The sequence below is a fragment of the Mytilus galloprovincialis genome, chromosome 5 (genome assembly GCF_965363235.1).
Source record: "Mytilus galloprovincialis chromosome 5, xbMytGall1.hap1.1, whole genome shotgun sequence".
In the NCBI taxonomy this organism is placed as follows: domain Eukaryota; kingdom Metazoa; phylum Mollusca; class Bivalvia; order Mytilida; family Mytilidae; genus Mytilus; species Mytilus galloprovincialis.
Window position 1 is genome coordinate 65,404,652 of NC_134842.1, and position 72,089 is coordinate 65,476,740.

General features: G+C 31.6%; 1 protein-coding gene and 1 long non-coding RNA gene across 2 annotated transcripts in view; one reads left to right on the forward strand and one right to left on the reverse strand.

The window, feature by feature from the left end:
* LOC143076261 (uncharacterized) overlaps positions 1-2,577 on the forward strand; it is a 3,147-nt gene extending 570 nt beyond the window's left edge. The window contains exon 2 of the long non-coding RNA XR_012978584.1: positions 789-2,577. This is a non-coding gene — a long non-coding RNA (uncharacterized LOC143076261). The remainder of the gene's footprint in view (positions 1-788) is intronic.
* Positions 2,578-33,437: 30,860 nt separating this feature from the next.
* On the reverse strand, positions 33,438-48,683 carry LOC143074112 (protein turtle homolog B-like). Its single transcript, XM_076249660.1, has 9 exons — positions 48,677-48,683; positions 46,807-47,088; positions 43,760-44,038; positions 42,724-43,038; positions 40,217-40,495; positions 36,992-37,285; positions 35,153-35,296; positions 34,581-34,605; positions 33,438-33,525 (listed from the first exon to the last, which is right to left on the reverse strand). Exons 1-9 carry the CDS (start codon positions 48,681-48,683, stop codon positions 33,438-33,440), a joined length of 1,713 nt encoding a protein of 570 aa, XP_076105775.1.
* Positions 48,684-72,089: the final 23,406 nt, after the last annotated feature.

A 72,089-nucleotide genomic window follows, 5' to 3' on the forward strand; every position in this document is an offset into this window, starting at 1 on the left:
AAAGCTTGTAATTTCTGAAGTAGAAAACCTTGATGTTTCATACCTTGTTTGCAATTACCTTATGTGACGAAGTTTCCATCTGTCCATTGTCCTCATTTTTCTTGTTGAGGATAAAATTAAATTGCAAATAAATAACTCGCTTTACTTTCTACGTAGTTATTCAAAAAAAAAAAAAAAAACTAAAATTCAAAAACAAATAATACGAACATCTTTAAAGTACAATCTGATTGAAAAAAAATATCATGTGCCATGTGTCAATGCTTTGCTTACAAGGAGCTGTCAACGTTCCACATTCTATTTTAATAGTAATTACATCAATCAATGGTATTTTTGAACGATGTGTATCATTACGCCAAACTAGACGATCTCAAACGATCATTCAACTGATGGTGAAATTCGGCTTTATCATAACCTTGTAAGCGAAACGTTGACACAGGATCTGCAGAATAATCATATTACTTGTAGTATTGCAGGGATTGATGTATCCTTTTTATGAGTTTACTAGATGGTCCATGTTGAATGTGCAATAACAAATTATATTTACAGATTTTGAATTCGATATAAAAATATAATTGCTAAGTACGAATAAAGTTTAATATTTTGTAATGATTTTTTTTTAACATGTTTCACATATTTCTGAAATGTAACACAATCTCTATATCATGGATTGTATGAGGAGTGGTATAAATTGTAAAAATGTAAGTCTGAATTTTGATACGCGAAACGAATTTTGCCTTTTTTTCAACCGTATGGGGGTTTCTAAAACCTTAATTTTCATTTTATTTCAGCATGGCGACAGGTGGAAGGTTGTGTGATATTTGTCAAATAAGGGACGTAACCGTATTTGCCACTGACTGGTGTCCTGAATGTGAGCAAAGTTTTTGTGAGCCATGCAAATTATATTACTCGGCTTCAAAACTGAGTAAGACACACGAAACAATTCCTTTCGAATGTTTTGATAAATTACCTCCAGTTGTAAAAGAAATAAAGAATGACTGTCCTGATCATGACGCAAGATTTGAATATTATTGTAGTCAGCATGAGTTACCCTGCTGTGTTGAATGCATGAAGACAACTCATTCAGAATGCCGTAATTTAACTCCAATGCATAAAGTCGTTGAACATTTCAAAACCTCAAATGCTCTTTCGGACTTTGAACAAACATTATCAGATTTGCTCAACAACTTAAATTCTTTAATGAAAGGCCGATTTGATAATATATCGTTACTATCCCACGAGAAAGAAAAATGTTTGAAAGAAATTGCAGATACCAAACGGAACGTCATTGCTCATCTTGATCAACTTGAAACAAAACTTAAAACCGAAATAGAAGAGTTGCACCAAGAACGTTTCCAGGCCATTGAACAAACGATTAAAGAGTTCAAAGTATTAAAAACAAATGTTGCAAAAATGCAGGAAGAAGCTGGTGTTATTAAAGAATATGCGTCAGATTTCCAATTGTTTATAGCATTTAGAGAATTTGAGAGCACAGTGAACAGTTTAGAGACAGATGTACAATCTTTGATTAAAAGAGATTCAGCAAGGCAAATTTCCATATCGTTTTCTCCGAATGTCGAGCTCGCAATCGAAACATTGTTGCCATCCCTGGGTAATGTGAATGTGATCACCAAAGAATCGGACATTAAACTGGTCAACCACAGGGGGAAACAGGCACAACTTCTGACAATTGAAACGCCTTGTATTGACAAAATACCCTGTATAGACAAAATACAACTTACAGCTGTGTTTGAAAGTGTACAGTTACAAAGTGGAAAGGATAAAAAGTTTATTATTTGTGATAGTTGCTTTCTGGAAAACGGGAGACTTGTTTTTTCAGATAAATGGAACAAACGTTTAATTGTTTTTAAGGACAATGGTCTTTATGAAAAGGGCATATCATTACCATTTATGCCAAATGCTGTTGCTAATATTAAAGATAACAGAATTGCGGTAAGCGATTGCAACTGTAACAAGATCAGTATGATAAGCATCGAGAGATCTTTAGTTGATAATTCCTTTGAAGTGGATGGGATCATATCTTCTTTGTCATTTACGAAAGGACGTTTCCTTATTCTGGTTAATGGTAAGGGATGTTATATTACCGATATTGATGGAAACATACTTAATAAGATACCTTATAGTGTAAGAGATTTAATATATGCAGTGCTACTTAACGAAAACATTTATTATTCACAATGGAAAGAAGATAGAGTTGTTTGTTATGATTTGAATGGCATTTACATTCATGAATATAAGGACATAAATCTAAAAGCACCATTGGGAGTTGCATGCAGTGATAAAAACGTTTTGTTTATAACCGGATTTAAATCAAACAACATATATGCACTAGCGAGTAACGGTAACGAATTAAAAGAATTGTACTGTAACAGCAATCTATCACGTCCTAGGGCAATAAGCTATAATGATAGCAAGCAGCAATTGTTGGTATCGACTGAAGATGGCAAGGTTTTCTTATTTGACGTCATTTATTAGACAATTGTAGCAAATTAATGTACACCGTAACGTTCCTTCTTATTTTCATTTTATTTCTCTAAAAAGATCTTTTTTTAAACAATGTATTCTGAAATGTTCTCTGTGATTTCATCATCAGAAATTTTAAGGGTCGATTTTTTAAAAGAAACTTTAAATAGTATATCCACACAGATGACATTGTTAGCGCTTACCATGCATGCTTCAAATGATTAAAAGAACAGAATGTTTACAAAATATACACAAACTATCATCGAACAAAAATAAGAAATACATCACCCTCAGAAACAGTAAACTTAAGACATTTTTGCAGATTGTGTAGCCATTTTGCCTCGCCTGCTATGAATGACAAGTAATTCGTGACACAGAAGTAGTACTAGTCTGGCGGTGCCGAAAACTGTTTGTATAAAATTTTTAATATATAAATGTAAAAGACCTAGATACTTCATATTTGTATACTGATGCTTTATGATCTTCGATTTTCGTCTAGAATATGTTTGTTGTCCTTGACCTCATTTGTATGGTTCAAACACTTCTTAAAAACTGTTTAATGTTTGTATTTAATATAGGATAACTGTATTTGGTATATATAATCAGAGCAAGGTCTTACTATGTGTCCATCTGGCAGTGTTAATTTTTGCGAGGTTCGTCAGTCTTAATGGTAAATTCCCTTTCTCAGATATTGTTATCCAGAATGTGACCTATAATTTGTTATGGAAGGATTATAAAGAGGTTGATTGGAAGTTTGATGTCCAGAAACATGTTCAACCACGTCACATTCTGTTTGTTCCAAGTCAGTACCCAGTAATTCGGTGGTTGTCGTTTGGTACTGTTTTTTATGATTGTTTTTTTTTTTTAATGTTTTGTACTTAAAGCAGGTCGTCAGTGTTTAAGTTCGAATTGTTATACATTAGTGATATCAGGGCCATCAATGTCTTGCATATTAAAGGGAGGCACATGTACAAACTAGGGTAAAACCAGGTCCACATGGAGTTACACTTAAGTAAACCATTTTAAAACAGTTTTAAACATTTAGATGGATATGATATATTATGATTTTGAATTGATGTGTTGCCACTTTCATGCGACCTTACCACAACTGGCTTTCTGATATTGAAGAAACAGGAAAGAATATAGTACACAATTGACCAAAACTAACAATGTGTATCTTTAGAGTACGTAATGAAATAGAGAAATGGCTCTTAAGTCATTCATATATTATGAAAAATGAATTGTATGTAAACAATCGTCCGGTCCTTGAAGCTGAAGACATTTCATTAATTTTATATTTATAGATATCCGATATAAAATATAAAAACCTTATTTCGAAATGAAAATTAATTGAGTTGCGTTTATCCTCGAGCTTAATGTACAAAGTCATTATTCTTAATAATCATATGTACCTTATACCTTGTTGAGAAAAGGCAATATATTCCGTTTTACTGTTTCCTCTGTGATAAAAGTCGCGGAAAGCGAGACATAAGTGTTGCCTTACTGGCCATGTTGGCGGTGCTGGCAAGGTTGGGTCAATCATTGTTAAGATTTCTGCTTATGTAAGTAGTACATATCAGGTTGACTACTTTCTTAAGGCCAAGGTCCCTGGGTCGTGGTCCAGCGACTTTCACTTAGTTAATAAGAAATCTTCAAAGTTTTCTATCTGGTTATATATAAAAAAAAGAAGATGTGGTATGATTGCCAATGAGACAACTCTCCACAAGAGACCAAATGACACAGACATTTTTTCTAAACTTTTCTGCCGGCAGGCGAGACATATCTCCATGTTCATTTCTTACTATATCAATATAAATATATATAAGTCCTAGTTTAAATTGTTGCTGTCCATTCCTTTGATGTGTTTGAGCTTATCATGTTACCATTTGATAAGGGACTTTCCGTTTTGAATTTTCCTCAGGAGTTCAGTATTTTTGTGAGTTTACCTTTTAATGAGAGAGACTATTAAAAGATTAAAATATATATATATATATATATATTAGCAAGATCTACACATAAGCGAAAATTACCAAAATCGTTTAGGGTCTCCCTATTGAACGTATTGCCCTTTGATAACTATTTCGCTCAATATTTGCATTTTCCTATTAGCCCGAAATCTGTAGCTATATAGAAGTAGATAGAAACTTTAAAAACCAAAAATGGTCAGTAAGACAAGATATAAATATAAGCTGTCAGGGCTGAAATCTTTAGTTGGTTTATAAAAGTTTTTATCGTTTGTCCTTAACATTTCTTGACCATTATGTTATAAACGATTATTGATGATTTAAAACTTTAAAATAAAGGAAAACTGATCAGCAGGATATGATCTACAAATGAAAGTGAAATTAAAGTTAACTCTTAATTAAGTTGGTCCCCTTTACTAATGAGTTATAATAAAACGTTGTCATTGTTGAAGATGCAGGTGGGCTACAGAGCTACAAAGGCTATGTGGAAAAAATGTGGCTATGTGGGGAAAAAAAGTGTTACTGAAGGTAAAACAAGTAATGACAGTTGTATACATGGATGGATTCTGCATTTAATTTCAATGCATTCCACATTTGTATTCCATTTTAGATTATGTTCACATACATTAAATCCTCCGGACAAGGCAATTTTCTATTCGAGGACTTAATAAAGTTGGCCTAATCGTCAAGACCTCGGAGATGAGAATAATGTAATGATATCATATTTATAGATGTAATTTCACTTTGATATGCTATTTGTTTTCAATTTACATATTCTATCTAGTTACGTTCATCATTGAGTTACGTTGTACGTTGTTATTCTTTTTTGTAGTCATATGTATCTTATACATTTTTTTAGAGAAGAAAAATATTCAGTGTATAACCCATTTCAGATTTTCTGACTTTGATTGTTTTACTATTTAAATAAATCATGTTTTTTTAAATGTTAAGCACATCAGAATACTATTTTGTATTGCCACTGTCCCAAATCAAAAACTGGTCAGAGGTTGTTTTGTATATTATCCTTATGCTTTGTGTACAAAGAAGCACTTGGTGTTGATGACAGATCTTCCGTTTCATTTATTCATTATTAAGACTATCATAATTGGTTCCCTATTTAATTAACTTTATCTATATGATTTCCTGTAAATATTTCCGGTATTTTGTTGTGGTCATTAGCTTAGTTTATAGTTTAAAAGACTGGTGGTCATCTTTTCAGAACAATATTTTTTACGAGAAATATTGCTTAAATATTGTTTTAATTTTGTAAGAATTCGGCCAATATACCGGGCACATTATCCTGTTACAGACAATCAAACAGTTACCCTGAAAAATCGAATCACTCGATGGATGTTATCATTGGAGCGGGAACTGTTTACCCCTCCGGAGTTTACCCCTTGTCTGTTTAGTAGGAGTTTGTGTTTTCCGTTGCCTTAATATTCAGTTTCGTGTTTTGTGTGTTTTGTACTTTTAAATCACTGTCTGTGTTGTCTCTTCCAGTAAAATACTTGCTTATCCTTAGTCATTAACAATGTTGTTTTCGCTTTTAACTTCACATATAGTCAAGTCTAAGGGATACAGTAATGAACCGTTGTTTTTGCGCGTAGCAATGGCTGCCAGAGCAACATGCCTAATTATTGGATGTGGCTCAATAATACATTTAAAAAGAGTAATACGACGGGTGACAATATTGGCGCAGTAACTGTGGACCCTTCTAGAACACCGAAGATAATGCTCGGATTTTTGTTGGTGTTCGTACTAATTCAAAATGTCACGATTAGGAAAAGGACACAATCAATAAAATTTATGACTAGGCGACTATTTGAAAGGATCTTCGAACACAAAAAAACATGTCGGCAATGAGATGTGGTGTTGCTCAATTGTTTATTCAATGCGCTACATGTTTATGGGTTGCTTTTGTCTGCTTTTGTTCGTCATTTTGTTAGTGTTATTTTGATAAATGGTTTGTAACACAATCTCTGACACATAAAAAAAGAGTGGTTGATGGTGTTGAATAAAATGCAACACGTTGAATATATGTATTATCTATTTGTCAAGTTTTCGAACAAATGTGACTACGTACTCGGGACCATTTTGCCAAAGATGATTTTTCAAATTTATAGCATTTGATATAGGGCTTCAATACGGATAAACTATGTCATTTGTTTATTTTTCTTCTGTATCATATTCTGACATCGTACTCGACCTTCTTTTACACTGAGTTTTACTGTGTGTACTGTGTGTATTGTTGTGTGTTTGTTTTTCTACATTAGCTAGAGGTATATAGGGAGGGTTCAGATATATATATAAAAAAAAGTTTAACCCCGCCGCAATTTACGTCTGTCCTCTGGCCTTTGCTAGTCAGGTATAATTTTAATTTTAGTTTCTTGTGTATAATTCGGAGTTTTGTATGACGTCAATTTTTACTGAACTAGTATGCATATTTGTTTAGGGGCCAGCTGATGGACGCTACATTGAAGAACCGTCGGTGGCCTTCGGCGGTTGCCTCCTCTATGGTCGGGTTGTTGTCGGTTTGACACATTCCCCATTTCCATTCTCAATTTTATTCAAACTTCTTAGTTCATTTTTGTAGAAATAGTCACTTAAAAGTTTAATTGTGTACGCACAATCAAAGACATCTATAAAATGACAAAGAATATCAGTTGGTTTGGATAGTCACTGAATTGAAAATTCAAGAAGGTGTCGCGTTTTTATTGCAACTCCATATACATATACCACGAAAACATTCAAACCATTGAATGATAAAACATTCTGATATGAGAAATTACAGTGTATCCACTTTGATAAGATACATTAATTTCTATATATAGTCGTGATTTTATAATTAGTTGTTCAAGTACCAAACAGGTAGGTTAATTAAGATACATGTCCCAATTAACAAGCTACTATTTTAGATACAAAACAGGAACTGAGGAATCTCATAGAATCTTTTCACTTTCTCAACTTACTTTTAAGACAAAGGAAATAACACGATAAAAGAAATGTTTTTATCCCTTAAATTTCAATTTTAATTTCAATTATTTATAGCCTTCCAAATTATTGCGACGCTATCAATTTGTCAACTGATCGATTTAATCTTCGCTGTAGACATGTGACTTTTAGAGTCCCGTGATTATGATATCATAATAATATCAAAATTTACAAATTTCACCTGATGTGGCCATTATATCACACTCGTATATTTATTTTTACACACAATAATTGTATGTGACTAATAGGAACGTTCTGAGGATTTAGAAAAGGTATATATGCTACTGTTAAATATGACATCAGATACCTCTTAACGCTTCTAATATATTTGACAAAACTCCTATCTGAGAAGAATTTAAAAGACAAGTGTGCAATTTTAAATTCTTTTTTTTTTTTTTATTGTATCCTCTTACATTACATTACCACTTTAAATCTTATACTCTCAAATCCTGTCGTTGACTTCCATGTTTTGTTAGAAATAGAATAGAATAGCACTCAATAATTGTGTCACATTCACAAATTAAAGGATACTTAAAAAAAAGAGTAGGACATGAAACTTTATTTGTATTGTCAAATTGACGATAAGAGGAAAGGTAAAATCAAACCTTTATAAATAGTGAGTATATGTGTACAGTTAAAAAAATACAAATATTAAGATTAGAGTGAACAAAAACACAAAAATCAAAATAATACGGTTACATTTCAACTATTTAAATGGTAAATCATACGTTTTAAAAAGACAAATAACTGTAAACGAATGTTGATAAAATACATATACTTTTTATATAGTAGTTGCTTTAATTTCGTTACATAAAATGATTGAAATAAGGATCTGTTATATTTGCAATAAAGTTATTTAGGAACCTCGAAAACCTTTTTTTAACTTATTTAATCAGACAAATGAAAAAATACAATAAGAGTTGGTTGAGCTCCTTTAAATGCGATATTAGTAAATTGTGTGTCATTATAACGAAACTATATACACAATTGTAATACATGTGAAAGGTTAAGGTAGATATAAAACCTGTCTGGAAAATCTGCTTACTCTACTGAACACCTGAGATTACCCCCGCTTTATGGTTTCTGTTGCTCATAATTCAGTTGTCCTTGTTGTATTTGATGTACTGTTCATTATCTAATTCTCTTTTCTCATTTTTTTTGCCATGGCTGGGTCAGGTCGTTTTCTATGAATGTTCATTTGGTATCTTTTGCCTCTCTTTTAAAACATCATTTTCTTCTGATCACGCCTGTAACAAGTCAAGAACATGACAGAGTTGTTTTCCTTTTGTTTCGTTGATTGCTACGGTTTTGTCTCTTTATATTGAGTTCCTCTTTTTCAATTTACCTTTGAGTTTGGTGTTTTTCAAAATGATGTCGATATAATATTTGTTTTAAAGTACATGAATGAGTCACTATGCTATCTTTATCATATTGAATTTGACAAGATTAACCTAATGTGACCTTTTCCGTTCAGTTTTATGGACAAAATAGGTTAATTCAGGCCTTGATTTAAAGTTCTTCTAAATTATTCGCATTAATTGCTACTACACATACATTATCAGTCCGGCATTCAAATAAAAATTTAAGAAATCATCAATCAAAAATCCAAATATTTTAAGCTAAATAAAATAGTAATTTTGCAGACCGATGCCAGTACAAACGGCCTTCATTTCTCTTATCTCATAACGGACGATTGGTTGTGCGGCAGAATGAATACAAAAGTGGGTAGGTTTGGATGTAAGATAAACATAACACTGAGGCATTGACTCCTGGCCACATTTAAACTTGATAACAGACATGAAAAGACAGTTTTAAAAGAGAGGCAAAAGATACCAGAGGGAAATTCAAACTCATAGATCGAACAGCGCCATGGTTAGAAAAGAAAAGACAAACAGACAAATAATAGTATACAAGACACAATATAGAAAACTAAAGATTTATCAAAATGTAACCCGGCAAATCTGGGGTGGTCTTATATGCTTCGGAACGGTACGCAGGTCCTGCTCAAGATGTTAAAGAAACCGTAAACAATCTAATTTGGCAGGCCAATTTCATCAAAAGGAAACGGGATAAAAAATAAAACGTCATGTTTCGCGCGCTGCATATTGAGCCCCAGTCCCACTTGACCACGATAGCACTACGCTCACCGTGATTAAAAAAAATCAGATCGTGGTGGGTTCGCGGTAAGAGCGGCATGAACATGTGCATTTTCGTTGCTTTCACGATGCTACTACGTCCTCATTACGCTTCTACAACGACCCCGCTACGATTATACCACGTTCTCAACGCACTTAATCTGCGACCTCACTACACTTATCAAGATCGTTCTACGCTCATCGAGTTCTTACCACGACTATACCACGAGTTTTCCGATTGCAACACGATCTTACCACGCTTTTACTGCGATTATAGTACGTTCTTAACACGATTATACTACGTTCATACCGCGATCTTACTACGCAATCAGTAATAACGTCAAAATCGTGTTCAATATCAATACAATTCCAATCCTTATATTTCTGATTACTACATAGATTTCTCGGAAACAATACAGTCGTGCCACTAAAATCTTCTAGAACACGTCGGCGTGGTGTTAGGGATTGATTTAGAGGCAGAGGGAGCTCTGATAGTAACGAATCCTGATCGAGCAGAGATTTCGGACCGACCAATTCAACCTAAATTACAACCTTTTGTTGGTCCATAAAGCTCAAATGACGATATTTGGTGTTCAATGGACAAAGCAAAACTTACAGAATACTTTAGTAAATGTATGAGAGCTGTCAAAAAAAATAACTGTCAAACATTTTTGATTATTTTTTGTTTATTTTTAAAAGGAAAGAACATTAATCTGCATTATCATAAATCAAGATCGTTGAAAGTCTAAAATATTCCACCACATTTTTTCATCACATCGTATCTGAAATCAGCAAAATAATCCCAACCCTAACACACATGTTGTTCATCCTAAACCAGTTATCTAGGAGTTTCAACTGCCAGTGATAAAAATATCAAGATGAATATACGAAAATGTGCAAAATGTATTGTGTGAGAAATTGCAAAATTCAATATATGTGTTTTAGGACAATCAAACAAACTTGTTCATTTGTTGTTTTTTAACTTACTTGTCTTATTAATCAAATCCTTGATTAAATGTCATAAAATATAATAATAACGAAAAAGAAAAGTTAAAGCTTAAGTCGTAGATACGTGTTTTAATTCTTTTTTATCAGTTAACGTATTGGGATTTAACTAGCTTTTCAGTTACTACAAGTACTCTCAGATCTGTACTTAGTATATTTTTATGGTTAGGAATACGACATGGATAAAAACCCTGCAAAATCCGTGTTCTTCATAGACAAGAATACAAAATGTCCTTATTTTTATAATAAAATAGCATATAGGAAGATGTGGTATGATGTTGTATGAGTGCCAATGAGACAACTCACCATCCAAGTAACACTTTATAAAACACAATGTAAAAGTAAACCATTATCGGCCAAGGTACGGCCTTCACCACGGAGCCTAGGCTGACACCGAACAGCAATATATAAAGGGCCCCAAAAATTACTAGTGTAAAACTATTCAAACGGGAAAAGCAACGATCTAATCTATATAAACGAGAAGCATGATTGAGCAGTTAGAGAAAATGGACAAGAACTACATACAGACAAACAAAACCCGGAGATATATGATATATTTTATTTGAAAATGACAATGAGAATAATGGTCGTAGTATGAACATAGTGAGGTCGTAAGAAGAGCGTGATGAGGAAGGCAAGGGCCTGCTAGAACCGTACTATGGTCTTGAACAGCATGGTGTAAATGTGGTATAGTCGTAGTGGAAGCGTAGTTGGGTCGCGGTGAGAACATGATGGTCGTAGTGAGGTTGTAATAACGTCGCTGTGAGATCGTAGCGCAGTCTCTCATCACGATCTCGAAGACCTCATCACGACCGTGATACACTCTTACTTCGATCTACACGATCGTACTACGATCATCAAAATTTGCATTTTTTTAACAGACCATAGTGTGACCGTGGCCTAGTGGGACTGCGGTATTAACTGCAATCAATTCACTTTATTTATTTGACCAATCGGATGCGTTTTCGCCAGGGTTTTTTTCATGATGACCTTACGGAGAGTACTTTTTCCCGAGCATTTGAATGTGTTAGCAAATACTCTCAAGCGTTTGCAATATATTTCAATAAAAACTCGTATCTTATAAAGATTAAGAGAATAAAGTTTGCAGTTTTAAATTACATTATTGTCTCCTTTAACCTTACATTGATACTAAAATCTTATACTATTTCAATGCCAGTCTTCGACTTTTATTTTAACCAAAACAAATCAACCTTGCATATGTTCACTTTCCAAACAAACTGTTACCTGACCACTTTGACCTCATAATATATAGAATTAGGATACTAGGATATTACACTTTACTTGTATTGTCAATTTGACGATAGGAGGATAGGAATAAATGTATAAATTTATTTAGAATCCGTATATGTGTACACCTCAATTGAATGGATATTTCTATGTAATTTTTTTTTCTCATTTTAAATAAGTGAGCATGTATTATAATCTTTGAGATGATTCATTTGTATGATATTGCTGACATTTGACGCAATTCTTAACATACTTGCTATATAATGGCAGTATAGATTACGAAAGGGAAACGCTTGTACTTTCGGGCGGGAACTGACACGAAGTGTTCATACCAGTTATGAAGACAGTGTGCTACTGATTTTAATGTGTCTGACACATTCATACATAACATGTGAAGAATACAAATTGTATGTGTATACTTTGATTTTCAGATTGATAGACACATCAGTTAATTGATTTAATGGCAACAGGAATATCACGTCGAGAATCCAATTACATCAAAATAGGTCTACTAATATACAAAATATCACAACGTGTAGTTCGAATAACATTTGACGTAGAGTTCCATCCTGATTGCTTACAAAAAACTCTCAACAGAAGTAGAGGCAAACTGAGAGAACTTCACAGTACAAACAGAATAAATCAGCAGCAGTGGACATTGTTGTTTCCATTACAAGGTAGGTGAAGATTAAGATCAAAATGAAAATAAATATATATTTAGCAAAACATAGAAGGGGTGCCATTTTATCTATATGCAATGTTTGCCTTCGATCCCTGCTGAACACCTTATAATGACTCTAAGAATAGGAACATCTTTAAAAACGTTGTTATTTTGCCAATTTTTTATTGATTGAACACGTATGATTGTAATGGGATTCTGATAAACGTCCTTATATATATTTATCAAAGGATTTATAGCTTTCTATAGTTTTCTTATTTTCAATTTTACTAGGATAAAAGAGGTGTGTGTACCACTTGTTTTAGCTTATCTTTTAAGTGTTAAATTGTGGATACTTGGGTAATTAAAAGCAAAGACAATCCAAATGCGTTATACTTATGAATAAGGAACGATTCTATGACTGCATGTACTCTCCTAAATCTTAGGAAATTAGTAAAGACATCAGCTTTACAATACCATTCGAATATAAAGTCTTCTCTGAAGCATCTTTGATCGCTATTTCAATTTACGTTGACAATTTGAATAAAGTTCATCACTTGCAAACCATTCTGAATTAAACGTTTGTTTTTGTAATTGGTTGCATTCAGTAAAAATTGTCCAATTCATTGTCACCCACATTAGAAATAGAACAGACATATGATTTTATGGGTGGATATTCATATAGATTAGTTCGTATGTTTCCTGTTTAAATGTTTTAGCACTAATATTTCTTGTACCCTTTATAACTGGCTGTTTGGTGTCCAAGTCTATGTGTTACTGGCCGTAGTTTGAGCTGTAATGGTTACTTTTACAAATTTTGACTTGGATGGGGAGTTGTAACATTGGCACTCATACCTCATCTTCCTATCAGCACTTGATTTGTTAAAAGCACTATATGTGATGGGATTTACATTGAGATATTACAGTTATTTTGAATCATTCATGAATCTTTATACACTCATTCAATTGTTTTACTTCTAATTCCTATTGAATTATCCATACACCAATAACCCAGTGATGAATGGCATGTTTACAGGTAAAGCATCTTCAGAAGAGTTTGACATTACGCTGATGATATGCCTGATTCGAAATTTGACAGACTTACAGATCAGCAATACACCTCCCTTACCTACACGAGTTAATGTTGGTGACGATTTATCCAGAATACATCATTATAGAAATAAACTTGCTCACACAAACAGTTTTATAATTGAAGATGATGATTTCAATAATTACTGGGAAGATATAGCACAGGTAAAGTCAGGATTCGATTTTTTTGTCTTTGTTATTTTTGTTTTGTAGTTTTCTTTTAAAGTAATCAAAATAGGAGCCAGACATCAATATTGATATATAAACCGAACCATATGTTATAGCTATATTCTAGCTTAATGGTATGCTTAAAAGGAGAAAATTCCATTAAAAATATACTTTAGAAACATTTATTTGCTAGGAGATTAGTATTTCAAATGTGTAACCATATATGCCAAGAGCTCGTTCCTATATATAGAAAAATGATATTGCAAATTAGCATTCACATGTATTAATAAAGAAAAGTATGATTAATCCTATTCTGCTGTTGGCTAGTGTACAAAACAAGTTAAATTGTCTTACCCGAAAAGGACAGAAGCTGTGACCTAACAAGTCAAAAGTACGATTGAATAAATCCATGTCCCATTTTTAGCAGACTCCATAACAATGACATTAATCATCTTGTAATAACTGATAGTCTATGTAGCCTTAACATATATGGTAAATGGTAAATTCGCAATAGTGCAAAATAAAGGGCTAAATAGTAAAATAAAAAATTGAAAAAAAATACTTTTACATGTTTTATTCATTGTGCCTTCACTCCAGTAAATATGTATATTCCCTGACATTTTTCTAGCAATCATAAGTAATTCCTGAAAATTTTAGTAATTATATATTAAAACCGCTAAAGGTACCAGTAATCATACAGAATCCCTTAAATTCGCACGGAATATGCACAATTATTCAACAAATGCAATGTAACAGATATATAATGTGACGGATCAAAGCTTATAATACATAGATAACCTCAAGACATTGAAACAAAATAAACCAATAATGTTTGTGAATGCTACGTTTTTTTTATATCTGTCAGTTGCCCTTTCGATATATCGTTCGTATTTTAACGCATATCTTAAGATCAACTTTTGGGCTATTTCATGGCGGCTAGTACTAGTGGAAAAAACTGGACTTCCCGGATATTCAATAGAAATACTGGCAATCATAATCAACTAAGATATGAGCATAATGCACCCGCAAGGGAAGGTTTCTAACTCACAACCTCAGTGTTGAGTGGCTAGTGATTACAGTAGTAGGACTACTTAGACCACTTGGCCTTTCAAAGCTTTTTCGGTAATTCAAAAATCTACATTCGTTCATATACGTTTAATTATCTTGAAATGAACAGTATAGAAAGTTTTATTCCTTTACTTTATTTTTGAATAGACTAAGTGTTTGAAATACATGATTTAATCATTATACGATATTTTCCATATCATTAAACAATGTTAAATTTTAAACATATTTGTCATGTTAATGACGTGTATGTGTTCTTTACAAAAAAGAATAATACCTATTTTAGGCTGTGCAACGCCTTGGTGACAGCTCATTCACTGAGGAAATTATTGCATTGAAAGAAATGCAGATTTCTGAATCACAAAAAGCAGAATGTCTCCAATTTATTCATATACAAAATAGACTTATAGATGTAGAAGAAACGCTAGTTGAGGTAACAGAAAAATTGAGGATAATTGAAGCACAACAGAATGATCCTTTACCAAAACATATTAGAGGTAAGTATTATTTCAATAAATTGCATATATTTTATTAACGTGTAAAAGTAAAAGACAGATGTATTTATGAAATAACTTCCCTCAGAATAACTTGACTTCGAAAGGTAAGAACAAGTAAATAAATATGAAGAATTAATCGGAGATACAACGTTTATGATTTTTCATGCAAGATGCGCGTGTAGTCTAAATATAGTGCAGCGGCGAAATCTGAAAAGACGCTTAGTTAAGGAGTTTAATGCACCCAAAGTACACACACCTGAATTTTTTTTAAATGAAAGAATACATGTTAAACTTAAATTTTAAACATGCCGTAAGAAAATCGTATGGTCGAATTTCCTTAAAAATGGCTTTTTGTAGCGTTATGTAGTGTATAAAACAAAATTCACTGATACACTGAAAAGTGCATTATTATTACAGATCAAAGTATTACGGGTATTTTTTTATAAGAAAATGTAAGAATATATCACTGACGATAAGAATAAACAATGATTGTTTTTAAAATATTCACCATCAACATTATAAAAACCGTTTTACTTCAGTAGTTGTAGTTATTACGATTTTCACCGGTTTCCTTTAATTTCGGGATAATTATAAAACACTTAATATGTGTTTATTTGGCATAAATATGCACTTCGATATTTACTTTTTACAAAACAACTTTTATTTTCAACATTTCTTATTCGATTTACAAGATTTTTTTAATTTAAATAGGTCACATCAATTCGTTACACAATTTATTTGATTCCGGAATTACGGTCCGGGACGTTTATTTTTATGTAATCCTCTCTCTGTTCAGTTCTAGCACTGTACAAGCCAAATATCGATTAGCATTTCACATTGAAACTGTTTAATTAATATCACTTTAAGGGTTTATATCTGTCTTTAAACGAATTTTCTATTTGCTATGTAGTTCATTTCATTGATTTTTGTTATTTTGAATACCCACATGGGCTAAGTTTGTTTCATTGAAGGTATTGAACTACGGAAAGATGACATATATTTGAAGATTGTAGAAGAGTTGTCTTCTATTAATCAATTTTTATCGGAAACTGTTGATGTTAGATATCATAGATCGTGTTGTAAATCTTACACCAGTAAGCAGAATTTATCTTGTTATAAACAAGAATTTATGGAAACGGAGGAGAACATAGATGGTGCTGGCATTATTTCACCTGTTGCTTGCACATCTAGAATCACAACTCGATCAAAGTGGTATTCCTGTATATTTTGTAAGAACAAACCCTACAAAAGAGATGCTAAATTGCTCAAAGTGGAATCAGAAGACAGAATTAAGATCATTATACTAGAGGCAGCTAGAAATAATTCGGTTCATGAAATTGAGTCAATTGTTTTACATGAAAATTCTACTGAAAATGCCCTTTATCAATCGGCCTGTATAACTAAATATCTACTGAAAACACCCCAAAAAGTAAAAGCAGAATCTTCTGACCATGATACTGCATTTGTGAAACTAATTAAGACCTGATGGTAAAGCAAAAGGCTTTTATGATGTCCACCTTACTTGAGAAATTTCGTTTCTTGCTTCCAAAGGACTATGCCGACAAAAACACAACCTATAAATGCAACAACCTTGACATTAACACGGAAACGGTGGATGGTAAGGATACTTTCCATTTTGTGTCTATAGCTGATTTCCAACTGCATATTGAAATGACAGATTCAACCGCTGTACATGATGAACAGGTAAAAGTTAAACGAGGATTGGAAAAATCTCTACCAGTCGACGAGCAGACAATGTTTTTGATAAACTGTGTACCATTCAACACACAAAAAGAGCGTCATGAGCCTCCCCGTCGTGAGAATACATATAGTGACATACAATCTTGTTCCGAAAGTTGAGACGCTTCTTTAGACTCCGTTCGGATTTTGCTGCGACTTCTGTTCAGAGAAGTTATTAAATTTCCAATAGAACTTCAAGAAGAAATTAAACAATCAATCCCTTTCTGGACTGGGTTTAATGGACTAGTCTCAGAATCACTTCCTTATCGGACACTTGTTATCTATGCACCAGTTGTTGACTCGAAGCAAAGCGATATGTCAACCGTTAATACAACAATGAAGAAATGTATGGACATGTCAAAAGTAGTAAGACAGGACTTTGCAATACAGACGTTTGGTCAACAACTTTACGCAGTATCACAACAAGTGATATAATCAATGCCGGAGGTTTTTCATTCCCATATTTTCAGGCTTGGTGGATTTCTGACACTTTCTTGTTTCATAGCTTGTATTGGCAAATTGTGAGCAGATGAAGGTCTGCGGTATCTTATGGTTGTTTATGCTGGATGCACTGTTGACCAGATGCTCTTAGGGAAACAGTTTAACCGATCAGTTCGAGGTTTAACGTTCGTATATGAAGCATTACGATCGTTATGGTTTGCTTCGTTTTTCAGATGGTGTGAATAAATAATGGTATTGGTGTATTGATGCAATACCAAAGGATGTATGGGTAATGCTGTCTGAATGTCAGGCAAAGTTTTCAGATGAATCAGAATCTTACAAAGATGTACTTTTAAGAAGCTAACGCTTCTGTATACCACCCATCCATGTATTACCATTAACAGGTAGATTCAGGAACTGGGTATATTTCGAGTCCCCGACATCTATGTACAGGGATATGTTCCTAAACGCGGTTGAAGTAATGCTCCAAAACATTCGTGCAGAACGGGAGGGTTTGTTATCATTGCATTTACATACTACTACTGATATGTTGCCATACTTCTTCATAACCAACAGAACAAATTACTCCAGATGGACCCCGGTTTATATTCTTGATATCCCTCATAGAGTCTAATCAGCATTTGATTCTGGTAAATTGCAATTAACTAGTAAAAACTTTTAATGGCATATGGAGTGACATGACCACCGTAAAAAGCATTATAACAGATTCTAACGGCATGGGGGGGGGGGGGTCGTTGGGTAAACCCGCAAAAAATCTGCTTTGATTAGATGGACATTAACGAGGCATGTTCTCGGTCATTTCGGTTCAGAAACATCGCCAAGTCTGCTATTGGATCGCCTCTACAGTTTGGTTGGAGAGAAGGAAAGTGTGGTCTAGAACCTGTCTTGTTTGAAGGTCAAGTGTCATCTGGCTTCCTTCAAGATTTGGTGTGTACGTGCAAAGGAAAATCAGTTTGCAGTAAAAGTTGTGTGTTTTGAACATAATTTGTCCCTACTGAACTTTGTCAAAGTCAAGCATCAGACCTTTGTAAAAACATCAAAACACACCTGACAGATATAGATGATGATGATGATGATGATGATGATGATGATGATGATGATGATGATGATGATGATGATGATGATGATGATGGTGATGGTGATGGTGATGGTGATGGTGATGGTGATGGTGATGGTGATGATGATGGTGATGATGATGGTGATGGTGATGGTGATGGTGATGGTGATGGTGATGGTGATGGTGATGGTGATGGTGATGGTGGTGATGGTGATGATGATGATGATGATGATGATGATGATGATGATGATGATGATGATGATGATGATGATGATGATGATGATGATGATGATGATGATGATGATGATGATGATGATGATGATGATGATGATGATGATGATGATGATGATGATGATGATGATGATGATGATGATGATGATGATGATGATGATTGATTACCTGACCTATTTACGTCTTAACAATGCTAATTAAAATTTAAACTTGTTTTGCCTTCAGTTGTTGTCCACTTTTTCTGTTATTTTAATATACGTTTAGTTTACTTTGACACTGAAGCTATTGCCGTTTATCATGATAGGACGATTGGGACATTCCGAATGTTAAAAAAACGTTGAAAAAACCAATTGATATGATGCATATCTATTTCATAAACCTTATATGAATACATTTTGATTGTACAACAAAAATATTGATGACAGCTTTTGTCTGTAAACTAAATGTCCAAAATTTACTAAAATAACCATCATGACCATTGCAACTGAAATCAATGAAATCAACTGTCATCCCTCCATTACCTGACTTTAAACTTTTGTATAGTAGCAAGTAGTGTTCAGACTGCATGTTCATGGAAACAAAATATTACCAAAGTTCAAGGTCATCCTTGTATCGAAACAAATTGAAGTCATAAATAAACAAATGTATAATATAACGAAAAACGTCAATTTTAACATTAAAAATGACGTATTTGAAAAAAAAATTGATATTCCTAACAGGCTCCACAAATGCTAAATGAAATATTGTCCTCTGTTTGTTCAATATGTTTTATGTTCATAAGTTTAGCCCAAAATTGTCAGTAAAGGCAAAATTTTGTAATATTCAGTTGCTGACCTTTGACCTCAATTATGCAAAATTTCTACCACTTCTCATGCTTACGGCATCATTAATATGAAAGTAAACAATTTTATCTTTTCAATGATATAAAATTTAGCCGTGTGTTCGGTGGGTGCATAAAAAAAAATATTTATGATTCTACCGCTGGTCTAATAAGACCTATAAGTGACACTCGAATTAATAATTTAGAAGGTAAATGTCAAACACCCTGTTGAAATAAATTTTTAAATAGGAAAAGCACACAATAAGCCAACACACCTCTTAAGCTTAATACAAGACGAGATTTTTACAAGCACTATACATATGCCAGTGTAATTAATGTTGCTTTCCAACATCTTTTATTCGGTATTGTTAAGTGTCCTGGCAGAAACCAAAAATCAGAAAGACGAAACATGCGTTTTTTTGTACAATGATTACTGTTCTGTCGGGCCTAGGGATAGTAATCATGTACCGTTGCCGGTGTTAACTAATACTTCAAAGCTTAATACTACAGAAGGTAAAATGCTTCTACTTTTGTATATACATGTATAGATGCGTTATGTAATGACATTTTCGTTTGTCTTAAGTGATATGTCCATTGTTTTGTGCCTCATTTCAAAAGTTTTGTGACACCTTCAAGTTAAGATTTTGTAAGTTTTGTTTTGTAAATATTTCTCTTGTTATAAGTAATAGAATAACTATTTTTAGCATGTGTATCGTCATGTCTGTTCGACAGTTTTCACTTGACCTCGACCTCATTTTATATATCAGTGAACAAGTATATGTTTTCGTGATTTAGGCAATATCTCAGATTCTACAATCAATAGGTCTTCTAAATTTTGTGTATGGAATGTGTATGTCCATCTTTTACTTGCAGGTGTCATTTTCCGTTGACTTCATTTTCATTGTACAGTGATAAACGGTTGGTTTTGTGTTTTGGTCTTTTTTTTCTTATGCTAAATTCAATAAGTAAACAGTAATTGGTTTAATAGATTATAGTAAGATGATACAACTGGCATTGACATAATGTTCACGGTTCATTGGTCGATGATAAGTTTTCCTGATTAAATAAGTTTCTTAGATACTATTAGCAATAAATCAGCTATAGTTGATGCATTATCAATAGGTCAACTTTGCTCGGTGTAAAGAATAGTGTTAGATGAATACGTATTCTTGACTTTGTCTATATGGTATTGACCATATTTTATTGGATCAGGATATGTTAATGTGATACTTGTAGTGACACTTTATATTTAGGACTATCAATGTTCAGTACAGAAGGCCGTGGTGTAGTGGTTAGTGCATCGGACTACTAACACAAAAGTTCCTGGTTCGAACCCCGTTCCGAGATGATAATTTTAGGGACTGAATTTTCGGCTCTCCCTTGACTCCATTTAGGAGTATGGTCTTGAGGAAACGATGATAGTCCGTCGGAAGTGGACAATAAATAGCTGACCCGTGTTAAGAGAGACCCATATCTCTTGCACGTAAAGGACACCCTTGTAGATTTCGAAAAAGAGCAGGCTAATGCCGCTACAAGGCAGCACTCACACCCGCAGAGTGGAAAGGGATTAATATAAGTTGCAAAACTTTTTTTCCCAATCCACTATAAATAATTATGTTTAAACTAAACTAACAAAAGGCGAGTATTTAATAGTGTGCACTCTTTTTATGTTACAAATCAATAAACTTCATGGAAAGGATAGAAAAAAAACATAACAGTGAAGGAAGATACCTGTATGATAAATCAAAAGCTGTTCAAAACTTTTATTTATTTTAAAGCATTTTTTATTACAGATTTGTTTGCAAGGGATATCAATAACTGGAAGAAGGAGGATGAAAAGTTCTTTGAAACTGTAGCTTCGAGGACAATATTAGATGTTGTTAAAAAAAACACTTTCACAATAATATCAGGTAGCTCTGGAATGGATAAAACAGTCATTGCACATCATATCGCATTACATTTACAAGAGCATGAAGACTACCATATCTTGCCGATATCAGATCCAAACGATATTGAGAAATACTATTCACAAGAACATAAACAAGTATTAGTCGTTGATGATGTATGTGGAAAATATTCTGTAGAACAGTATTTGATAAATCTTTGGGAGAGAATTGCCAATAAGATAAGAATGTTCATAATGGAAAATAAAAACTTTCGAATCCTGGTAACATGTAGATTGCAGATTACCAAACATCCACAGTTTGAAAGATTATCAAAAACATTGAACATGATAGAATGCAGTTTACTTTCGAAAGAGTTTGCTAGCACCTATGTTGAATCACTACAACTTGCGTCGCTCTATATGACCCAAGAGCAAATTTATCAACTTAACAGGGAGATCATAAATGGTCTAGACATGTTTCCATTTCTTTGTTGTATGTTTGAAAAGTCTAAAAACAAAGACTTTAGAATGTTTGAGTGTCCAATTCACTATTTCGAAGAACAGTTTGATCAGATGCGGTATAAGAATGAGGGTTGTTTCTTGGGACTAGCGTTGTTAGTTATATACAATGACACAATCAACACAAATGTCTTTCAAGATGAAAATACTGACTCGGAATTCAACAAGATATTTGAAGAAGTCTTTGAAAGTTTAGGCCTATCAAACCGTCCTTCGAAAATGCATGTCCTTGATAGTTTAAACACCCTCATTGACACTTATATAACGAAGACTATTTATTTTAAATACACAATAATTATGACAGCCAAACATGGCAAAATTTTCGAGATGCTTTCCCTATATTTTGGAAAAAAAATGACGAAAGTTATTATGAAATATGCGTCTCCAGGGTTAATTGCAAGTAGGGTACAGTTTGTAGCCATAGATGAAAAACACGATGACTTTACCATTATGATACCCCTTAGCTCGGAACACTTTTACTTCAGTCGTATGGAAAAGGAGATACACAGGAAGAATTTTCACTACGTATTTGGGAACAAACAATCTCATTTTAAATCGTATCAAGAGAAATTCATCAATTTTTTTTCTAAAAAGGCAGACATTATAGAAATACTGCTTCAAAATAAATGGCCTTTTTATCTTTCATCGTTATATGGATGTTGTATTCTTATAAAGTTTTTGTTAGAACGACAAGCATCAGACATCAATCCAAATGCAGGAGTTACAACAACACACAAGACTAATCTTTGCGATGAAAGCAGTTTTGAAATATCAACTGAAGACATGTTCCTTGACTTTGACTTCCGTCAATGGAATGCATATCGAATCGAACAACAAAATGCCCCCTTAGTAGCAGCTTGTGAAGAAGGTTATTTCGAGATAGTTCAAACTCTTGTCAAATATGGATATGATATTGATTTTGTCAATCCGAAGCTCAAGTCTCCCTTGATGGCAGCTTGTTACTACGGGCATGCAGATATTATTAAATATCTACTTGGCTGTAACTGTAATGTAGATTTGGGAGATGATGAAGGAGAGACTGCCCTTCATATTGCTTGTAGAGAAGGAAACATAGAAATTGTTTCATTATTATTGGAAGGAGGGTGTAAAATTAACAAACAAGACTCACTTGACCAGACTCCTTTAATACGTGCTTGCAAATATGCTAATCTTGATGTTGTAAAAATTCTTCTGAAATATGATTGTGCAATAAATGCTTGCGACAACAAGTTTAGTGAAATTCGTCTTCTTGAAGCTGGCCAAACTAGTCATAAAGATATAATGGAAGTTATGATCAAGGACAAATGTGACGTAAATATCATAGATGTCACTGGCAGAACAGCACTGCATGAAGCCTGCTGTAAAGAAGCTTTTGATGAAGAGAATGAACCTGAGTCAATTGAAGATGACAAAGAAGACACACTTTATGATAATAGTGTAGTCAATCATAACAAAAATACAACAAAGGATGCAAGCCCAAATTCCTATGAAATGATTCGAAAGGGAATTGTGGAACTTTTGTTACAAAATAATATAAACATAGGTATTGCTGATTGGGAAGGTTATACTGCACTACATAGGGCAGCTGAAAGTGGTTATCCAACTGTAGTAGATGTTTTGTTGAAAGAACTAATTGAAAATAATCTAATGTCATCATTAAATGCAGCTAATTCAATTTACCTGAACAAGTCACCAATCCCACCCATTTTCGTATCAGGTAGTAAAAGTGTTGTGAATGTGTTTCTACAACATAACTGCAACTTAAATATAAAAGATGCTGACGGTCGAAATGCATTGCATTATGCTAGTGAAAATAGTACTTTAGAGGTTGTTGAGTGTTTGCATTCCAATGGTTGCAATATGAATGTTGTAGATGTGTTTGGAAAAAGTGTTCTACATGCGGCATGTAGAGGAGGGAATGTGGATATTATAGAATACTTCCTCAATAGAGGATGTGATATTGACCATGTTGACAATGAAGGCGAAACACCATATCTAACAGCTTTTAGAGAAAAAGATAAAGAGGTTATAAATATACTAATGAAGTATAACTGTGATGTTAATATATCAAATAAAAAAGGCCATAATGCTCTGGAATAGTAACGCAATATCAAAGGCACTAAGAGACGTATTATTTTTTTTAAATTTGTAAATCGAAACTTAGGTCTATGATAAAGTTTCTGAATATTATGCTATAAGGTTAAATATATCATGTTTCAATGGCTTTAAAAACAATATTTGTTTTTCGATAATAAAAAAAATTTAGGAAGATTTAGAATAAAAATAAACACGTATATGAGAAATAAAGAAATCTGACCGTTCTGTTAAACGTCTGTTTTCAAAACGCATTATGAAAATGAAAATCCTTTAAAAGCTAGCATCAGCATTGTGAAAAAAAAGGAGGGAAAGAGCTTCACAAATCACATTTTAACATTGTAATCACTTTAATTAAAATGGTATAACATACGGGCTGAGAGAACTCGAACTTATTCAAGTGCACTTGTACATGTACATTTATAAGAAATTTATTTATTTCTAAACATTCTAATTCGAAATAAAATTATGTTGGTTTATCTATTTTTATGATTCATATTACAACAGTTACAAACGATTTTCAGAAAAAAAATTACTAATGCATTGGAAAACATTGTCTAAATTCGGTTATTAGTAGATGCAATAAAATTGAAAACGGAAATGGCGAATGTGACAAAGAGACAACAACTCGACCAAAGAGAAAATAACATCCGAAGGCCACCAATGGGTCTTCAATGCAGCGAGGAAATCCCACACCCGGATGCATGCTTCAACTGGTCTCTTAACAAAAATGTATACTTGTCATACTGAAATTCGAAATATATGAGATGTTGAGATCTCAACCCTCCCCTATACCTCTAGTCAATGTAGAAAAAACATACACACAACAGTACGTACAGTAAAACTCATTTTTAAAGCAGTCCGAGTCCAATGTCAAAATAGGTAACAAAAGAAACTAAACAAATTGACAATGCTACATAAATTAACAAAGGACTACTGTCAGTAACTGACATTTCAGCTCCAGACCTCAATTAAACGGATTGAAGGATTATGTCTTCATCATATGCATATCAAGCACAATCCATCACGTTAGGGGTTTAGTATTATACCATCATAAAATATATGAGCGGTATTTTATGCCCTTTCAGTAACTGTATAAAAAAGTAAGACACTTAAGGGACTCATATCTAAAGAAGGACGTCGAAAACAGTACGAACGAGTATTAAATTACATAAGTGCTTTAAATATTGTAAACAAAATCATTTAGCAACAACCTCATTTATTGAGATGACGTTATCCGTATAGCGGAACGTGCATTTAAAGGTTGATGCTTTTCATTCTACCTAGCATGGCAAAATTTTAGTATCTTTTTTCACATCAAAGTTATTTACCAAAATGAATTATCTTTGGTGTTAATAAAAACCGTCTTATATGGGTTAAAGATAAATAATTGAATCTCATTCAAAAACGAACTGATTGCACCTCTCGTCAAGCATTTGTTTAACCTACATTTAAAAGGGTATTTTTTACTTTGATTATCGGGGCTTTGCATGTTAATTATATATATATAAACTTTATTGGTTGTGTTCTTTTTTATCTATCGTCAAACGATAGCTTGTCCATCCTTTATCTGTTATCCTATATTAAAGGGGAAACATCTGATATACTCAAAATTTCTCAATTTTAGTATAAATTAAAGATTGTAAAATATTATTCGGAACAGTTATATTTACTTTTCTTGCCATATAGTTAATCAAATTGCTTCGCTGAGCGCAGCTGAATACGACCGCAGAGGTCCAACCCTGAATAGTTGGGGCAAAAATGGACACAATGGTCGTAACGTAAAGTTAGCGGAAAATTGGAGACAATTCTAGAGATAAGTTTTTCTTTTCCACTTTTCGTGCAGGAAAAGGTTCATTGCATCCAATCACTTGTCTCATACACACAAATCGTGAGTGCGTTGATAATTTGATACATAGATAGACATTCAACAATTCGAGCATGATAGTCGTAACTTAAAATTGATTATGGTCGTAACGTCAACTATTGTATTTTGAATGATGGCCGTAACCGACACAAGATGATTGTATCTTTTGAGATTTGATCTTAAGTCGAGTATTTAGAAAACGTTTGTCAACGTATTCTAAAAATATTGTGCACATATTTATAGTAATAAACTATAAGATTCAAAACATACAACGAAGTATAAGTTTTCACGAAGGCCAAAACCATGTCAACACCCGATCTTGTACCTTTTACCCCCCCCCCCCCCCCAAAAAAAAAAATAATAATAATAATACCTCATTGAACAGATTTACGCGAGGTGAACATCGGTAAACATCAGTTGCCATTATAAAAAAATTGCCAAAACAACGCACGAAATCAAATATCTACAAAAATACATTTATTTTTTATGCACAAAATTTGATACTCACGAAAATAAAAAAAATAAAATGAAATGAATAATTTCACCTTTCAGATTTGGAAAGTTAGTTAACACAATGGCTTATACCTCAAAATAACACAATATAATAAAAGCATTCAGTTAGGATGAAAACACGAAATCGGAAAAGATATATAGTTTAAGAGTTGAAAGAGAAATGTTTGTGATATGAAACCCCTTTTTATTCTAGCAAGCGGCTAAATGTCCACATTTTCATACTTCCTCTGGTTCTTTTTTGTTTTTTTCGGACCTGAAAATGTATATTTATTCAAATATTACGTCCAATTAATACAGAATATTTATAAAGTCTTAAGAATGACACGCCTAATGTATACATATTTATGAAGTGAAAAACAGTATTTTATCATTGAATATATTTTTTTTCCGTCTGCACAATAAACTATTCATTCATCAAGTTAATATGAAGATGCCTGACCTGGAAGATGAAGTTAAAGTCAGTATATATATTACATGGACATAGACATGATAAAAGTGTATGCGATTATCATAAATATTTTATGTTATGTCTTCAGCCATCGTAGGATGTCAAAGTAACATAAAATAGCTGGTAGCACCTTGATGAACATAAGAGTGTTTTTATACAATTGTTAACTTAATTTTTTCTTTTTTAAAGAAAATTTACTTTTTATAGAAAAGAATGATATTATCATAAAAGGCTGTTGAGAATGGTTTAGAAGTGTTCAAATTTCCACAAGATGTTTTATATATTTTCTATGCTTAAATTAGCAGCTGCTTTGAGAACGTAAGATATGCAAGTCTTGTGCATATTTAAATTTTGACCGGAATTAAACCGAATTCTAAAATACATTTCAAACAGTTTATAAAAGGCTCTAAAACAAATTTGAATGTTCGCTGCCTATATTTACACAAACGAAATACCGAAAAAATCAACTAATAGTTGTGTAGTATTTGATCATATAAGAGCTATTTCATTATATGCAAACTAAGTCTTACTCAGATGTTTAAAATCTAAAGTATGAAGTTCCATTACCCTGGAATGAAAAAGTAATGATATACTCCGTCGATTTTTCGCAACAAGTGTGTAAAATTTCTTGGTTATCAAGCAAAGCATACTGAAGTTATGGTTATATGTGTGAATGTTTAATGAAATTAGACAGTTAAAGTAATGGAACGACAAACCAGAGAATTTTCAAATAAAAAAGCAAGTCCTTGGAAACGTTAAAAAGGAGCTTCCTTTAATTAATCACACCAACAGCGTGAACGGTTGAGGAGATATTCTTGAGATACTGGATTTTTTGCGCAAATGTGAAAAATGTACATCTTCACAGACAAAAGTCATTTACTCTGGAATGATGAAAAGGAATATTAGATATATATATATATTAAAAAAAGGGTAGAGGCCTAGGCTCAAAGGAAATTATTTTGCTCACATACAATTGTAGGTAAATGAGCAAGCTTAATCCATCTCTTAAAAAAAAGAAAACAAGGCAAAATTTAAAACAATATGGTAATTATCGTCATTAACGAGCAACAGTTTCAATAAGGTCTGTCGATTTTCACGATTGAGACCTATTTGTAACATTTGTCTTTTACGTGGTAAAAAAGTTTCTCTCTATCCATCACAGTTTTACAAATATCAGGTAAACATGAAAATATTAATTTAAAGGGCAATAACTTTTATAAGAATCCGTCTCAAAAATCGAAGTAATATGCAATATGTAGATCTCATCATTGTAAAGACTTTTGCCCCGACAAATGTTCTTCATTCTAGCAGTATTCAAGATAAAAGACCAAACATTTACTTTATTCCTATGTTTTATTTACGCTATGTCGGCAATGTTGCACAGATCTTGAGTCTTAAAAACATAAAAACAACTGACAAAATCATACAAGATAGATCGGATAAGACTTGCAGTTGCTGAAAATCAAAACTAGTGAAACATTATATCCAAGATAGAATGAATATTGATTAGTTCACAATTTAAACATTCATCACCGTAATAAACTAGGATTTAATATCCCGTAAATACCAGGTAAACTATAGGAAAAGTCAAATCTTCAAAATCCTTTTTGTCGTAAATGTTACTACAGTTATCCGTGTGAAAATGAACTTGCTCATCAAGGAAACGCATTGTTTATATCAGAATTATTAATGGTAAATCCATTGGGCAGCCCTGAGCTCAAATGTGGTAACGATATAGTTGTTGACGTTTTGACTTGCATGGAGTGCACGAACCTAAATGTAGAAGAATTTGTAATGTCATCCTAATTAAGAACGTCCACAGTTTTTAGTCAAACCACCACTACATTGTAGGCTGCTTTTTGTAGTCAACGTTACTAATACAAATCAATTTGCAAGTATTTGCAGATTTGCAGATTTGTGTATTGTTCTATATAATGTGCTAATTAGTTATCCTTTTGTTCATTTCTAATTCGTTTTCAATATGTGACATTTGAATCATTAATATATGTATTTATACATCGTATAATTTGAAATTGAACATAGAATGTTACAAAACTGTTAGAGAAATAATTGAGCACTATATAAAAAAACGTCTCATTATAAATGTAACTGTCAAAAGTCGGGAGCCTGTTATTCAGAATCTGTTGTTGGCCGCTGTTTGTCATACTTGTTTTTAGTTGATTGATTTGTTGATAGTTTTTCATATCGAGTCCTTTTATATCTGACTATACTATAGGGTTTGTATTCATTATTGAAGGCCGTGTAGTTACCTATAGTTACTCAGATTTGCCTCATTTGAAGCCTTTCAGCTGTTGTCTGATCCTGTATCTCTACTAGATATGTATACATTAATAAAATTTGATTTATATCACTTATGAGGTGGACTCTAATATAAAGAAGTAAGATAGACTTGTAATTTTTCACTCACCCCATTTCAAATAACCCATATCTATGTATCCATTCACACCAGTTGTTATTTCAGAGTGGTCACTTGTAGCAATTACCTTACTGTTAAAAAGACATGTTTACATCGTATTGAAAAAAGGCGACTGGTCTCTCTACTCAGAAGGGAATTTAAAATAAATTCCCATAAAACTGTTCAGGACTCTAACATAGCTGTTCAACGAATATGAAATGTACTATGTTACATAAACGTCAGTCGTAATTTACAAATGTTCAAATCTCTTAAAAACATGTTGCTCGTCAATTAAGACACGGACATATCGTGATGCTCAACCTTTTAGTGATTGTGACCGTAAAACTTAAACAATGTCGATTTCAGTCTTTCTTTTTGATAACTCTTATGGAACAGGTTTTGTGTCAGAAGCACACTATTTGTAATGCCATTCTCATAAATAAACATTCATAATCGTAAAGTGTTAAATGACATGTAAATGCCATACTATGTTCATTTGAGAAAGGGGATGATAAGTCCACAATGGCAAACTTTATATCATCACGTTCGTTACAGGTTTTAGTTTGAAGTTGTCCATCGGTGTCAATATATTAAAAAAGTTATCAAAGTTTGAAGTATATTTAAACTCAAGTTCGCTAAGATATATAAGATGCAAACAATCAATAAAATGTTGGTTATTGAAAGACGGAACATCATTTCAAATATTTGAAAGTAAACTTGAAGAACTTTATAAGACGCCATATTTGTTTGACTCTTAAAAAGTTCTGTAAGAATTTTGCTTCGAATTCATTTGAGTACAAAACGATTCGCCAAGTAATGGTGCACAAAGGTATAAATAATAATTCATACCATACTCAAAAAGTATATTGTCGATATACCTGACTATCTGTAGGCTAGAAATTCGGTATTAGTCATACAAAATAAAGAGTTGTGTAATGCAGGTCTTACTTTATTCTAATCGTTGGTAAGAGTAATTTTCATTAATAATATCATGATGTAGCGATCCAGCAGACGTTAATGTAATCTTAAAGTTTGGCCTAGTTGGCCGAGTGGTCTAAGTTGTTACTACTGTAATCACTAGCCAATCAACACTGAGGTAGTGAGTTCGAACCCCGCTCGTGCGGATGCACTCAACTCAAATCTTAATTGACAAGGATTGTCAGTTTTCCTATCGAAGGTCATTGGTTTTCTCCGGGAACTCCGGCTTCCTCCCCCGATACAAACTGGCCACCACGAAATAGTCTAAATGAGGTGCTTTAAAAAAAAATTGTAAAAACATATTTCCGTCCTTCAACTAATTATTATAATTAAAGTTACTTGTGTTAGTTATTTTATTTAATTCAATTTTGTCCAAGGTTATAGTTGTCTTTTTTACATTGTTTTATATCTTGTTTTAATATTGTGTCAAAGGTCAAATTTATTCGTTCAGCTATGTTTACTTGTGTTGTTGATATTTTTTTTTTTTTGATCGAATTAAGCCGTTTTAATTGCTAATTTATAGTGTGTCTCTCGTAATGTTATATAACTGTTTCATGTTTGGGTAAAACTTGACGCCTATTAAAAAGGCTTAAACCTGCTCAATTGTTTATAACTGTCCTAAGTCAGAAAATATGTGTTCAGTGGTTGTCGTTTGTTGATGAGATTTATAAGTGTTTCTCGTTTCTCGATTTTTTTAATAAAATAAGACTGTTAATTTTCCTATTAAGTAGTTTTACACTATTCATTTTTTGACCTTTTATAGCTTGCTGTTCGGTGTGAGCCAAGGCTCCGTGTTGGTCTTTGTACCTTTGATAACTATATATTGGTACCTTTGATAACTATATATTGACCTATTATGGTTTACTTTTACAAATCGTGACGTGGATGGAGTTTGTCTGATTGGCACTCATACCACATCTTCTTATATCTATATAACAAACATAAAGAAACAGTAATGTTTTGTGGCCAAGAGTGTTCGCTAATGAACTGTGTTTATTGCAAGCTGATCATAAACCCAGTCATAAGCAGCAACGGGTTATCGAAGAATGAAAAAAGCGCAATCAAATACCGAAATCGTATTTGCATGAAAACTTTCCGGAATAAATCCCAATAAAATGGTTTTTGACGTTTTAATACTTTTTAGCAAGTTAAATGTAATGGTATTGCATTCATGACCTAGGTTGTTATTTAAGTCAAATAGTTCTTATACATTAATTTTTTCATTTGTTTTTAACTGCCGACATTATTTTTTGTTAACTGACTTTTTTTTTATACTTGCAAGCAAACGACCTACATAAATTAAAGAAAATCGTATGATTTGTATTCAATTGGAAATTACATCATGATTGTGCTGAAACATACTTTTATGTATTTATTTATTTTTTCATTCATTTATTTATTTATTTAATCTTTCATTTGACTTGTATGCAACAATTCATGATACGACGCTACTATCAGGAGTTATAACATGCACATGGTAAATATCATCATGTTTTATAAATACCTGTGGTCTTCATGAGGTTTTGATTCTACAAATTAAGAAGCGAGTATTATCCAAATTGGAAATTAATGTTCTCTATTTCTTTTTTTGCAATTGGAATCAATAGATGTTTGCTTTATAGCTGTGGATAATACTTAAGAATTTTTTATTTCGTTTTTAAGAACTTAAGAACTACATTGGTGGCTGCTCTGTTGGCTGTTTCTATCACAAACCGCTTTGCGAGTTACCGAGGTGTTGGTCTTATTAGATAAATGTACTTAAAATATCATATCAATTTTTGATATTGCTATAACCATTTTTAAATTCATACATTTATTATACATCATACAATTCATCATTGAACAAAGCTTTTATTTGTACTACACTGATAGAGCGATAATTGAGTGATGAAAAAGTTATCTAACCTCGCCACATTCTATATGTAAACTACAACAAGCTCATATTCATTTTTCATGACGAGCTTCTGTATGATGTTTGTCTCGAGCCGGTATGAATAAAGGAACAAATCGACAAAAGGGGAGCATACTGTATTTAGTTCCCATAGGAATGACATTGTTGATAAACACGTTCTTTAATTGTTATAAATATGGAGATGTGGTATAATTGTCATGGAGACTCCTATCAACCATTGCCTAAGTCACTATCCGTTTCCACATATAAGTCACCATACGGCCTTTAACAATGAACCAAACCCATACCGCAAAGCAAACTTTAAAATAAGTCGGACATGATAAAATGGTAAAGAATATAAATGACAAACCAACAGCTTAATTTATGAACTGAACAACAATAAAAAATATATACAGCAACAAACGACAACCCTTATGTAACAGGGCTTTGACTTGGGACAAACGCCAACATAATGTGGCGAGGTTTAACATGTATACGGGCGCCTATCTATTCTTACATTGGACAGTGATTTCACAGTCAAACGCAAGAAAATCTAAACAAATCATTAGAAATATCTTGGCTCATCATATCATTAAGGTAGCAAATACATAAATGGGACAATGAAATGTTCAGAGTCCTTAAGCTGGAATATAATTACATGATTCAAATATTTTAATTTGGTGATTGCACGGACCTGAATTTAGAAGAAACTTATAAGGTATTCTTATGAACTTAAGAATTTACGCAATACCACAACGGCATTGTTGGCTGTATTGCCGACGTTACAAACACAACCCTTATGCTAGTACATGAAGTTTTTGTCATATTCTAGAAATTGGCTGCTTTTTTATTACTTTTTAAAATAATTTCAAAATGTGATATTGGAATAATCATTATAAATAATTATGCATTCATTCCATTTATAGTTGTACTTAGCTATTACAACACTGTCAGGAAAAGTGGTGATCGATCATATACATCTTTATTTCTACCCCCTTCATTCGAAATTTGACCATCCCAAGTCACGTACCTATAATTCAGAGGTTGCATTGAGTACTGTCTGTCATACTTGTTTGTTACTTTGTCATAAACCATGGCATTGGGTTTTCGTTAAACTTTTTGTCGTGTCGGGTCCTCTTATAGCTGGCTATGCGGTATGGGAGTGCAAATAGATAAAGACCGTACTTTTCCATTACAAGTAGAACTTTTAATTTCTCACTCACCCATTTTCATCTTGCTCCTATCTACGTGTCGTTCTACATTAGTTGCTATTTCACTGTGATCATTTGTATCAGTTAGTGTTCTATTGAAAAGATATAGTACACTATATTTAAAGAAACAAATAGACGAGAAAAAAATGACAAGAAAACACTATCTGAAACAAAACAAAAAAATGTCTGATATCGTGCAAAATTTAACCCTCTCGTTTTAGATCTCAGAGAAAGTGTAATGTTCAGTGGCTAAAATAAACAATTCAAGACATTGTAAAACGAGAGACTGCCTAGTTGATCAACAAATCTGTTAATAATGCAAGATAGAACTAAAAAGAAAAAAAAATAGGTTCGTAATGCAGACATTGAGAAATACGTGATAACATTGTATGCTTAGACGGTATACTCTTAACCCTCAAAGTTTTGTCAATCAAGAAGTCTTAAGGATCTAAAAAAAATCAATATCTAATATTAAAAAATGGAGTACGAGAGGGTGTATAATTTTATTGAAACATTTCTTTATTATTTTTATATTAAACTTTGCACTATCAATAAAAAATATGTAACATATGACAAAACTATTTATTTTGTTCCTTAACTAATGATTTTTTTAATTTTAGTATCAATTTTAATGTTGTACTATTGTTTGTCTGTTGATCTTTTCTTTTTTAGCTTTTTTCAGTTTATTTTCGACTTATGAGTTTGAATGTCCCTCTGGTATCTTTTAAAGTCTAGATATTTTTAACTTTACCTGACAACATCCATAATATATAGTCCATCTGTGTTTATCAAATGGTTTTAGGCGTTAAAATACTTTTTGGCATTTTAACTGTTAAGTGTGTAGCATTCCTGACTAAGATTATTCTTATAGTGAAATTGCTCAAATACTTTGATTTGCTTTGTTGTCCATAAATGCAAACTTTCCCTTGTTTTAGCCTACTGTTTTTATGAACTTGACTTGAAAGCAAACTTTAAAAAGAGAAAATCTTTGTACGTGTATTTGTAGCCATTTTTGTGTATATATTGGTTTTTTTTTAAATCTTTTAATGACTATCTATTTTGATAGTATCCAACAATTTATCATCCGATGCTGACATTAAGAGTAAAAACGTGCACATATTGAATATCAAAGTATTTTTATATATACCTATGGGCGTCAATAGTTCTTGATTCTGCAAAATAAGAAACATGTATTATCCAAATTGTGAGAGCATGTTCCATATGTACTGTTTGCTTCTGTTTGTAATTGTAACTCAAAGTTAGTGGTTAAAAAAGAACAGGGGAGACCGAGGGGACATTAAATACTAATTAGTCAACGAAAAACTGACAATGTCATAGTAAAAAAATAAAACTACAGAACAAATTATTTTCACATTATTCTCGTTCAAATAATATCGCTGATGGCAGTTACGTGTTAGTCCCTGGTAAACAAATTGGCATCCTGTTTTTTTTTGTTGTTGGTTTTTTTTTCGTGTTGTTTGATTTCTGTATGTTAGACATATATATCCACTGGTGGAATATAATATGCTGGCGGTGGTATATATTTGTTTGTCTCTGGTGAAACATTTCTTTATCTCTAAACCTTTTTCACGGTTATAGTTTAAAATAATGTCAATTTAAAGATACTATTCAATTGATGAATATATCTAGTTATTTTTTCTGTGTTTTTGTTGTCTGATTGACATATACATTGTATATCACAATATTTTAGTTACATACCATTTCTTTTGTCTTTATTTCTTTTGGTTTTAAACACTAATAGACTAAAAATAACTACCAGTAGAAGCGAAATACCACACCCAAGACCAACCCATAGCCAGGTAATGGACGCCGATTTTGATGATGATGATAAATGAAGCTCAACTGAAATATAAGAGGGTAGGGGAACTACAAAAAAACGTTAAAAGACTCATATATGAAATTACCCTTGTATCGTTGTGAATATAGTATAAAATAAAGCACGGTCTGACCATCCATGATTAGCAGGGGATACTGTACAATGCTGTATATGTACTTATTTTCACGGTGTATTTATTTTCACGTTTTTTGCGGTTGGTATATTTTCGCGAAAATAAATACACGCGAATTCAAGTGCAGATTTCATGCATATAAAAACATAAAAAAAAAAACATCGACTGCAATTTCATACAAGTTCACCTTGTTGGCCTAAGATAGCCTCAACTAAACCGTGAAATTGTTAAAACAACACCAGTTATCTTTACAGAAATTATATGAAGAATAAGAAACGGTGAAAAATAATAGTCCAAGCCCAAAATGACAGGTATAATAAGTCATTACCTATTTAATCTGATTACTAGTAGTACACATTTATCAGGACAGACGACTGATTTCAGGATTGAATAATCTCTGTTTATTTTATATTCTTAGAATTATGTAAAGTCTATTATTTATGATCTGATATTTTTGGAAATACTGCGAAATTAAATACACGCAAATTCGTCGACAATACCAAAATCGCGAAAAAGTACATATAGAGTATTTTTAAAGACATGTAGAAACAAACACATTATTCTTTAAAGCCCATTATCCCACAAAAAAGGATTAATGGTTACAATTGCTTAATATAAAAGTGTATGCATGCATCAGCATTACTTATTTAACTTAGAACCTTTGCATAAATATTCACCTTATACACATGTTATAGTAAGGTGTTAAAAAAATGTTCAGGCATTATCAACTGTAAAGCAATTGAAGAGAGAAAAACTAACGGCTTATGTTGAAGTAATAAACGAGAAAACCGCCTCTTATCTACTGTGAAAATTACTTGACGAATCAAACCGTCATCGAACATTCGCCCTTAACCCAATTAAAAAAGATAAAAACACTGATAGAAATAGAAAAGACAAGAAGATTACTCTCAGCTACTAAAAGCCGGTACAAAGCCAATGTTAACCAACTTATAATGCCAGTTAATGGTTATCAATACAAATCTATGTGAACCCAGAAGAAATGTTCTACTTCAGATGAGAAAACTATTAAAGTATTGTCATTTATAGTAATGGAGATAAATCTCAAAATTAATGCACTTAGATATCGTCAAGTTTTGCTCATTATCAGATTATATCCAAGAAAAAAGAAAAAAAAAGATAAAAAAAAACAAGTACTGGTATAATTTTAGAGCGTGACGCGTATATACCATTTTAAAATGTTTCGGAAGATCTGCATAGATATCATTTTTTCTTTGGATAAGTGATTTAAAAGAAAATACATAGTTTGATAATACCTTGTGTCAGAAGACAAGAGCAGAATTAAAAAAAAATATATTCAACAATCATTAATTTATTCGTGAGTTTTATTTTTTTTTAAATCATTTTTTTTTCTAAGTCGAAGAGAATTAATTATCCCGACAGATGAATGCTGTGACTTGTTTGTTTGATTTATTATTCATGCCTACTTTATTCATTCTAACTTATAAATAGATTTAAATAAAAACAGAAACAATAGACAAAAGACAAAACAAAACAACAGGAAAATTAAAAACATCATGAATATAAACAAAACCTTTTGCATAAGGATCCATTTGATGTATAATCTAACCTTTTGTTTTAAATTCAAGCGATGCATTTCTGCTTCCATGTATGTTCGTTGACAAAACCATGACTTCATAAGACTTGTATGGTTTAAGCTGATCCAAAGTGAAGTATATCGCACTCCCCGTCTTTATCTCATTAGTATGTACAGTAGTTGAGTTCCATATATCACTATCTGTAGTTTTAAACTGGACGGAAAAGGTTTGGTTGTATCCGCCATTAAATCCAGCGACCCACGATATATTTACTGATCTACATGTTATTGGTCCGACAGAGAGATTTCGCGGTGCTTCTGGTTTATCTGAAATTAAAAATGTTATTTTCATTTTTGGATCTATCTTAGGTGAACATAAATCAATTGCAGAGATGGGTCCGATTACTTCCAATGTAATTGATTAAATTACAATTACTTTGTCATTTGTACAATTAAATTAAATTAATGATTACATCATTTCTGAAAGTGTCTGATTAAATTAATGATTTTATTGGCAAAGTAATCATGATTACATCTGATTACAATGAATTATAAAAAAACAAAAGTATTTTGAATGATGTGAATGAATTAACGTTTAATATAACAATAGTATTTTTTAGAAAGGATTTTTTTTATATATATTTTTAAATGATAACTTCCAACTTCATCTATTTAATAAACCACAAAAGTTCACTACAAACATACATGAACATTATGTCACCCATTATAACACTTTATTCGCATTGATCTCTGAATTATTTTGACTTCAATTGAATATGGCTTAAAGCCTTTATAAAGAGTTTGCTGTTAGTCTTATGACCCCTTCCAGACTTTATATGCATTTCAAGGGGCAGTTTTTGGAAGTTAATATATGGATGAAATAAAGTTACCAGATAAAAATTATGTAAACACTTAATAGAATTGTTTAAACAAATTGTAAACAAAATACAAGTATGCATTTTACATGTCCAGTCTAAGTACATACAAAAATTTGCTTATTTTAAACAAGATAAATGTCCAACTTTTAATTTAGTTTGTGCTAATTAGAGTAATTTTCACATGTCTGATTGATCTTTTATCATATATATTGTCCTACAGCTATACTTAATTAGAAATTGAAATAAAAACAAACCTTATAATTAGTTTCCTACCTGTCAATTCAAATTTTACAATAATCACAATATTAACAAAAGATTATAATTCAGGGTTAAAAAAAATATAATTTTGCTTCAACAGTTTTTTTTTTTTTTTATCAAATATATATATGTACATCTTTTATAAATTGTGAATATATGTACAATATTTTTTAATTAGGCATTCTTAGGCTAATGGTGACTTTTTAATATTGTAACAGTTTATTTTTTACTGAAGTATACAAATCAATTATCATGCTTGATAAAGTAAACCAAACTATCTTAACTTGTTAAATATCTATTAAATAAGAATAACAAAAAGGTTCATTTATTGTCCATAAACACTGTTCAAGATTTTTTTCATTGTAATCAGAATGTAATGAAAATGTAATCAGGATTACAGGGCATTTAGAAAAGTAATTGATTAAATTAAATTACATGTAATCAGATTTTTTGCTGATTAATGATTGCAATGATTACTTGAAAAATTGTAATCAATTACAGCTGATTAACGATTACAATTACAATTACCCCAAGTCTGATCAATTGTTACCATATTGATTTGTTTTTTTCAAAATCACTAAAACTAATATATCAAAGTATTATCATGAATTAAAACGAGACTACATCTTGCAATCTAAGTACATGATGTCTATTATAATCTACAAATCAAGTTAAATAATTACGATTCATGATAAACCATATGATTCATTTTTTTCCTGTAACCATAAATTACCATAATCACGTTTAATTTTGTGTAGCCTGAAACTACATGAATTATTTTGCGACTGGTTGGTATATCATAAACAACGCGATGGGTGTCTCTAAATTAATAAGCAGGTCCGAGACCACAGTTATTTTGTATTGCATTTCTTTTAGACAATAAATGAAAATTTAAAAAAATCCCACCTGCGCATTCTCAATAACATTTCTGCAGTGTGGTGTACTACTTTTGGGACAAATTATATCAAATTTAAAGAAAACTTCATCAGCTCTAACTCAAAATATGGAAAATTTTATGTTAAGGGGATCTTGAAATCTTTTGACAGCTTCCGAAATGCTAATTTTCACCTTTTTTAGCTGGACCAAATTACTACTTGACTTTCAAATTCATGAACCATTTTTTTACAGTGTAATTTTATCCCCCTACTTGCTATTTGAGACATAACACATGAAAAAATAAATTTGGAAGGGGTACAAAAAAAAATTGGCAAATAACACACTGTCCACACTAGGGACTATATTTGTGGACAACGAAAATCAAAGGACGATAACTGTGTACTCGGACCAGCACTGCTTACCCCACCCCCTATCCCTTATAACACTTTCTGTTTGGTTTCTTTTCCTTAATCCGTTGGTGTTTTAATTAAATGGTCTATTTACGTGAAGTCGTTGCATTGTCTTTTGGTCATGGTGCTGTTTTTCCTTTATTCATTTAACCACTATTTATTTTTTATCAAAGCTATTTAACGAACTATCACGATCTAACTGCTAATTGACTTTTGGCGTTATTGAAAATTTTAAAGAAGCTTTAAAATTTTTGCTATAATGTTAATTTTTCAAAACAAAATACCGGCAATTTTCAAAGGGGAAAGGAGATAGCCAGCCACTAAAAGATATTTAACAAGTGGGAAAATTAATTCATTTAATTTTTCATATACTTAGTATAGTTCAGATAAAACAGCATTACTGCCATGTAATTGAACATTTTAGTTGCAACAACATAACAAATTAGCATTCAATAGCATGAGGCGTCTTGGGACAACTGTTTTGTTAGACGTCTAAACTGTATTATACCAGTTGTGTTTTCGAATTTGGATATAGTAATTTTAAATTGAGAATGAAACGGTGAATGCGTCAAAGATACAACAACCCGACAGTTCATGCGATTCCAGTTAAAGACTTTTATCTTTATTTTGGTCTTATTAACGGATGTTTGCGATTTGTACATCGGTAGACTTCTGCATGTTGCATGTTATGTATTTAAATAACAATCATAAGGAACGTTATTAATAATGTAATCAAATTAAATGCATTTGTATGCTAATTAGTTATGATGTGATGTCCTTTACATCTGTATATCTAACCAAAAAAATATTAAATTGATATATAGAAATATAAATACCTAACGGTGTCAACGTGAAATTGTCCTTAATACATCCTTTTAGGTTACAAATCCTTATTCCATACACACCAAAATCCAGTTCCGATCTAACATGTATTTTCGAACTTATTTCGTATCTATAATCATAGGTTTCTGTCTTAACAATCCAGTCGTACCCAGTCACACGACACCACTCTACAGTTGGCAGCGGGGAGGATACAACATACATTACTATATGATCAGTTGAACCAACTTTTGTTTCTATTTTTCTAGATTCGGTTGTGACACTCCTAGGTTTACCTGAAATATACATGTTAGTTCATAATAATAACACAGTACTGATCATTACAACCACGGAAGACATGTGTGAAAATTATTGCATTTAAAAAATTTCAGGTATTTTGAAAGACAAAATGAATATCAACGGTAGTTTAAAAAATTAGATATACATTTTGTCTTCATATTCAATTTTTTAAACTACCGTTGATATTCATTTTGTCATTCAAAATACTTGAAATTTACAAGTACCAAATAATGGTCTTCGGTATCACCCAAAATGAATCCATTTCATAAAACCAACGCATGCGTATTCAGAGATCATTAAAGGAATCTGAATATAATTGCTTATTCTATCCTTTTTGCATCGATAAGTAATAAGATCAACAAAATTATCATAGCAAATTATAGATTCCTTTTTACTACTTGCTTCAACATAAATTAAATTAGAACACTATTGGGGTACGTTGTACGTTTCACACAATACAAGCTTTTTATCCCTTCAATATTCGTTACAAAATTTGTCTCTGCTTATTGAGAAAATGTTTGGTGTGTACTTAAAAGTGTCTAAAGTTTCACAGACATACATAACGCAATAACATGTAGCTTAAAGATTTTCATTGACTACCATTGTGTGGTATTTTATGTTATTTTTTCGTATTGTTTTTCTTCTATAAATTAGGTCTTACGTTCTATTGTTTAGACATTTTATAGCCGACTATATTGTATGGGTGTTTCTCAATGATGAAAGCCGCACAGTGATTAGTAGTTACTACATTTGCAATCTTGTGGATAGTTGTCTCATATCATATCTCCATATTTTTATATATCTACCATTCGTATACTGGAAAATGTCAGGACCCATAAACACTTTAAACAGAACTTGATTTTGTTGACACTTTAAATTCTAAACATAATTGAAAAAATGTATTCTTAAATTCACAAACTGAACATATTGCTTGTATTTCAAAATACCTTTGCAGACATAACAGTTTCGAAAACTATTATCCCACTAATACTCTGATATCAAACAATCACAATACTGGATTTTGTGTTTCGAGCACACGTTTTGTACAATGAGTACTGAGTAAAGTTTTAGGACCCAGGCATTGAAGTCATTAAACTTTCGAGTCAGTTTTTTGTACTCATACTCCAAAATCAACCAATCATAATGCTAGATTTCATGTTTGGAGCATGATTTTTGTGCTTCGAGCAGGCCTCACGGTCATAAAACTTACAAGCATGAATTTTGTACTCAAACTCGAAAATCAACCAATTAAACTGCTGGATTTCATGTTTCGAGCATGATTTTTGTGCTCCGAGAACTAAGAAAAGTTTTATGCCTTCAAGGCCAGGTGTTGATATGGTTTGAAGTACTGTCCAATCTATTGGATATGTTTTGTATCTTTTCCTCTTTTCCTCTTTTCCACGGATGTGATCTACCAAATTAGGATTATTACCTGGTTTTTACATTCACGAGGAACACAACGGCTGCCCTATGTGGAGCAGGATCGACTTACCCTACCGTACCACTTCAGATCCCCTCCGCTTTTTGGTGGGTTTCGTGTTACTCAATTTTTAGATTTCTGTGTAGTGGGTTGTGTACAGTTAATTCTCTTTTGGTCTTTTTTTTTACCATATCGTTGTCAGTGTTTTTCGACCTATGAGTTTGGTATCGTTTGCCTCTCTGTTGTGTCGTATAGATTCGGACTTTATAATTGCAATATAGTTGTTTCCATACTGATTATTCTTTCGCATGCTCATGATGTCTTCTGATGAAACAAAAGTATATCCAATGCATGGTTTGTAGTTTTGTTTTCTTGTATTTTATATGGAAATTAAATTTAGAATCAATTGATCTCCATGTGTTTAGAGTCTTTCTCTTGTACCGTTACCATAGATATAAACTTATCAATGTATCAAATAAAGAATGTTATACTAATTTTTGGCTGTTTTTTTTTCTAAAATATACTGATGATTTTTGTATTGTTTTGAAGTTTTAGTTTTAAACATATTTATTCAAATTGGATTGGGAAACAAGTTAAGGCAACTTATATTAATCCCATTCCACTTTGCGGGTGCGAGTGCTGCCTTGTAGTGGCATTAGCCTACTCTTTTTCGAAATCTACAAGGGAGTCTTTTACGTGCAAGAGATATGGCTCTCTCTTAACAAGGGCCAGTCATTTATCGTCCCTTTCCGACGAACTGTCATCGATAATATACTGATAATATACTGATGTGACTATACTTACAGAGTATTGTTAAGTTGACCTTTCTGGTATCGCCGTTTGATATCCCATTAATAGCCCGTATTGTAAATTCCCCTGAATCTTCACAGTTAAGAGAGGGTAGTGTAGACTGGTAATCAATATACCCGTTGCCTTTAATTGAATATTGAATCTCCAAAGAAGAAGAGTTAAACATTATTTTCGGATTCGTTGGATTACTTTCAATTCGTAAAGTTATCTGCAAGTTTACGTCTTCGCTGAAATTGAATGTATTAGGAGAACTCAATCTGTAAAGTTGACTTGTATCGTCAAACCAAATTTCTTTTATTTTAGGAGAATCTAAAACAAATTATACAATACTTTACTATAATAAATCAATTTGATGAAATATACATGTATTTTGTAGTATTGCTGACTTGATTGAAATGATGCATTTGTTTTGTGAATTTAAAGAGAACAAAACGTTTTTTGCTAAGTAAACCCTATTCGTATTTAAAAGTATCATTACATAGAAAGTAGATGTCTGACAGCTGCAAAAAGCGTACCAATGTTTTGTTGAAGAATCGCTGCTCGTTGATAATTTTGACATTTATGGCTGTAAGTAAGAGCACAGAAATGAATGTAATCGAAAGCAGATGAAAACCTTAATTTAAGTTTTCTTAATTGAGCATGGCTCCTGTCTACCAAAAGGCAAGAATTCTTCATGATATCAGTTTTTATGAAAATAAATTAAATAACCATGAAAAGATAACACATTTGGTTCAGTTCGGAAAGAAGAATTCAATATGCAATATGTTTTTTTTTACTTTAAAAAAGCGTAAAATGCTAAATTTATAAAAGTAGGTTTACTTTAATTTCGTCATGCGAACGTCCAATCCCTGAAATTTCATTATCTATCATGTAAACAACAGCTTCATTTATGGATATATTAGCTACATTTATAGGTTGATGACCTAGTAAGTTCAAATCTTTTAACGTTTTTCGAAGTAGTTTTATTTTGTAATTTTGTTAACATTTTCATAACTTTTTTTTATAAATTACATTTACCGGTCATACTTACACTGCACATTCACTGATATGTCTGTTCTGTAATATGCTTTTGCGAAAGGATGATCAATACGGCAACGGTAAATCCCAGTCTGACTCTTCTTTATGTCTGGTATAGTAAGAGTCTGAATTGAAAGAATGAGTTCAAATCTTTCCTCTTCTGCTTTGTGTTTCCAATTATATGTACACTCCGGATTGCAGTTTGCAGTACAATTTATCGGACCTAATATAGTTCCTTCTGTTACGTTGATAGTTGTGTATCCAGGTTCAAGGACAACGTGTTCAGGACCATCTACATCAATCAAATAACGTAATGTTATCTTAAGTAAATAATAGGTGCATTCAGTGACACAATACATGAGATAAAATCAATGAAGTAAACGGAATATCGAACGTTATGGCAAAAAGGCAAACATACCAACAGAAGTCGTCAAAAATATTCAAAGCAAACTACAGATTGAGCAAACAAAAGAATACTGCATTAAACTTCCTTTAAATTCAGATTCACACTACAGTAATAGATGTTTTGATTATTACACAATGTCTAAAACTTTGTCAATATGAAGGCCACACGTAGTAATAAAATTCATCTATTTTTCAACAATATATTAAAAACAACAGTAGCTGACCTATGTTCTAAATCCACTAAAATGACACACAGATTATATATAAAATCATATACAAAGAAACCGCGGGAACCCCAAAAACGAGAGAGACTGGTTGCGACAGGATAGAAGTCTTCTACTATGCATGCAATATCCGCATTTGAATCTACACTAAGTCAAAATTTCCAAAATCGCGAATAAGACACATTTACGACAATAGGATACAATTTTGATAAATCAATTAGTGAAAGTGATGGTGAATGTATAATATGTAATGTTGATATCAGTATTTTTCCTTACCAGAACATTTCATAGTATCATGAGCATAACCCTTGTTAATGTACTAATTGAGATATATTTACGTTATGTAATGCGTATTTGTTACTGCTGATGAATATGAAATTGATAGTTGAAAGCCGTCCATCTAATTAAATAAAGAGAAAACGATGATGATATAAAGCAGATCTTCTAATAAAGTATGATCCTTTATCTCAAGAGCACTTGGATAAATATATGCAAGTACTAAATGAAATGCTGGTTTGAATTGTTTCTTTTGTCCTTCGGAATCCTTATAAAAGGTACTAACGGTATGGATTTGATCACTATTGAAAACCGCTCGATATTATTTTTATATTGATTGACTGGACATTACCAATGAAACTGAAATTGAAAAAAAAAGAACTTTGCGAGATGCTTTGCTTTTGGTTTTTGAGGATACTCTGTACACATTTTTGATTTCTGATAGTATGAAAAGATTTCTACTCAAAGAAAAAATTTTCATGACCTAAAACAAGGAATTTGTATCTACGCTTTCCTTTTTGTAGAAAAATAGAGGCAAAAATACCAAAGGGACATTAAAACTCGTAATTCAAACGACAATAAAACTGACAACGCCATGGCTAAAAAAGAAAAAGACAAACAGACAAACAACAACACACAAAAAACAACACGCAAAGCTAATGACTGAGCAACACGAATCCCAACAAAAACTCGGGGTGATCTCAGGTGCTCCGAAAGAGTGAGCATATCGATAAACACATTTAGACAAAAGATATTATTTTGAGTGGAATAGTCTTATAACTGATGACATCTGTTGCCTTAGATACATGTATCATTTCAACGAAGTCTGAATATTTTGAAAGTCTATCAATCAATAATGTCGTAAACAATGTTCCCATGGAAGTAACCAATGTAGTTTATCTATATGCATCAGGATTAAAAAGGGTCCCCCATATTTTTGAAAAAAGAAATATTAAGTTACATGATTTAAATCTTCAAGAAAAGCTTTAAAATGTTGTTTTTTCCAAATAATGTAAGGCATCATAAAAAGAATGGTGGATTAATATAATCATTTCGGGTCATATCAAATTCTGTATTTTTTTTCATTTTTAAGTTCTTAACTACTTTTGTTCTGTTTTTTTTTTTTAGGTTGTGGTGTCTCTTGCTTTATAAATTCGTTGTGCGTTTTCACGAAATTGCCATAAAACTATAACTGAGATGTTTGGCTACTTGTTTTTTTTTTATTTATGTTGTCTAGTACAGTAGATTTGGAAAAACACATTCATTCTACTATGACCAAATGAACTTTCTTTAAATATGTTTAAATTAAAAATTAAACAGAAATATTTTAAAAACAAATCACCCCCTACATATTTCAATATTGGCGATAGATATTTAAATGTTTTACACGCAAGATTAAGAAACAAATGCAGTGCCCTGAACATGGATCTGTATCACGCAAATATTAAAACTAACGCAATGTGTCAATGTGGTTATTTATATGAAAATGCTCAACATTATTTCCTCTCGTGTAAAAATTATACAGTGCAAAGGAATAAATTATTTTTTGAACTTAGAAAAGAAAATATACCTACCGACTTTGAAAATTTAATGTACGGCAATGCTTTGTTTAATATGAACATAAACACGCTAATTTTTATAAAAGTGCAGAATTATATTAAAGAGACCAATCGCTTTTCATAGTTTATAAACATTATGGTTAAATATATACCAATAACAATGTTATTACTTTTTGTTGACTTCGAATGCAATTGTTCATTTTTCCTAAGACATGGATCATCAATTTGATTTTATTATCCATCAGTTGACAACAACGCTTTAATTTAATTGTTCAAAATACAATAAAAACTTACCTTTTGAGTGAATATTTATTCCAAGATTAAAACAACCTATTAGGTAGGTCTTTCATAAAAATTTACGGTCAACTCGACTTTTAGGAATCGATGAACCATGTCGTATAAATTCTTGTTAATTTCATGTCTTCATATTAATATTGTTTATGATGTTATTATTATGTATTTCATATTTGTTCGGATATGTATTATTTGTATGTAATGGAGAAGACGTTCTAAGTTGCAAAACTTGTGTCCAATCCTATTGTCAATGTTTTTTTTGGACAATAAAATATGTTTAAACTTACTATGACCATACTTACAGTAAGGATCCAGTGTAATAGTTTCACTCATAATAGATACCACTCCTAATTCATCAGTGTACTGACAGGATATGTATTTCCCTTTATCTAACTTAGTAAGTGTATGTATTGTTAACTGATTGTTGTCAGTCTCTCCTCTTGGGCTCCCAACAAAATGGTATGACAGTTTTGAAGTAATATTTCTTTCAGGCCAGCTCTGTGTCGAATTACAGGTAAACGTTATGTTGTCACCAACAAATGGACGCCCAGGAAGAGACGTTAATGTTGGTTTCATACGTCTTGCTAAAATGTTTATGAATAAAAAAAAAAGCCAATTCTATATCTCTTATTTTTATTTTATTTTTTAATTCAGAAAGTTTAGTATCTACAATTTTTACGTTATTTTGGTAAAAGGTTTTTCCTTTTTATGACAAAAAACACTTTCTATTATTGTTTTCTTAAATATGTTTTATTAGACATAGTGAGGATTTAATTAAAACTCCTTACAAACTCTCAATCATGTGACCGATGAAGATGAACAAAATCAAAATGAAACAAGTGTCGATTATAACAATGAAGAAATAAAACCTCTTCCTTGTTAAAAGATAATAAATGCAGAAATCAAAAGATAATACTACATTATTATGTCTTGCTATTAATGAAATGATAATTAATACAATTTTGATAAAAGGCTTATTCTGAAATGCTTATTTCTAACTGTTTTCAAATTCGCTATATACATTCTTGAATAAGTCTTGATGACAACAAAAGAGAGGCGAAAAATATCAAAGGGATATTCAAACTCGAAAGTACAAATAAAACAACTTCATGGCTATCATCAAGACAAATGACATCCAACAATACACAAAACAGAACAAAGAACACTAAAGACTGAGCAACATGAACCCAACCAAAACCTTGAGATGAATGCAGGTGCTCCGTTTGAAGTTAAGACAATTGGAACATATACACTATCATCTATGAAACGGATATTCCATCACGGTCAACCAACTCGTGATGACGTCCGTAAAGTTTACGAAGGGATGACTTTTACTTCACCACTTGGAACTCTTGGTTTAAACTTTTCCTTGTGAGCAGCAATCCTCTATCAAGGAAATTATTATCGGAGATACAAGCTCGTGAATATATTATCAACTGGGAGATATATGATCCGTATGCAGGCGCAGCGGCAATGTTGCTACATAAAAATGGAAAGTTCACAATTGGGAAGCTGTAATCATCAATTTAGTTGCATAGTTTTAAGTTTTCAACTCTAGATGTAAGTCAATGTATGAGGCAGACTTGACTGTATATGTTCTTTTCGATGGGATAGATGCATTCAACATAGTTACCAAATTTTGAATTATTTAGAGAGAGAGCATCGTTCATATATATATAGGAAGATTATATAGCATGTATATCGGAAAGTAAAGTCAAATGATACTGCTCACTTCTTGGTTTTTTCCTAAGAAGTTTCTAAGCGGAGCCGTCTTCATTTGAATAAGAGAATAAGTAGACCAGAAAGGGGCACAGTTGGTTCTAATGTAAATGCCAATTTTTTGTTGACAAACACGTCCTCAAAACGAACAAATTTGTTGTCTTTTATCCTCCTTGTTCTGTTTACTTTGCGTTTACTGTTTAGAGGCCCATATGCTATGATGTGCGAACTGTAATATTTTCACCACGAATGTGTTGAACCTTTAATCACATAATAACACAGGATAAAAAGAAGCGTCGTTTTAAATTTAGTTGGTATGATAAGTCAACATTTTTAAGCGCATGTAACTAGTTTCAGTTTTGCTACGGGTTAAGTTAAGTTTTGGATTCTCGTACTCTTTGCATGCTTTCATTCCTTTTTTTATTCTTTTATTGGCAAACAAATGATACTTACCTTGCATTGATCATTAACGTCCTAAATGAAAAGTACAATCACAAAAATACTGAACTCCGAGGAAAATTTAAAACGGAAAGTCCCTAATCAAATGGCAAAATCAAATGTTTTAAAAAAACACATCAAACGAATGCACAACAACGGTCATATTCCTGACTTGGCACAGGCATTTTCAAATGTAGAAAATGGTGGATTGTACCTGGTTGTTAAAGCAGGACTTGTCTGAAAACAGATTACACCAAACATGCATTCTGATTTTATAGTATTATTCATATACAGATACCTAGCTCTACGGTATAAAATACTATCATGATTAAAGCACAATGACTTGTCTCATAGTTATGTTTTGTCTCTTGAACTTCTAAAGTAAAGCTATTCAGGCACGGATCCAGCCATTAGGAAATGAGGTGGAGGTATCAACCACGGAACACTAAGAAACATTGACATGATTAAAAAAAATCAAAAAAGAGGATTCAACCAAGGTCCTACACACCCACCCCGGAACACAAAAAAACATTCACATAATTAAAAAAAATCAAAAAAGAGGATTCAACCCAGGACCTCCCCCCCTAATTCCCCCATTGGATCAGCCAGTTATTCATATGATTATTCGACCTAAAAAAATAGACTAAAAGATTTACTAACCATTTGCCAGCATCACAGAAAGAAAATCAATGCCAAAAATTAAGAAAATGTTACTTAACTCCATTGCGATATTAATGATCACTAAACTGTCGTCCTCTAAATACTTAGGAATATGATGTAGCCGGAATTCGTCTCTTGTAAACACAGGAAAAGTCATCAGGTTCTTGTCTACACCTCTTCTCTATACAATCGATTTCGTGATTTCAAATCAGATACCGAATCCTTTGTTTGATATGATTAATTTCCTTCCCATTTTTTTTTTTTTCAAGGAGGAGAAGTGGGAAATAATACAAAATATGAAAATGTCCTTGGAAAATGTCAAACTTGTATGTGACGTTGGTCCTTTTTTTCCACAGAATTTTAAAGAAAGTGTACCCATCAGAACTTGTTACCTGAATATCTTGGGGAGCTTTTGGTGATTGACAACCTGGCAACTTGACTGTTAATTTGATTTATAAGATAAAGTTTGGTGTGGGCAGTATCAAGAAAACCTACGTTAAATATGGCTTTAGAGAAACTTTGCAAACGATCTACAATATTGTTACGAGTAAGTTGTGTGTGTATCTCCAATCCCTTTGTATTTTTTTTAACTTTTGTATGTTCCTGCGTTGAAGTACGTTCATTATTCATTTTTCATTTTTCAAACTTTAATAAGGATTAATGAAATAGTTAATTATTCATTATTCAACGTTAAGTTTAATTGAATTTTGACAAATGGAAAATGAATTATGGACGTAATTTGGCGCGGTCCTTTTATTAACATGATTAACATATTAGATAAGTATCATTTTAGCGGATGTCAAGTTGGTTCAATATTCAACATTAAACATTCAATTTTTTTTAATTTATTTTTTCTAATTTTTTTTTCTTGTATCCATTTTCAATATTCAACATTCGATTTCAACATTCAACATTCGATTTTAATATTCAACATTCAGCATTCAAATTTTTTTTTTCTTGTTTCCATTTTTAACATTTAACATTCGATTTCAACATTCGATTTCAATATTCAACATTCAACATTCAATTTTTTTTTCTTGTATCCATTTTCAACATTCAACATTCAACATTCGATTTCAATATTCAACATTCAACATTCAAAATTTTTTTTTTTTTTTCTTGTATTCATTTTCAACATTCAACATTTGATTTCAACATTCAACATTCGATTTTTTTTTTCTTGTATCCATTTTCAACATTCAACATTTGATTTCAACATTCAACATTCGATTTCAACATTCAACATTCGTTTTCAACATTCAACATTCGTTTTCAATATTCAACATTCAACATTCAAATTTTTTTATTTTTTTTTTCTTGTATCCATTTTCAACATTCAACATTTGATTTCAACATTCAACATTCGATTTATTTTTTGTATCCATTTTCAACATTCAACATTGATTTCAACATTCAACATTCGATTTCAACATTCAACATTCGTTTTCAACATTCAACATTCGTTTTCAACATTCAACATTCGTTTTCAACATTCGATTTTCAACTTTCAACATTCGTTTTCAACATTCAACATTCGTTTTCAACATTCTATTTTCAACTTTCAACATTCGTTTTCAACATTCAACATTCAACATTCAACATTCGATTTCAATATTCAACATTCAACTTTCAAACAAATGTTAAAAATTGAAAATCGAATGTTGAAAACGAATGTTGAATGTTGAAAACGAATGTTGAAAGTTGAAAATCAAATGTTTAAAACGAATGTTGAATGTTTAAAACGAATGTTGAATGTTGAAAACGAATGTCGAATGTTGAAAACGAATGTTGAAAGTTGAAAATTGAATGTTGAAAACGAATGTTGAAAGTTGAAAACGAATGTTAAAAACGAATGTTGAAAACGAAAGTTGAAAGTGAAAATTGAATGTTGAAAACGAATGTTGAAAGTTGAAAACGAATGTTGAATGTTGAAAACGAATGTTGAATGTTGAAAACGAATGTTGTAAACGAAAGTTGAAAGTGAAAATCGAATGTTGAATACGAATGTTGAATGTTGAAAACGAATGTTGAAAGTTGAAAATCGAATGTTGAAAATGGATACAAAAAAAAAAATTTGAATATTGAAAACGAATATTGAAATCGAATGTTGAATGTTGAAAATGGATAGAAGAAGAAAAAAATGATTGTTGAATGTTGAAATCGAATGTTAAATGTTGAAAATGGATACAAGAAAAAAAAATAAAAAAAATTGAATGTTGAATGTTGAATATTGAACCAACTTGACATCCGTATGATTTTACCAGTCGTACTGTAATATAACTCATTCTAATTCTGTAACAACTATGTTACAAAATAAAGGCCTTCAATTTCATGTATGACTCCTAAATATTAATTTTAGAGAAATATATAACTAGTAACGTCCAAATATTATAAAACATCACATATTTGTTGATGTGGTTCATAAGTGTTTCTCGTTTCTCGTTTTTCTCGTTGGTTTTACTGTTTGAATTGTTTTAAACTAGTAATTGTTTAGAGTGGCGTCCATGTTGCTCAAGTTGTATACATTATGGCGTAGGGGGAGCTGCAGTCCACATCCGGTTGCGTAGATGTTTGTCCTTCGTCCTGGAATTATTTTTTCCAGTTCAAACTTTCACACTCGGTCAAGCCTTAGTACTACAAAATTAACATGCACCGACGTTAGTGTTAACTAGAGAAATCGTTCATCCCACCATTGCAACATATCAATATTTTGCATAGTTACTGTATATTATTATTAAATGTCTTAAACAGATTTTGAAAAATGTACAAATTTTGAGAAATCCCATTATGCTGGTAGCCTTCATTACGTTAATTTTACTAACACGTTTGCTAACAAAACCTTCATCAATAATTAATTTAAAGGGGAAAACCTTAAAAGCAATCGTTATTTAAATGTCCTTTAAACGAGTTAAGACAAATTCTTCATTTTCAATTCAAATATATTTTTTTTATGGCAAAGATAATTGTGTTGATATGTATTTTATGTCCATTCAAACTAATCACATAATCAATGTTTCTATAATATTTTATTCTTATCGCAGTTTTATCCATAATTTTGTTTTAGTCGTTAGACGCAATTTTTAAACTAGGTGTATTTAACATTCTTACATTTCTTTAAAATCTAATTTTTATTAGTCCGTTTAATTTATCAGGTTTGCAAGGTTTTTTTTATATTATTTCTATTTTTTACATTGTGTGATTGAGCTGTTTTATATGTATATAACAGTGTCTCATAAGCCTTTTTAGGCTGGGTGTTGATCTTTTTTTTATGTGATTGTACTTGTGTAAACATTTTACTATTGTGTAAGATCAATACGTGACACTTTAATACAATAAATTTATCTTATCTTATCTTATAAAATAATGAATCAGCACGTTTTATATCATGGACTCGTACACTTGGAAAGAAGATACTTTGTATGTTTCAGTGTATAACTTGCAAATTGTTATGATACACCTTCCACATTCATCTCTTTATATATTTGTATGCATACTTAAAATTTTAAGTAGAGGGATAAATTTACATAAAAATTTCGCCCCGAAAAATGACTGATTCCGCCACGGCTAAAAAAAAATTTTAATTATCAAATTTATTCTTTATCATAGAATAAATAATCTATAAAAAAAAGTAAGCATTTATGACCCGTCTACGATCGCGTCCGCGACTTTGGTCTGTGCGTTCGTTCGTACTTTAGTAAGTCCATGAGTGCTGAAATGATACAAAAAGGCTATTTTCGTGCAACGTGTTTTCCATTTTTATTTCACGTGCAGCCGTGTAAAAGGTTCGTAATTTAGCGTGTTTTGTGAAAATCGGTAAAAAGATCAATTTGCACGACATTTTTGATTGTTCGTTCATCGTGAAATGGCAATCTTATTTCGCGTTCTTCCGTGCAGATACCCCCCTTTTTTTTAACGCCTCTCTGAAATGTTATATATAAAATCAAAACCGAGGTCAGAACACGTGATCCAGTATAGCCATATGAAGCATACACTGCCTTATAATACGTTTATAGTATCTTATATAACATAAAAGTTTACTCTGAGACTACTTTTACGAAAAAGTTTAATTAATTTTGAATAAAGGTGCAGATACGCTCGTTTACCATAATATATGTTTTAAAAGCTGCTTAGCAACTGCCTTAATAAAATGAACATAGAAGCAACAGTGGCGGATCCAGCCATTTTAAAAGGGGGGGGTCCCAACCCAGAGTAAAGGGGGGGGGGGTTGCAACTATATGCTTCCATTCAAATGCATTGATTGGCCAAAAAAAGGGGGGGTTGCAACCCCCGGACACCCCCCCCCCCCCCCCTGGATGCGCCACTGAGCAATGAGTTTAGATAAATTCTAATTACTTTACAGTACAACCAAAAGACAAAATTAAATGATTTTGTTAATCTTGACTTCCATATTTTATTTTCTTCAATCATGTGACTGTGGCGACAATTTGTTTACTTTATTTTATGAACCTGAACAGATAAGAAACAAAACTGCATATTTTAGCACAAGGTAAGACTATGTGACAAAACTATATACATGTATTTTTCGTATTATATTAGGACATAAAGACATTAATAAATTATTGTTGTACTCTAACATATGGTTTATTAATAGTTCAATCTTCTTTCTATTTGAACTTTATACAGTTATAGGTGATTTTAGATCAATATTGTTTGTGATTCTGTTTAGCATTCAAATATTGATGGCAGTTACAATATATCTTTCTAAAACACGATAAGATATCAATTCTTTGATTAGTACTTGGAACTTGTAGACGAAATTTTGCAAAAACATTATTGACTAATTTGTTGGTGTGTAAATATGGAAGCCCATGAAAGAATAAAAGTGTTTGAAAAAAAATAGATATTATATAATGAAACCTTACTTTTTGTTATAAGTTTGGGTTTTTTTTATAGGCACTGGCTACGGTTACATGGAAATGTAACAATAATAAAAATATTATTGTTACATTGCAGACTAAATGCCGGAATGCATGGTTGGGTAAGGTCCTGTTTAATTACGAATGTAACAATAATTATTGAGGCTACGGTTACGTACATTGCGTTATTGTTACATGAAAAAAAGCAATGTACGATGGGACTAGTAATATGTACTAAATAATAAAAGTTGAAGACATTTATTACATACATTTATAACATACAATTTATTTACTGTAATATTTTATTTACAATGACAATTTCTACAAATCCAGTAAGTTCAGTGTTTTTAAGAGGGTGGTAAAGGGTTATTTTCGTGCAACGTGATCGCCGTTTTTTATTTCACGTTCAACGTGTTTTTACTTTTTTATTTGACGTTCAGTCGTGCAAGACAGGTGCCTCGTTCAACGTGTTCTGCTTATTTAATTGTACGTGCATCGTGATTTTCAAAGTCTTATTTTGCGTGCTCGGTATTTTTCAAATAAAATTCAAACACTTGACAGGGATCGTCAAGAAATACTTTTTTAAAAGCCGTAAACCATTTATATCATAAATGTGTATACTAAATCAGGAATATCAAATAAAACAAAGAGTTAATATATACAAGAAGACAGTGAATCAGTCACAAAAGGTTCAAATAAAAGTATTTATTTTTCGTGCAACGTTCATTACAGAAATTATTTCACGTTCAACGTGAAATTATGTCTTATTTCACGTTTTTTTCGTGCAGGCACCCCCCCCTTTACCACCCTCTTTTAAAGTCCGACACATTTTTGATGAACGAAATTACGTCCTCCACGGATACGTGTACATACAGAATTTCTTAGTATTTAAGTTACAGTTAGCAAACTTTGCTTTGGATTTTCAATTTGCGTCAAGTTATAAAGCTGTATGAAATGTATGTCTTGATATTGTTTCAGTTTCGTTTAAAACGCATCCCAAGTTTTATTTTTTTCACCATAAACAAAATTGGTCCAAAGTATAATGACAGTAATAAGAGTAGGTGTGCAGTTAAATACCTTAAAAAAGTGAAACTATTGAACTATATTTTTCACCTTTGATAGTCCAACTCCTAATCTTGAGTAGTATCTTTAAGAACATCAAAACCATTAATACGTAGTAAAACTATTCAAGTTGTACACCATTTGTTGAATAATAATATTTTATTATTTATCAGTATTAAATTACAAGTATTGTTTAGTTCATATGAAAGAATGAAGCATTACAACTATAGAAGATTTTAAGTTTAATCAATCTAGCGTACATTGCTGTTTTTCATGTAACAATAACTTAATGTAACCGTAGCCTCAGTAACTATTGTTACATTTGTAATAAATCGGTTCCTCACCCAACTTTGCATTCCGGCAATTAGTCTCCAATGTAACAATAATTTTTTTATTATTGTTACATTTCCATGTAACCGTAGCCAGTGCCTTTATATATATATATATATATATATATAACAAATACCCTGCAATCACTAGCAATTATTTGTGGGGCATATATAGGAACTTCCTATCTGTCCTTCCGTACGCGTATTTTTTTAAGGACAATTCTACTATGCATGAATATTAGTGATTTGAGAAAAGCCATTCACCGATAAAATTTGTTGTATTGCACAAAACTTAATAAAAATCAGAGTGAAAAGAAACATGGTAAATAAATTTAAAAGGAGATCAACGAAAAGTTGTTTCTTAGACAGATGCACTTGTGGAGCAAAATCATGTGATTTTTTTTCAACTGCAGCTGAGGAAATTAAAAATTGGTCGCATATGACCAATATTTCCATTCCATCATCCTCAGATAAAAAACCAAAGATATCCTTAATAACAAAAACCCACGGAGAAGGTAAAAAAAGTATAAAAAGTAAAATCACAAAAGGAAAGTCCCTAATCAAATGCCAAATCAAAAGCTCAAACCCATCAAACGAATGGATATATAAGGGCTATTTAAAAAAAAAGTCCAAAGTGTGACACCATGGTTAGATATCAGGTAATAATTATTTTGTAGTTTCGAATACAAAATAATCAAATTTTGAAGGGTTGAAGTCACATGTTGTACTCTAAGTTAATTTTAGCAAAATGAATTCATTTAAAATCGATTTCTATCATTTCTTGTCGAGACTGCGACTTTTGTCGCAGAAAGCTCGACATAGGGATAGTGATCCGGCGGCGGCGGCAGCGGCGTTAGCTAACTTCTTAAAAGCTTTACATTTTAGAAAATGGAAGACCTGGATGCTTCATACTTTTATATGGATGCCTCGATCTCATTTCATGCATCAGTGAACAAGGTTAAGTTTTGGTGGTCAAGTCCATATCTCAGATATTATAAGCAATAGGTATAGTATATTCGGTGTATGGAAGAACTGTAAGGTGTACATATCAAACTGGCAGGTGTCATCTGACATTGACCTCATTTTCATGGTTCAGTGGTTATATTTAAGTTTTGTGTTTTGGCCAGTTTTTCTTATACTGTATGCAATAAGTCTACTGGAATGATTGTAAAGTGTACATGTCTAGATGGCAGGTGTCATCTTACCATGACCTCATTTTCATGGTTCAGTGGTCAAAGTTAAGTTTTTAAGTTTTGGTCTTTTTTCTAATACTATATACAATAGGTCAACTATATTTGGTGTATGGAAATATTTTTTGATCTTTATACCAGTCGTGCAGTTTTTATTTGACCTTGACCTCATTTTCAAAATTCATTGCTCAGTGTTTAGTTTTTGTGTTTTTGGTCTGTTTTTCTTAAACTATATAAGCAAAAGGTCAACTATATTTATTGTATGGAAGAATTGTAAGCTGTACATGACTATCAACATAATATCAATGTTTAGTAAAGAAGGCGAGACATTTCAGCGTGTGCACTCTTGTCATTAATCCAGACTTTCAAGTTTACAAAACTACCATGGGTTAATGCAAAATAATAAAAACAAAAATTTTAACAACATTTTACTTTTAAAAATTCAGCAATTTTTCAAAGGAAACAACAACATACTATTATCAACTTACAAACATGAAATAGGAATAAATTTATCAATGTATTTTTTGGTTTTCTTGTAATAAATATTATAGATGATTTGCCTGCAATTTTTTCTTATGTACAGGGATTATTATTTTTTAAGTATGTTAATTTCACCGATTTTTATTGTTTAATAACTTATAACAAATTAAAGTGTTTATTTCTTTTTTTTAAAGCTTAAACTTTATATAAAAATTATAAGAAAACAAACACATATGATCTCATTACATTCTCTAAAAATTTCACACCAATTGCTTCAGTCAATTCTAAATTTCTTTATTTAAAAAATACAAACATATGTTTTGTTATCCTTTTGTTACATCCTGACATATTTTTTTGTAAGTAACTATATGATTGTCTTTTAATGAAATGTTAATAATACTGTTTTAAATTTACAATCTCACAAAAAAATAAACCTATGAGACACTTGATTACACATTTTTTTTATTTTTTATTATTTCTGAGCAAAGAGCAAACTTTAACATGTTTACTGTGAATCTATACTATTAAATGAGAAGACCTCATTTTGTGTGCCGCTTCTCTTCCTCCTACAATAAATTAATCATCATGTCTCTGTATTTTATAGGTACCATGCATAGTCGCATTTGTCATCCATTCTTATGACTATTCAGTGCATTCATGTCCAGTGAAGGATGTTTATTCAATATTGTCGACATCGCGATATCTACAATGTTAACACGATATAGTGTCAACATTGTTTACATTGTTTGAACCCTGATATAATGTATACATCGTTGACATCGCGATGTAAACAATGTTAAAACGATGTTGTGTCAACATCGTTTACATTGTTTGAACCCTTATATATTGTTTACATCGTTGACATCGTTAACATTGCGATGTATACAATGTAAACACGATGTCGTGTCAACATCGTTGACATTGTTTGAACTCTTATATATTGTTTACAACGTTGACATCGTTAACATCGCGATGTTTACAATGTTAACACGATGTCGTGTCAACATCGTTTACATTGTTTGATCCCTTATATATTGTTTACATCGTTGACATTGCGATGTATACAATGTAAACACGATGTCGAGTCAACATTGTTGACATTGTTTGAACTTTTATATATTGTTTACATCGTTGACATCGTTAACATCATTATGTTTACAATGTTAACACGATGTCGTGTCAACATCGTTTACATTGTTTGATCCCTTATATATTGTTTTCATCGTTGACATCGTTAACATTGCGATGTATACAATGTAAACACGATGACGTGTCAACATTGTTGACATTGTTTGAACTTTTATATATTGTTTACATCGTTGACATCGTTAACATCGTTATGTTTACAAGGTTAACACGATGTCGTGTGAACATCGTTGACATTGTTTGAACTCTTATATATTGTTTACATCGTTGACATCGTTAACATTGCGATGTACACAATATTAAACCGATATCTAGTCAACTTCGTTAACATTGTTTGAACTGTTATATATTGTTTACATCGTTGACATCGTTAACATAGCGATGTATACATATAAGAAGATGCGGTATAAGTTCAAATGAGACAACTTTTTATTTAAGTTACATCTTTTATAAGTAAACCCCTATATGTTTGTCATTAATACGGAGTTTTGGTTTTTATCGAGTAGCAAGCTATGAAAGGCACAAAAAAACACTAGTGTAAAACTATTTGAACCGGAAAAATAAAGGTTTAATGTAAAAAACATGAAACCAGAAACACGTATAAACAATTCAACAAACGACAACTACTTAACGACAGATTCCTGACTAAGGACAGGTGCAAACAAATGCAGTTAGATTAACGTTTATATCCGTACCATAGACTCAATATAAAATATAAACACGATTTTGACACAATATTGTTAGCATTGTTATGTCAACAATTTAAACAGAAAGGTATTTATAAAAAAAGAAGTGGTATGATTGCAAACAAGTATAATTTCCAGTACATACATACTAGCTGGCACATCTATAGATAACCATATGGCCTTTAACATTAAGCAAAGTTTATATGGCATAAATAACAATAAAAGACGCCGACATGAAAAATGGAAAACAATTTTAACTATATAACTAACTGCTTAACCATGTTAACTTATTTAAAAAAAAAAAGAACGAAAAAAAAATGTATATACAACAACAACAAGATTTTGACACTATATTGTTAACATTATTATTACGATGTATACGATGTGAACGATGTAAACAGAAAGATGTAGACACTATATATACAATGTAAACACGATGTTGACACAATATTGTCAACATCGCGATGTATACGATGTGAACGATGTAAACAGAAAGGTATTGACTTTATATATATAAATACAATATAAACACGATGTTGACACGATATTGTCAACATCGCGATGTATACGATGTGAACTATGTAAACAGAAAGGTATAGACTCTATATATACAATATAAACACGATGTTGACACAATATTGTCAACATCGCGATGTATACGATGTGAACGATGTAAACAGAAAGGTATAGACTTTATTTATATATATATACAATATAAACACGATGTTGATACAATATTGTCAACATCGCGATGTATACGATGTGAACGATGTAAACAGAAAGGTATAGACTTTATATATACAATATAAACACGATGTTGACACAATATTGTCAACATCGCGATGTATACGATGTGAACGATGTAAACAGAAAGGTATAGACTTTATATATACACGATGTTGACACAATATTGTCAACATCGCGATGTATACGATGTGAACGATGTAAACAGAAAGGTATAGAACATATTGATAGGATACAATGTAAACACAATAACGACACTATAAAGATGACATTGCGATGTTGACAATATCGACAAAACATCGTGCACTGGACATAGTTCATTCAGTGTGGGTTATTTTGGGAGAAAAACGAAAATAAGTGCATCCGAATATTGTTTCCGTCATCAAACCGACTTTTATGTTAGACATGACTTCCGGTTTTAACACTGAGAGCCAAACGTAACAAAAATGAAAAATAAATCAGCCAATCAGAGCGTTGCTCATATCGTGGTTTTTATATCGTAAGAACCACTACTATTACACCTCGGTTTTAACTTACACATAATTTTCATAAGTACTCGGACAATTATTTTCGCGTTTATCTGCATGTATACTATGATCAATATACCACTATAATATATAGAGACTCTAATATTAATAGCAGTGAGTTTCCGTCATCAAACCGACTTTTAAGTCAGACATGACTCCCGGTTTTAACATCGAGAACCAATCGTATGCTAGATAAATAAGCCAACCAGAGCGTTGTCCGTATCGTAATTTTTATATCATAAGAACAACTAATAATATACCTCGGTTTTAACTTGCACATAATAAGTACTCGGACGGGGACAGGACAATTATATTCGCGTTTATCTGAAAATAATGGAATATAACTGAAAACAAAATAATATCGGACTTTGAAAAAAAGAGAGGGCTTTACAATATTGCTTTTGAGTCAAACAGGACTTCCGGTTTTAAACTTGCACACAAAATCATTATGACCAAGTTCGGATGGATATCTAGAGTAGATGGGATTGATATGGTCATATATAACACCTGTTATGATTGGATATAGCTTTCCCACCATTAGAACTCAATGAGCCTTGAGTTGTGGCAGGGTTACTAGGCCTACCTCGATTCGTCCAACTCGGGTTGACTCGAGTTAAAAGATCAGTGCTAATGCGCATGTGCGCAACCTTTACGAATCAAAGTCAAAACTCTTCCATCGAGTAAAGGATGGGAAAAATTCTTTTTAACTGAGTATTAAAATAACAAAAAAAAACACAACGTTATGTTTCAGGAAAAGAGTCCTGATGCTGTGTGCTTTTGCAAAATAGTTTGTGAGTGAGTTAAAAACGGTTGAGAAAAAAATGGCTCAGAAAAAAATATTAATTTTTGTTTGATGTATAACATTACCGACAGTTGATAAACAAATTAAAAATATTTGTTGATTCCAAAATACCGGCAATAATAAATTCGCCACGTCAGTCTTATTCTTCGGCTGTATTTTATCAAATACCAGTTTATTTGTATCACTTTTATTTGTTGCAACAACTTGACGCCATCTTGAAACTCGACTAAACCTGCCCCGACCCAGGGTTGATGTCGTGTTAACTCGTGTAGGTTCAAAAGGTCAAACTCGGAGTGTTCGGTTGTCAGTCGAGTAAACTCGATAGACTCTACTAACCCGAGTTGGACGAATCGAAGTAGGCCCTAGAGATCGACTCGATTTCCCGGATGTTATGACGTCGATACAATAATAGAAAAAAATGGACTTTGGAAACAAGGAAGAGAGCTTAAACTGTTTCCAAGTACCTATGGATTTTGATACCCTTTCAGAAATTCTCCAGACATTAAATCTTTTATTGAAATTCTCCAGACACAAAATATCGCAAGCCTTAAATGCCCGCGATTTCGCGAGTGTGTTCTAGTTACACTTTAATTTTTAAGAATCTTATGTAAAAAGTGTCTAGAAAAATCACTTCGCAAGACAGATAGACTTTATCATTACATTGTTAAGATGTAACAATTATTGTAATAAGGAATAATGTTGAATTTTATTAAAGATAAACTTCATCAGAAACTTGTTAGGAGTGTAACAGATGTAACCTAAACCTAATTTATTGCTACCATAATTTAACCTAAAACTGACCTGAAATCATGCAGAGTCTTTATAATAAACATATAATTTTAGTGCACATTAAGACCAGGTTTAATTTTTTTCTCTATATATATATGTTTCTTACATATTTACAAATTTTGCTAATGGTCTATTTGAAAATAAAAAATGGCTTTCCTTTAAACCTTGGACGGTCTCTTATTTAATACTATATATATATATAAATTAAAATAAAGCATCGTCCTTTTTATCCCGTAATATTGGCCAATGGACGTTGCTAACTTCAACTACCAATTATGTATTTTTAAGGTAGCTAAATCTAAGTGCAACATGTACATTGAGCTGCAAAATTTTCTTATTTTCAAAGCAGCTAAATGCAAGAGGTCATATACATTGAGCTGCAAAATTTTCTTTTTAAAATTTTCTTATTTTGAAGGCAGTTCAGTGTAACATAGACGTTGAGCTGCAAAAGTTTCTTATCATCTACATCCGATTTCACCTGGATAGATGCACGCTTGATAAAGCTAGTTGGTCTAGCGAAATATTGCGTTTATTTTCATCATTTTGTAAATATTTTAAACATTCTTATATTTACATACTAAATAGTGTGTTAAAATTACATTGTTAGGCAATCTATAATTTTATTTGTGTAATTGAATTAATCTCTGTACTGATTAATCCACACTCCCATAGATTTGTATGTCATGTGCTGCTATTTATAGGCACTTATATATAGTAATATATATACAACTCGTCTAAACATCAACCCAACAATGTTAGATCTGTAAATTTGCTTTCGAAAGCAAATTTACAGATCTAACATTGTTGGGTTGATGTTTAGACGAGTTGTATATACATTATGTACACAGCCATGTATCACCATCATTGATGGCGATCCGATGGATACATCTGTTGTAGGGTTGTCACTGACTCAGACGTACTTAGTAATATATATATATATATGATATATATAGTTGTCGTTTGTTAATGTACTTTATACGTGTTTCTCGTTTCTCGTTTTTCTCTGTACGTTTGGTGCACGCCGGTCTGTAGTTTTGGGGTGTTTAAAAATTATTTTTTATAAATAATCTTTTGTTTAATAGAAGTATACCATAAAAAGAATGTGGTGCTTGATAGAATATTATTCATGTTATTAGCTAGAATTTATTTTTTTGCAATACTGTAAAACAGTAAAATCTTGACGTAGTCTGACATTATAACAAGATATAGTGATATGTTATCACAGTAAAACAAAGAACAAGAAATAATGCTTTATTGTTTTCTATATAAATTTTATTTCTTAAAGATTCATGGTTCTCTCTATATATACATTTTACTTTAATAATAATAAGAATATACATGTATATTAAATTCTATAGTAAAACTTTATTGTCTAGAAACTCTCTTTATATTTATCTTAAAGTTTTCCCCCATTTAACATGTAAAGTGGTACTAAATTTGTATTATATTAGTTATATTCTTCATCATTGTATATTATATTCATGCATCCATAAATCCTTTTTCTAAAATGTAATAACAACCAGTAAAGATAATGCTTTATACACAATTAGAAATAGAGATATTTATTTTTATTTCTGAAATACAATAAAAAACCTGAAGGAAAAGAAATAAAAAGGGTTATTCTGTAACACAGTATTATCTCTCTCAAAGATTTGGAATAAAGAAAATTTAGATAAGAGTTATCCCTCTTTTTATGGTACTTAGCTTAAATAAGTTGAATGCCTTTTTATTTTTAATGCATACTTTCAAACAGATGTATTATACTACTATGTGTTTTAAATGTAGACTTACACATGATTATAATAATGTTATAGATATATCACTATGCTTTAAAGCTAGTTTTCAGCCATATATTTCAATTTTGGATTTATAATGAATCAGAAGTCATTAATTAAGCAACTAACTATATCTGCATGGAATATACATGGTCTTGGTGACAAATCAAATGATGATTTTTTTCTTAACAGTATAAAAAGTGACATAAATATCTTATTAGAAACCTGGAAAGGAGAATGTAAAGAATATAATATCCCTGGCTTTAATACCTTTTCTAAAATAAGAAAAAAGAAGAAGAAAGCAAAAAGACATAGTGGTGGGATACTAGTATACTATAAAAAAATATACTCCAAAGGGATTTCCCATATTCAAGAAGGTACAAATTCACAAAACAGGCTATGGCTTAAATTAGACAAAAATTTCTTTGGCCTTACACATGACTTATACTTGTGTGCTGTTTATATCCCCCCTGTAAATTCCACTCATTATGAAAATGACTATACCCAGTTAGAAAAAGAAATAAGTACATATTCAAACAAAGGACAAATTGCCTTAATAGGAGATTTTAACTCCCGCACTAGCAGTCATCCAGATTTTATAGAAAATGATGACCCAGATCTATTTAATATACATTCTCAAAATATATTACCTCAAAATTATGATGTGGATCAATTTTTAAAAAGAAATAACCAAGATAAAATACTAAATGCACAGGGTAACAATCTTTTAGAATTATGCTTGTCATCAAGACTACGTATACTTAACGGCAGATACATTGGTGATTCTTTGGGATATTTTACATGTTTCACACCCAATGGCTTGAGTACAGTAGATTATGCTATTGTAAGTAAGAGTCTCCTGACCTCAGTAATATACTTTAAAACTAATGAAATCAACTACCTTTCAGATCATGCACAAATTGAAATATTTCTTAAATGTAATATAAGTGAAAAACAGTATCTATTTCCAGAAGACAAATGGAAAACAATGAAATCTTATAAGTGGAACGATAACTCCAAAAATATATTAATTCAAACTATATCTTCTGAAAATTTTATAAATGAAATTATAAACTTTGAAACAAAGAAATATAGTGAAAATCAAAATGGGATAGATCAGGCAGCTAGTGAGCTTGATTTAATTTTATGCAACTTAACAGAAAAATCTTGTACATTAAGACATGTAAGAGGTATACCAAACTCTAAAAGAAACAAAAAAAAGAAACAAAAATGGTCAGATAATGAAGTATATGAATATAAAAAGTCAATAAATGCAGTCGGAAAAGAATTAAGACAAAATCCCTTTAACTGTTCACTGAAACATAAATATTTTTGTTTACTCAAATCATTTAGAAAGTTAATAAAACTGAAAAAAATAGAATATAAAAAGAAAATCTTTGATAAACTTTCAGATTCAATGAATAAAAATCCTCAGGAATACTGGAAAATACTAAAATCACTAGAAAACAAAAATATAGATGGAGATGATGATTTAAAAGAAATGTTAAAGGACAGTGAAAGCACAATTAAACATTTCCAAAATCAAGGAAAGTTTTCAAAAATAAATAATGATTTTCAAACCAAAATTGAGCAAAAGCTGAAAATTTTTGAAGATAGTATTTCTTATAACCCTGAAACAGACAGGCCTATTACTTGCTCTGAAATTAATTGTATTTTAAAAAACTTAAAAAATGGAAAAGCAAGTGGTCCAGATAGTGTGTTAAACGAGGTAATTAAATTTAGTAGTCCAGTAACTACCAAAGCATATGCTAAATTATTTAATCTTATGTTAAAAACAGGACACTATCCAACTTCATGGAATACTGCATACATAACTTTAGTACATAAATCTGGTGACAAATGTAACCCAAGCAACTACAGAGGAATTTCTTTAATCAACTGTATATCCAAATTATTTAGTAGCATCTTAAATCAAAGAATGATTAAAACTTTGGAAAAAAAATTAACTAATGCCCAATTTGGATTTAGAGTTAATCATAGAACTGCAGACAGTGTATTTATCCTTAAAACTTTGATTAATAAATATATTCATAAAAATAAAAGAAAACTTTTTGTCTGTTTTGTAGATCTTAAAAAGGCTTTTGATTCCCTTTGGAGAATTGGAATGCTTTATAAATTAGCTAAAATGGGTGTAGGGAAACATATGTTTGAAATAATAAAACAACAGTTTATTCATACTGAAGCATCTTTAAAATATAATGATAAACATTCTAGATTCTTTCCCATTGACCGAGGAGTAAAACAAGGGGACAGTATTAGTCCCACACTCTTCAATTTATTTATTAATGATATAGTTGAAAATTTTGACCATAAAGGTTCAACACCCTTGAGAATATTAAATTCTGATATAGGAAGTCTTTTGTTTGCTGATGACCTTATAATTTTATCAGAAAGTAAAGAAGGTCTTCAAAATAGCCTAAATAACTTATCAAATTACTGTGAAAAATGGCAATTATGTCTAAATACTAAAAAAACAAAAACAATGATCATTGAACAAAGAACTACAAAACTGGAACCATACATTGTAAGGTTCAATAATGAAAAAATTGATAACGTTACAGAATATAAATTTCTGGGCACTCTGATAAAAAATAACGGAAATTTAAATGCAAGTTTAACAGATTTAGCCAAAAAAGCTAGGAAAGCTCTGTTTTCATTAAAAAAACATGCAGCCTTTTGGGGAAATTTCCCTGTTAATGTATCCTGTAATCTTTTTGATTCTCTTATAAAACCAATTTTAACATATAATGCTGAAATATCATACATGGATACATATCAATCTTATTATAGAGCAAAAGGCAGATTAAAATCTCAAAACAAAGATATAGATAATTTCCAATATTTGGATAAGACTCCCTTTGAAAAGGTTCATGTTAATTTCTGTAAATATATTCTAGGTACTAAAAAAACATCTGCTAATTTAGGCGTTAAAGCTGAACTTGGTAGACAACCAATAGAAAAATATATAAAAACACAAGCAATTCTTTATTGGGCTAGATTAAATACTGAAAACATAAACCCGCTACTAAAAGAAAGTTATACATTAAGTAAACACCTTGATTCACAAGGAGTTTATACTTGGTTCACTTTTATAAAAGACTCAACACAAGAAATGAATATTGATACACAAAAAGTAATGTCCTGTCAAAACATGGAACAAGTTAACAAATTAAAGACTTGGATTAAGAATACTACAAGTAAATTTTATACAGAACTACTGGAAAATAAAATAAATAGTTTGAACGAAAATAACAAACTTTTTCTTTACAAAAATATTAAAGTCAAACAAGACCAAGAATTTTATCTTAAATATCAAAATTTTGAAACTAGACGTTTATTTACAAAAATCAGAATTAGTGACCATAATTTGCTCATTGAAAAGGGCAGATATCTAAAAATACCTCGAGACAATAGAACATGTCCAACTTGTAAAACCTTAGAAGATGAAAATCACTTTCTCCTCCACTGTCAAATTAATAACGTTTTACGTATAAAACTTTTTAATGACATGGCAATAGATAATCCTATGTTTCCAAATCTATCTGATACACAAAAACTAGTAATTCTACTAAATCCTTCTAATATAAACCAAGTGAAAAAAACAGGTTCCTTTATAAAACAGTCTTTAGAGCTGAGGACAGGGGACTCTTAGTTAGTTTTACTTGTATATATATAGATATGTGTGTGTTCAACTCAGTTATTTTATTGTTGTTGTTACTTTTGTTTATGTCACAAGTATAATGTTACTTATATGACAAATAAAGATTATTATTATTATTATTATTATTATATTCCAATGTGTGACGCCGGCTTTGAGAGTGAACAACACTTGTCTTTCGTAGGCGAAACGCGCGTCATGCGTAAATGCAAAATTTAATCCTGTTATCTATGATGAGTTTATTTACAACCACTGGTATGGGTCGATGCCACTGCTGATGGAATTTTAACAACCCGAGTGTATTACCAGCCCAGTAGTCAACACTTCTGTGCTGACATGAATGATCATTGATATGGTCATATTTATAAATTAACTGTTAACAAAACTTTTTTTTTTAATTTTTGAATACTAAGGCTTTTCTACCTCAGGAATAGATTACCTTAGCCGTACCCCTATTTGGCAAACTTTTAGAAATGTTGGTCCTCAATGCTCTTCAACTTTGCACTTTTTTTTTTTGCCTTTTTAACTTTTTGTAATTCGAGCGTAAATACAAAATTTTATTCTGGTATCTATGATGAGTTCTTTGCAAATCATCAGTCACAAACCTGCTTTATTATTGCCTTTATTGATTTTGTATGCTCAATACTTGAATGTCAGCAATGTAACTCATTTGAACGAGCTCGTTTTTAGTTCAAAAATTTCAAAAGTAATAATGTAGACTTGTTTTCTTTGTTCAGCTGAGGTTCAGTTATGTCATGTTATAGCAATCGTCAGCTTGTTTAACTTACCTGTGCTAATAGGATTGAAATAAAGAACTTTTTGTTTTACACTCCTGACATAGAATTATTTTAAAGCATACAATGTACAAAATCAATGAAGACCAAAATAATGGCATGCTTGTTCCTTATAATCTGCAAAAGGTAATTTGCACTGAAATTCAAGGAAAAAAGAAACCCATCTATAATCACATTGTTTTAAACTCAATTGTTACACTCCTGACAAACTTGTGTAGTCTTTCTTATTGTAATCATATTATTCCAGAAGAAGACCGTCAGGGTCATCTGGATGCACATGTGACAAGCTATGATACATGGGGGCTTCAATATATCGTGATTTCACCACGGGTTGTCCCTTTATGCCAATATTTTACCCCTCGCTATTGAATATATCGTGATTTTACCACGGGTTGGCCCTTTATGACAAATATTTTACCCTGAGCGAGGGTAACATATTGGCATCAAGGGACAACCGTGGTAAAATCACGATATATTTAAGCCCTGAATTATTTCGATTCTGATAAAAAAAAAAAGACAATTCTTTTGGATCGAAGCGCTCTAGGTGGAGGCAATTATTTGCCGTTCCCATAAATAAACGCACTAATAAATTGGCGTAAAAGAACGGAGCAAACTGAAATATTGACATGCTTAAGGTAGATTCATGGTATACCGCCATCTTGGATTGAACAATCACAGTAAAAATTCGGTCTAGTTATTTGCCTAAATCTGCAAATTTGGAGACAGATTTGCAATTTGATGGTTAGACTGTTTAATAATATAAAGAAAACTTGGCAATTTATTGTATAATTCAAAATAATTAAACAAATATCATTTTATTTTGCTTTTTGAATCATTTTTTTCAAATGAGCCATTTAAGGGAAGATAACTCTTTTAGTAAAATATTCATACTGGACAGATAGGGAATTTTTTTCTTTTTACTTGTAGCAAGAAAACAAGTTCGGTGACACCATTTTTTCTTTTTATTTTCTTAAAACATATTACAAAACCTATCTTTTCACAATTTATTTCAAAATTCTATCTCATAGATTATTTTTTATGCACACAATTGTGTTTTTCCATTAACAATCTAACCAAATTTAGGCAATTTTCAACGACTCATAGCTTGAAAAATAGCACGGTGACCCCTACTTTTTATTATATTTTTGAAAAGAGCATATTAAAATCTTCATTCTGGCTAAGTATAAGAAAATTCTGTCTCAAAAAAGATTTACTTATGATCTACCTTAAACCATTTACAATGACGTATTTAGATAGTTTTGGAAGAATTTAAATGATAATTTACTTATATGTCTTATATGTATAAAAAAAAATTGGCTTATAACACGTTCAAGCATCGTTTGTTTATATTTCCTTGTTGTGATGAATTTCTGTTTCACAAGCGTGTATTTTCCCGTAAAATGCTTATATTCTAACGTCATCGTTCTATGACGTTAGGTAACTTATTCATAAAAAAACATATGACGTGGGAGTACGATCGGAACAGCCCTGGGAATATATTCGTATTTTACCACGGGTGTGTTCTCAAAGCGGTTGAAAGACGTCATGTTAGAATAAATAATATAAACCATGCAAGATGTGCAGAAACATGTTATTTCACCTACATTTTCTGGCAACATAATGACTTTTACTAACATTCTATTTTTTTACACAAATCTTTTTGACTTACCTAATGCTGTTCATGAAATGTAAATAGACAGAAGAATTGAACAAGAAGTCATATTCAAGTTATAATAATTGGATGGGAGACATTGTTTGGTATTGTATCTGCCCTTAGCTATTTTATATCTTCAACGAATGTACATGCTTTCTTGTAAATGTCCAACTAAAAGCGTTACACTTCTGACATTTTAAGGTACATCTTTAATTTGGACATTAATTTTTAATTTTTTATACAGAGCACATACTGCTACCATTTTTAGTAGTTAGTATTAACTTATCATAATACATTATCTGATATAAAAACATCATATAATTATATAGTATCATACAAAACACTTACAAATATTTGAAGAATAGGCATCAATGTTTTTTTCATAGCCCATAAACACCTGGCATATTCCTGAATTAGTACAGGCATTTTTTTGTGTAGAAAATAGTGGATTGAAACTGGTTTTATAGCTAGCTTAACCTGTCACTTGTATGACAGTCGCATGAAACAAATATTAAAAAGTCTGCTGGATATTACGTTTTCTCGCTAAATGGTGAATCATACGCAATATTCTGGTGCCAAATCTGACGGATCAAAAATGGGTCTGTTGACTCTGATATTCATTTCAAGATCGAATATAGGAAACTCAAATCACTTCACTTCGGAAAAAAAGTGATTTATGAATAAAAAAAATTTCACTTGACAAACTATCATTAAATGGTATTTCTACCCGATCAATGTCCCGTTTAAATTCATTTTGCTTATAGGAGTTGGCAACATACTTGATAATACGCCACTTGCGAGTAATGTCCTTCACCGAACAAGTTCGTCAATTATGAGCGCTTTTATGACGTCATTTACACGATAGAAGGGATCGCCTGTATCGATATATCCCTGCACTATTTTAGTGCATCAATCGTCTTCGTGATCGTCATAACGCATGAGAAACTAAAAAATAATGTTTGTTCTGTAGGTACTTAGTCACAATTCCATAATAACAGCAGATTATCAAGTATACGAATTCAATTTGCAAAAGAATTTCGTGCAATACAGCATTATATTTATTCAACCGCTCATTCAACATTGATTGACCGGGTAAAATTAATAAAATAAATTTAAAAAAAAAACTGGCTAAAAAAGATTATTATTTTAAGTGGTGCACATAGGATCATTTCACTAATTGGTAGTGTTATTGCAATGCATGTCGGGGTATTTTGATTCTAGTTGTATTTTATTTCGACATGTTTACGACGTCATAGTGATATCACCAGTTATTTCTCTAAACTAGTTAAATTGTCCAGATTTTATTAACCTGTTCATTTATGCCCTTTGAAACATTAAGGTATCCCAAAACTCTGGCCCGCCAAAATCGTACTAATATTCTGTCATTGTTTGCTCAAATCACGAGAAACACATGATATCCTTTGCATATTTCTTTATGTAACACTAAGGTTTTGGACATTGGTCAGTATAAATATATATTCACCTAATAATCAACCAAAGCAAGTTATATAGGCGTCTCTTTCTGCATAGATTTAACATATTTGACATTTGATAGTAAACTGACAATCCTCCGACATGTATTAAAAAAGATAATGGCTACGATTACTTTGAAATGTAAAAAAATGGAAAAAAAAGTTATTTTTACGTTGGACACAAATTGCCATACAGATTTGTTATGTAAGACAAAATAATATTGTTATTTTCGTAATTAAACTCATCAAAGATCATTTATTGGTTTCTAACCCAACCTACTATTCCGGCAAAAAATGTCCAATGTAGCGATAACATTTTATTATTGTTACATTTCTACGTAATCGTAGCTAGTGCCTATCAAAACAAATAGTCTGAATTGTATTTCTAGATATGCCAACAAGTGGACAACAGTACTGTGACATTTGCATCAGTCAACACATTACCACGCCTGCCAACGTATGGTGTCCTGAATGTGAAGAGAGTTTTTGCGAAAAATGCAAGACACACCATGCAATTGCAAAAGCAACAAAAAAGCATGAAACAATTGGCATTGAAAATGCTCAAAAACTTCCGAACTTTGTCCAAGATATAAAGGTAAACTGTTCAGAACATGACGAAAGATTTGTTTTCTTCTGTGGCGATCATGAAGTACCTTGTTGTGCCGAATGTCTATACAATACACACACAAATTGCCGCGATTTAACCCCTTTGAAAAACATTGTGAAGAATATAAAGGATTCTTCTGCTTTTGTTGATCTTGA

Coding starts and splice junctions, on each gene's coding strand:
- LOC143074112 (XM_076249660.1), bottom strand. Junction 35,297..36,991: donor GCTTGAATTTAAAACAAAAG/GTTAGATTATAC, acceptor CTTATATTTCAG/TTGAGCTTCATTTATCATCA. Junction 33,526..34,580: donor AGAACTATTGACGCCCATAG/GTATATATAAAA, acceptor TCTTTTCAATAG/AACACTAACTGATACAAATG.